Source organism: Magnolia sinica, chromosome 1 (assembly GCF_029962835.1).
Source record: "Magnolia sinica isolate HGM2019 chromosome 1, MsV1, whole genome shotgun sequence".
NCBI classification, from domain to species: Eukaryota; Viridiplantae; Streptophyta; class Magnoliopsida; order Magnoliales; family Magnoliaceae; genus Magnolia; species Magnolia sinica.
In genome coordinates, this window is record NC_080573.1 from 131,279,812 (window position 1) to 131,338,677 (window position 58,866).

At 41.4% G+C, this 58,866-nt stretch overlaps 3 protein-coding genes across 8 annotated transcripts; 1 reads left to right on the forward strand and 2 right to left on the reverse strand.

Annotated features, from left to right (window-relative positions):
- The first annotated feature begins 13,184 nt into the window (after positions 1–13,184).
- On the forward strand, positions 13,185–16,761 carry LOC131217433 (probable protein phosphatase 2C 12). Its single transcript, XM_058212357.1, has 5 exons — positions 13,185–13,409; positions 14,764–15,090; positions 15,406–15,523; positions 16,033–16,256; positions 16,385–16,761. Exons 1-5 carry the CDS (start codon positions 13,233–13,235, stop codon positions 16,568–16,570), a joined length of 1,032 nt encoding a protein of 343 aa, XP_058068340.1. The 5' UTR covers positions 13,185–13,232; the 3' UTR covers positions 16,571–16,761.
- Positions 16,762–17,522: 761 nt separating this feature from the next.
- On the reverse strand, positions 17,523–41,604 carry LOC131217443 (uncharacterized). The gene is made up of 7 exons (XM_058212365.1): positions 41,393–41,604; positions 40,955–41,016; positions 40,768–40,851; positions 38,636–38,690; positions 36,591–36,729; positions 18,144–18,194; positions 17,523–18,043 (listed from the first exon to the last, which is right to left on the reverse strand). The coding sequence occupies exons 1-7, from the start codon at positions 41,523–41,525 to the stop codon at positions 17,944–17,946; spliced, it is 624 nt and encodes a 207-aa protein (XP_058068348.1). The 5' UTR covers positions 41,526–41,604; the 3' UTR covers positions 17,523–17,943.
- Positions 41,605–47,087: 5,483 nt separating this feature from the next.
- LOC131217452 (uncharacterized) lies at positions 47,088–53,688 on the reverse strand. Of its 6 annotated transcripts, none has more exons than XR_009157256.1 (5): positions 53,276–53,683; positions 51,304–51,409; positions 49,086–49,229; positions 47,835–48,190; positions 47,088–47,592 (listed from the first exon to the last, which is right to left on the reverse strand). XR_009157256.1 is itself a non-coding variant. In XM_058212383.1 (4 exons), exons 1-4 carry the CDS (start codon positions 53,560–53,562, stop codon positions 47,939–47,941), a joined length of 789 nt encoding a protein of 262 aa, XP_058068366.1. In that variant the 5' UTR covers positions 53,563–53,683; the 3' UTR covers positions 47,790–47,938. The 6 variants fall into 6 exon arrangements, 1 of the variants encoding a protein (XP_058068366.1); XR_009157255.1 differs by having other exon boundaries at positions 47,088–47,717; XR_009157252.1 differs by having other exon boundaries at positions 47,819–48,190.
- Between the last annotated feature and the right edge of the window lie 5,178 nt (positions 53,689–58,866).

Genomic DNA, 58,866 nt, shown 5'->3' on the forward strand with positions numbered 1-58,866 from the left:
TTAAATGATGGATATCCAATCACTATTATTTTCCTGTATTGTGGTACATCTAAGATTTATATCCCTCTTATTTTTAGGATAAAGCCCTGAAATGACAATAGGGAAGGATGAAGATTTCCTACTAGGCAGTTTCAGCAACATAGCCATTGGAATGTTGTCTATCTAATGAAGGACTTGGTCCCATGGCTGGCTAGTGGTAGACTCAGGACATGATTTAAGGTCCAATTTGAGGCCCACATATCCAATCAAATTTCATTGATTGGACTTGGTCCCATATATCCAGAACTGGTAGCCTTATTGTTGGGTTTATGCAAAAAACCATACAGTATGGGAGGGTTTCATACAGTCGTACACATATCCAAGCCCATGCGGTTGTACATAGAAGAAGTGGCTGAGTGGGTTTTTGGAGTCATTAAGTTGGGACCTCTTATTAAATTTTCTTCCCTTCATGATGGATGGATTAAGTCGAGTTCGACTCGAGTCGAGGTGGGCCAAGCTCGGCTTGACTCGTCCATGCTGAGTCAAGTCGAGTTCGAGTCGAGTCGAGTTGTAATACACCATAGTCAAACTCGGCTTGAACTCAACTTTACTCGCCTCGAGTTGGCCTTTCAATCCGAGTAGTCTTAGGTTTGATGTAAATTTTGTAGGAGCTGTATATTGTTGTGAATGATGTCTTTACTTCACGGTCATTACCATGCATTTCACGGTCAATTCCGGCGATTTCGTTTCATTTCACAGTAATTTCCATGCATTGTTCAGGTCTGTTCATGGCTCTGGAGGTGGATGGCCCGCTCATTTTCCAGTTTGTCCCGCTCAATTTCCTGTTTGGCCCACTCAATTTCCAGTTTGTCCTACTCAAATTCTAGTTAGGCCCGCTCAATTTCCAGTTAGGTCCGCTCAATTTCCAGTTTGGCCCGCTCAATTTTCAGTTTGGCCCGCTGAAATTCTAGTTTGGCCCGTTCAATTTTCAGTTTGTCCCGCTCATTTCCATGTTTGCCCGCTCAATTTCCAGTTTGTCCGGCTCAATTTCCAGTTTGTCCCGCTCATTTTTCAGTTTGTCTCGCTCAATTTCCAGTTAGGCCAGTTTAGCCCACTTAATTTTCAGTTTGGCCTAATCAATTTCTAGTTTGGCCTGCTCAATTTTCAGTTTGGCCCGCTCATTTCCTAGTTTGGTCCACTCAATTTCTAGTTTGTCCCGCTCAATTTCCAGTTTGGCCGGCTCATTTTCCAGTTTGGCCCGCTCAATTCCAATTTGTCCCACTAAATTTCCAGTTTGGGCCGCTCAATTTTCAGCTTGTCCTGCTCGATTTCCAGTTTGTCTCGCTCAATTTTCAGTTTATCCCGCTCAATTTCCAGTTTGGCCTGCTCAATTTCCTGTTTGGCCCGCTCATTTTCCAGTTTGTCCCGCTCATTTTCATGTTTGCCCGCTCAATTTTCAGTTTGGCCCGCTCAATTTCCAGTTTGACCCGCTCAATTTCCAATTTGTCCCGCCCAACTTTCAGCCATAAAATCCTATATGATACGCCAAATAACTAATTTTAGTTTAGAAAATATTCTTGTTATATGGTTAAAGAAAGAAATGGAGAAAAAAGAGATAAAATTTTGTTTATATGCTTATATATACATATTGATTATAACTATGTGCAAGTGGAATAAAATTCTCCATGTCAAAAAAATGGATACAGATATTGCTACGGTTTTAATCCGTAGCTATAGATAATCCGAAGATCGGCGATCAATCGCGGATCTTGCGATTCCACCGCAAGTCGCTGTGACGATCGGAGATCAATCGTGGATTCGGCGATTCCACCCCAACTCGCTGTGAGGTTCGCCGATCTATGGCTATGGTTTATAACCGTAGCAATAACCGTACCGTAAATTTATTTTTTTTCATTTCTTTTAGATGGAGAATTTTATTCTACCTACATTTTCTCTTAACACATATTTATAAAAAGTAAATCCCACATGTGACTAGCAGGCAATTTCCTACATTTAAAAACATTATAATCATTCATTTATTTAATTACCACCTGCATAATTATATATACATTCAATGACAATCATTCATTCAATAATGAATCAATTACAATCCTTCATTCAATCAATTACAATTACAATTACAATACTGATGAAAATACAAATCTTGGTGAGTCTGTGTGCACTCGCATATGGTCAGGTGCATCCTTCATCCACCCTAGATTGAAAATGGATGCAAGTATCAGTAGTCCACTTACACATCCGACAACTATACCGATAACTTCTCTTGTGTGTCTTCTGTAATTTTTCAAGGGCAAACCACCGCTAGAAGACTCTACAACATAAAAACAAAGAATCAGTCAATTGAAAAAGGATGAAAACTAAATGCAAGGAAAACATAGAATTCCTCATAGTAAACTGAATTAATGCTCCAAACAACGTTCCCACAAACAAATTTTTTGAAAGGACATTCATCTAAACATGCTATGAAATAAATTTTCAGACTAAAAATTTGTTTTCGCTTGGCCTGGACCTGACTCATTTACAGTCCTACATGTGACCAGCAGACAACAAATGAATGTGCGTATTTGAATACAAAGACCTTTTGGTAATGAATTTGCCTTTAAAAAAAAACATTCAATTTGTCTGGAGGCTGAATTACTCTCATCAAACCAGTGTTTTCTAATTGCCATGTTTACTTAATGTCATTATTACATTGTTGGGTGCCATGAAGAGACAGGAAGCCTCCAAAGATATTTTCAGGCCACAACAGCAAAAAAAAGGGTAGGATCTTCCAGAGTATGAGATTTCAGCAAAGATGATATGACCTCAGCAAGCAAGAAATGTGCCACTTGTGTAGAGAAATAGAATAATCATTCAATCACCTATATCTTGTTTGTAGAATGCCTAGGGATATGGAACTTCTTCAAACGCTTTTTAATTTGTTGGGTTCTCCAAAAAAGTGGCCTTGGTCGTCGGTGGGAGGATGAAATTGTTGTTTAATCAAGTAGGGAGAATTTTGAGGATGCTTTCATTTGACATAATCTGGTGGATCTAGAAGGAAAGGAATAAGAAATTCTTTAAAAACAGAGTATCATTAGAAGTGAGTGAGAGACATGATCAAAATTTTTTTATCAGTTGGTTGAATTTAGTGAAAATGGGTTTTGTGTCACTTTGGCATCTGTATGGAAAGAGCTTGAATAGCGACAACACGGACAAAAAAAATTTAGTTGGTGTTATGAGAAGTGACTAGGGAGAAACAATATGGTGTTTCAGACCGGTGAGACTCCAACAAGGCAGGTGAGTCTCATTTATTTTCTAGGCTAGTTATAGTGGAAAAAGATGTAGAAAATGCAGATCAAATTTCGTTGTTAGCAAAACTAAAAAAGTTGGTATAAGGTATGTGCTGATATTTTTATCATGTTTCGAGGGAAGCTAGTGTGGTCACTGACACACCAACAAAGGAATGCATGTTACCTTTACCTTGATATTGCATTTCGAGTCCCTTAGTTTTCATTAACAGAAGCTGTGTCAATTACAGGGGGAAAAAACAACAAAAGAAAAAGAAATGGTTGGTTAAAAAAGAAAAAGAAAAAGGTAGTTCTTGGGCTCGTTCATGTACATCTCAAACATTGTTCTCGCACACAAATGTCAATATTGGGCTGTGTCATTGGCTGTAAAGTATCTGTTAGGCATCAACATTGGAATAACACATTAGTCCTCCAATGGATATTATATACTTTTTCCACTAGCACTAAAATTCGTGGATTGATATATATTTCATGTGGACTAGGAAGCGCTGAAGCAGTACCACTTGGTGGCTCCTCTTAGATTGGGTCTATTACCTGGTTTTCACTCTGTAGAATTTGAGATTACTAAAAATTCTGTTATATCTCCTGAATTCGTAAGATGTGCTATGGGATTTCACAGCATTTAGTTGTAGGTGAGCATGTTAGATGGGTTTCAAATATGAACAATTAGACGGTTGTGTACCGAATGCAAGAAACAAAACTTTGCAAGGATGGGCTTAAAACTCTACTGATATAAGGCTAAGATGAAGCATACTATCTAAAAAGATAAAAAGATATTATATACACACACACACACACACACACACACACACACACACACTTCAATAAAAGTGGAACTCGTTGTTACAACTTAAAACATACAAGATTCAATTTATTTACTTTTTGTAATCCAGTCACGCTCAAACTAGAAATTGAGCGGGCCAAACTGGAAATTGGGAAATTGAGTGGGACAAATTGAAAATTGAGCATCATTCAAAGCATTCCTCAAAAGATCCATAAAGTATTCTTTTGGGACACCTCCATAGTTTAGTAGTGAAATTAAAGTCTTATTTAGTTACGTTTTCCTTGGCTAGTTGCTAAAAAAGGAAGACAAGTAATTTGGATCAACTCTTCACATCACATTTGTAGATAACTCATAACCGTTACATACAAGCACTAAAAGCAAACAAGGGATTCTACTATTATTCACACAACTAATTCGAAGATGGAGAACCCCAACTTCTCACCCTAATAAAATTTCAAATACTCCCAACAAGGATAGAATTTATTCATAGAAGGATTGAAATTCTTCCTACAACATATGATGTATAATTCTAAGAAAATGGTGGAAATAACACTGGCAAATGAGCTGAGGAGTCTTATTAGGACATGGGAGATCGTCAATGTATATAAAATAATCCTCCACGGGTGATGCTACAACCAATTCACTACACAATTAACAAAGAAGTGGTCACGGATTTATCGATGAACCAATAGGGTTGGTTCATAATGGAGTATCCCAATATTATTCTGCTTTTTCATCCAAAAGGATTTGAATTAGAAAAGGTTGGATGTTTGGTCCCTAGCACCAAATTAAGAGACCATTCAGAAATGGTTTCTCAGCAATCAGGAGATATTCTTGGCATTCTAGAGGCATGTAGCCTCAAGAGGATAAGCTAGGATGTTCGTTTGAGGAACATTTTCATAAAAATTGAGTAATCTGGTAGATATACTCTGGGTTGTTGGAAACTTATATTAGGTGCATCCCCTATAACTGATGAAGAATCTTAGATATACCCTAGCCCTATAAATGTAGGATCCACCTTAGGTGGTCTAAATAGTTCACATTTTGGCTTCATTGTGCATAGAACATCCCCACAATGTTCTATGTCTTCTACTACAAGTTTTATGTGTTTATATCGAAGAGCCATTGTTTTATGTTATGTTTACAACTTTTCAGCTTTTCATTGTTTTATGTTCAATTGCCAGCAGTTACACCATCCAGGCATTGCAATGCCTGGTAATTGAAATATCCAATGCATCTAGATGCCCCCAATTCAAATGATCCTGAAGTAATCTCACATAGTTTTGTTTCTTAAAATTCTAAAGACTTACCTTTATAATTGGTAAAATTGGAGAAGCTATATTGGTAGGTATTTTGAAAGTGGCTTATTTCCCAAGGTATTCATTATGTCAAAGCACAATTCTAACGTACCTAAAAAAATGATATGACCAGTCTGATATTTGCCATGTTTCAGGACTTGCACATTTGTGTAAGGACAATGAATTTTCAATCTTTTAGAGTTTATTAACTACTCCCAAGAGCAGTTGAAGTTGGCAAAGCTAGCCATTCTCTTCTTGTTCAGGTCTGTTCATAACTCTGGAGGTGGATGGCCTACTCATTTTCCAGTTTGTCCCACTCAATTTCCAGTTTGGCCCACTCAATTTTCAGTTTGGCCCGCTCAATTTTCAGTTTGTCCCGCTCATTTCCATGTTTGCGCGCTCAATTTTCAGTTTGGCTCGCTGAAATTCTAGTTTTTCCTGCCCATTTCCATGTTTGCCCGCTCAATTTCCAGTTTGGCCCGTTGAAATTCTAATTTGTCCCACTCATTTCCATGTTTGTCCGCTCAATTTTCAGTTTGTCTTACTGAAATTCTAGTTTGTCCCGCTCATTTTCATGTTTGCCCGCTCAATTTCCTGTTTGTCCCGCTCAATTTCCAGTTTATCCTGCTCAATTTCTAGTTTGGCCCGCTTAATTTCCAGTTTGTCTCGCTCATTTTCCAGTTTGGCCCGCTCAATTTCTAGTTTGTCCCGCTCAATTTCCAATTTGGCCCGCTCAATTTTCAGTTTATCCCGCTCAAATTTCCAGTTTGGCCCGCTCAAATTCTAGTTTATCCCGCTCATTTTCTAGTTTGGCCCGCTCAATTTCCAGTTTATGCTTATCAATAGCCCTTGACCTTGAGTCAAAAATTGAAATACGAAAAGATTTCACATACACCAAAGTTGGTTTTTGCCTTATTTTAAAAACTTGTTTCTCCTTGTTTCAATTATTAGAGGAACAAAAAATGATCTCAAATGTTTGGGGTGTGAATGCCATTTGTGGGGTCGACCGGGTTTCCTCGCTCATTTCCTAGGTTGTCTCGTTTAATTTGTACGTTGTCTCGCTTAATTTCTAGCTTCCCTCGCTCACGGTCAATTCGCTTCACTTCACGGTCATTTCCATGCATTTCACGGTCAATCCTGGCGATTCCGTTTTGATTCACAGTCATTTCCATGCATTTCACGGTCAATTCCCTTCACTTCACGGTCATTTCCATGCATTTCACGGGCAATCCCGGTGATTCCGTTTCATTTCACGGTCATTTCCATGCATTTCACGGTCAATCCCGGCGATTCTGTTTCATTTCACGGTCATTTCCATGCATTTCACGGTCATTTCCTTTCACTTCACGGTCATTTCCATGCATTTCACGGTCAATCCCGGCGATTCCATTTCATTTCATGGTCATTTCCATGCATTTCACGGTCAATTCCCTTCACTTCACGGTCATTTCCATGCATTTCACGGGCAATCCCAGTGATTCCGTTTCATTTCACTGTCATTTCCATGCATTTCACGGTCAATCCTGGCGATTGCGTTTCATTTCACAGTCATTTCCATGCATTTCACGGTCAATCCTGGCAATTGCGTTTCATTTCACGGTCATTTCCATGCATTTCACGGTCATTTCCTTTCACTTCACGGTCATTTCCATGCATTTCACGGTCATTTCATGGTCATTTCCATATATTTCATGGTCATTTTCCTTCACTTCATGGTCATGTCCATGCATTTCCTGGCAATTCCCGAGACCTCAACCTAAGCCCAACTCAAGTTTTATCGAGTTGTTGTTTGTATGGCTCAACCCCAAGACCAAACCCGATACATCCTGACCAAGCCCAACCCAATGTCGGGTTGGTCACAGGTTGGTCAGGTTGAGCCCGCCCAACTTTCAACCCTAAAATTATATATGGTACGTCAAGTAACTAATTTTGATTTAGAAAATATTCTTTTTATATGAATAAAGAAAGAAATGAAAAAAAAGAGAAATTTTTTTTATATGCTTATATTTACATATTTATATAAATGTGTTAGAAAAAAATGTAGGTAGAATAAAATTCTCCATGTAAAAAAAAGAAAAAAAGGAAAATAAAAAAGAAAGTGCATAGGGATACGGTTATAGCTACGGTTATAATCCGTAGCCATAGATCGGGGGTGGAATCATGGATTCTGCGATTAATCGACGATAGGGATAGCGACTTGCGGTGGAATCACGATTAATCACCGATAGGGACAGCGACTTGTGGTGGAATCACGGGATCCATGATTGATCGCCAAGCAACTGTTATGGCTACGGATTATAACCGTAGCTATATCCGTATCCCTGTCCACACGCCATTACCATTCTGCTTGAACGTCTACCGCTGAAACCCTTTTAGGGGCCACACAAGTTTTGGATCATTATGAAATTTTTTTTTACTCTTCATCCAGATCTTTGTGACCTTATGAATAGATTGGATGGAAAATAAATGTTATGGTGGGCCCTACAAAAGTTTCAACGATGAAAATCAATTTTCCGCTGCTCTGTGTGGAGTGGCCCAGTTGATCTTTGGATATGATTTTATTTTTGTTGATAATGCTCCGAAATGATCTTGAAATATGGATGAACGTTGTGGATATAATAAATACATAGCTGTGGGCCATGTAACTTTAATCTCTTTTAAGCCGTTCGTACAACTCTCAGTTGGAGGAGCGTCAGCGCTCGTCTTCGCAGTGAAAAGGAGGGGTAGTTTCGTCTTCAAAGTCGCTGTCCGCACGTGCTAGTCTAAGTTGGTAACTTAAGTTTGTATTCCTTCCTAAAAACCGCTGGGTAAAAGGTTTTGTCTACAGTGGTCATTTTCTCCGATGTAAAACGGAACGGATTGGCTACTCCCCTTGACACCAGCCCCGTGGCTGATGGTCGGTGATCTGTGGGCCCCACCATGATGTATGTGTTTCATCCATTCCGTTCATGAATTTTTAAAGATGATTTTAGTTAGTGCTCCAAAAATGAGAGGGATATAAATCTCAGGTGGACCACACCACAGGAAAACAGTAGTGATTGGATATCCATCATTTAAATCCTACTAAGGCCCACTTTACTTTTTTTTTTACATCCAATCTGTTGATTAGGTCATAAAGACCCAGATGAAGGGGAAAAACAAAGATCAGCTTGATCTAATACTTTTATGGGCCCCAAAAAGTTTTTAATGGTTGACATTCATTCAACACTGTTTCCTATACTGTGGTCCAGTTGAGATTGGAATATAATCATTTTTTGTATAATACCATAAAATGATCTAGAAAAATAGATGGACGGCATTGATGAAACACATACATCATGATGGGGCCCACAGAGCACCCACCACAAGCCATTGGCTGGTGGCAGGGGGAGTAGCCAATCCGTTTCCCTGTAAAACACGTGCTAGGGGACACGGGTTAGGTACTTACAGGTTGAGCAGCGCGACTCCCTGTGAAGTGACGTCACCAAGTTCTGTGGGTCCCACCATGATGTATGTGTTGTATTGACACCGTCCATCCATTTGGAGAGATCAATTACAGGGCATGAGCCAAAGAACGAGGCAGATCTAAATTGTAGTGGACCCCACCACTGAAAATAGTGTAGAGAGTGACGCCCACCATTGAAACCTTCCTAAGGTCCACCTTGATGTTTATTTGAGATCCAACCTATTCATAAGTTAACACATACGTTAAAGAAGGGAAAACACAAATATCATCTTAACTTTTATGGCCCTTATAAGTTTTTAATGGTGGCGTCACTCTCTCCACTGTTTTCTATGGTGGGGTCCACTCGTGATTTGAATCTGACTCATTCTTTACCTCATGCCCTAAAATGGTCTCTTAAAATGAACGGACGGTGTGGATACAAAAAATACATACCCAACTGGTGACGCGACTTCAGTAGAGAGTCTCGCTACTCAACCAGTCAGTAGCTAATCCGCGTCCCATGCTAAGACTGAGGAAGCGGAAGAAACGGATTGGCTAATCCGCGTCCCATGCCACTTTCCCAGCCACCAGCCCGGTGGCTGGTGGTCGGTGCTCTGTGGCCCCACAATGATGTATGTGCTTCCTCCGTTCCCTTCATCCATTTTTACAGATCATTTTAGTGCTTGATCCAAGAAATGAGAGGGATAAAAATCTCATGTGGACCACACCACAGGAAAACAATAGTAATTGGATATGCACCATTAAAATCCTCCTAAGGCTCACTGTACTATTTATTTGAAATCCAATCTTTTAATTAGGTCATACAGACCCAGATGAAGCAAAATAACAAAGATCAGCTTGATCCAAAACTTTTATGGCCCCTAAAAAGTTTTTAATGGTCAATGTTCATTCAATACTGTTTCCTATAATGTGGTCCACTTTAGAATGGAATGTACCTCATTTTTGGTATCATACCATAAAATGATCTACAAAAATAGATGGACGGAATGGATGAAACGAATACATCATGGTGGGGCCCATAGTGCACCAGCCATTAGCCATTGGCTGGTGGAGGGGGAGTAGCCAATCCGTTCCCAAAAGCGGGTTGCCGTGGCACCTGGTACAGGGATATGCCTGTGTCACGATGTGGCCCACGTTTTGTGGGCCCACCATGATATATGCTTTTTATCCACCCCGTCCATTCATTTTTGCCAGCTTAAAAACACATGTTGAGCCTAAGTAAGCAAGTTCCCTTTATGGCTGTGTCACCCGCCACAGGGATATCTCGTAGCAAGACGTAGAGCTGGGCATCAGACCGAGTCGGATCAGATTGGGTCCAACTCGATTCGGTCTGAAATCTACATGGGCTGATCCAAATTCAATCTAATCTGGGACCTAGTCCGGAACATCTGACTCGAACCGTTCCGATGCGCATTTGGCTTGACCCGAACCGAGTCAGATTGGGTTGGGTCCGTGGGTCAAACTATGAGGTATGTGTTATATCCAAACCGTTCATCCATTTGGAGAGTTCGTCTTAAGGCTTGAGTCGAAAAATAAGATAGATTTAAAGATCAGTTGGACCACACTGCAAAAAACGGTGGGGGATTGAACTTTTACCATTGAAACCCTTTTGGAGATCACGGAAGTTTCGGATTAATATGAAATTTGTTTTTCCTCTTCATCCATGTATTTTTAACCTTATTAACAGATTAGATGGAAAATAAGCATTATGGTGGGCCCTACGAATTTTTTAACGGCGGAAATTGTTATCCTCGCTGTTATTTTTGATGTGGTCCATTTGAGCTTTAGATACAATTCATTTTTTTTTTCAAATGCTCTAAAATGATCACGAAAAATGGATAAACAGTATGGATATAATAAATACATCATTGTGGGGCTCATGTAACTTTGATTTCATTTGAGCCGTTCGTACAAATCGGAGCTTGAGGTGCATCTACGCTCGTCTTCTCACGACATGTATCTACACCAGCTGTACAGCCAGTGTGTTTCACTTTCACACGAAATTGCATATTCAAGTTACTCAGTACGCTCTTATCTACTGAGTAAACTCTGTTGGGCCCACCGTAAATGCATGTGGTTTATCCACGCCGTCCATTCGTTTTTCCATATCATTTTAGGGGTTGAACCCAAAATTGATGCATATCCAAAGCTCAAGTGGACCTTACCACATGAAAAAGTAGAAATATTGATTTCCATCATATATCGAATCGGTCTGAATTGACCACTAATCCGAACTCGATCTAATGTACGGTCGGATTTAAGTGGGCATACTCGATCCCGGCCTTCAGTTCGGATCGGATCGGGTTGGAACTGTCGGATCGAATCAGATTTTGGCTAGCTCTAGCAAGACGTGACCCAATGTAGGGCCCACAGACATGTATATGCATTTTATCCACGCCGTCTATTTATGTTTTTCAGATGATTTTAGTGAATGAGCCAAAAAGTAATGTAGATCGAAAGCATGAGTGAACCACGCCACAGAAAACAGTGGGGATTGAACGCGAACTGTTGAATATTTTTTAGGACCAACGGTATTTTCCATCCTAGCTTTTACAAGGTCACATGGACCTACACGAAGGGAAAGCACAAATACTTCTGTGGCACCCAAGAAGTTTTCAACGGTGAGCGTTCAATCCCCATTGTTTTCTATAGTGTGGTCCACTTGATCTTCGGATCTGTATAATTTTTAGGCTATTGTCCTAAAATGAGCTGGATAAACAAATGGGTGGCATGGATAAAACACATACAGTACAGTGGGCCCCACGAGCTCGGGCCATAGGGATATACACGTGGCACCCGCCACAGGCAATCCGCTTCCTGAGCGTGACCACAGTTTTTTATCTCATAGTTTCATCAGAGCCGTTATCAATTCAGGTTTCTATCTCCATCTCAATGTCAACCCTCTTACCATCTCTAGAAGTTGAAAATGCTAACGTGAGCCAGTGTGTATATATTTTATTAACCTGCGCCGACGAAGTGTAGCTTTTCAACCAGCGTCCCAACTTCTAAATATAAAACGGAGTGGACCACTCGAGCCTGGAGAGTTATAATCTCCCGGTTGCGTTGCGACACCTGGAGAGTCTCATCGATCAATCCAGACGGTCCATCAGGTCTGGAGCATGAATTTTCATGGGCTAATATTTAAAATATATGGTGCAGATGTTGCGGTCTATCTTACATCAATCTGTTTCCCAAGCCATGGATGGGATGGTTCGGATTGCCTCATTAAACGATCTTAGCTTTTCACCATGCCACCCATCAGATGGTTAGAATTTTCTGATCGTTGTGATTTCCATACATGTGATCATCACGGTGGGCCCCACACGAACTAATGGTAATTACAATACGTCCGTACGTTTGAACACACGTGATCGAGTGGATGCTTTCCCATTCATCTAGTTGCATATGTATCTGTTACCATCCACATCACCTATCTGACCATCTCATTTCGTCTAGTTAGCTCTTAATACGCTGCCTTGAGAAAATCATACCGATCAGATAATCTGAACCGTTAAGTCATTTGAACAAGATGGGTCCATTCACGAATGCCTAGGATCATCCAATTTCTGTGATTTTCCATAATAACAGAGAATAAGGATGAACCAGACCCAACAGATGGTTCAGATAGGTGGTATGGATGCTGACGAGTCCAAATGCAACTAGGTGTATGGGAACGTTTCCATGCACTAGCATGGAAACATCCCACTGATCTGACAAAATATTAACCATTTGATCAGTGGCCTTTTAAACATGGATGGTCAAGATCATTTACACAAGATAGGTCCAATCAGCAACTTCATCCATCATGGATTGCTTATATTTCTAAAGAATCACTGGGAAAGGCAACCGTAACCATCCCATCCATGGCTTAGAAAAAGGACGGCTACATAAAATAAGGCCAAATTGATCACCCGATCAGTGCGATTTTTTGCAGGTAGCCGTTGAAATATATTCTGAACTTAATGAACCGTTCAGATCTATCAATTGGACTGTCCAAATGAACCGACGCAACCAGGAGCATTATAATATAGTGCTCTGAGAGGACTAGAACATTTTTCATTTCTCAATTTTAAAAAGGAGACCATACTCGAAATGACTCCATGGCGCATGTTATCAATAGACCACATGTGGTGCACGTTAGAGGAGTCCGTTAGTCGACTCAGTCTTCCATGTTATACTTGCTGGTTTTGCCCCTTTAAGCAAAGCTGGGGGTAGTCTAAAGACTCTGAAAGCTATAGAATAATACCCACAATTTTAAAATCCACAATCACTGAACAGTATGAAAGGGTGCTTGTTAGCCCATTGAATGAAATATTGCTAACTTACGCCAAATGAGCCATTGAAGTCTGTGGTGCACGTAAGGATGTGGCTTTTATATAAAAAGGGGTGCAGGATAAGAGAATCTACATCACTTGGCTATGGGTATCTGCATATCCTCAGCATCTTTGGAGAATCAAGAGATTGTTATTGAGGGTTATGAGAATGTGGTGTTTGTAGATAAGAGGTTGTGTTCTAATGGGATTCCAAAGCTTGCATCTATCCATTCACAGCAAGGGAAGAAAGGGCCTAACCAGGATTCTGCCATCATATGCCAGGTATGTTTGCAGGTTCTGTCTAAAGTGCACCAGGGTGTGCCCATTTGCTTATCTCGTGCCTAAAGAGGCTATGCTGTCAATGGTTTCATGCATCATTAGAGATGGAAATATACAATTTTCACCAGCGATACGCTGTTTGGCATCAAGGAAATTAGAATATGATTTGGTAAATTCATGAACTTGTTAAATTTATATATTTGTTTTGGATTTGGATTTAACAGATCTTGAAATTCACTATTTGGAAATCAAACTACAACTATATGAACTTGAGAGCATTTATAGGAAGAGAATAACTTCTATTGTTTCTAAGAAATTCTCTCGTTCCATAGATTTGCATTTGTCTCCCATATATGAATTTATGAGAATTGGGATTTAGGAAATTTGAGAATTTGGCAAATTTTCAAGAAAATACAAACATGGTTGATTGAATATCGGTGGATTTCACGAATCCCTCATGGCAAACAGCTCTATATATGCACTAGACTTGCACAGGGTTTGGGTGAATGGCAAGTGTGGTGAGTGTGCTCCCTACGTATGCGAGTTCAATTTCTCTTATTGGATTTATCCGATGCACATGGTTTGTGTGTGATTGCATGTATCCATATGAAATATTCTCGCTACAAAATGAGAAGGGAACACCCTAACCTTTTATATATATATATATATATATATATATATATATATATATATATATATATATATATATATATATATATATATATATATAAAAGCTGTATACACTAGAGCTCAGTATATGTAACCATTGATTTGTTTCCTTCGCATCTCAAAATCAATGGACCTTTTTATTATGGCTGTCCATATTTTTGGTCCATTGTCCAGAAAGCAGCCTATTGATTAAATGACCAGAGACATTCTACGGTGGGAATTTTAGGCTCTGGTCCATCTGAGTGGTAGCCCCTTGAAACGGTTTTTGCACTGAGTTTCAGTGTCTGGTTTATTTAGCACAATTGAAATCTCTGTTTTTCTCTCATTTAAGATATCAAAATCTATCACTCAATATTAAGATATTAAGATCCATGTTTTGTTCACATACTTAAGCAGAAGTTTATTTATTTATTTATATTTTCCAGACCATCCATCTGATGCACCCGCAGGCAAAAGTTTTCACAAGTTGGATGATCCTAACCACCCAACCGACAATCCAAATGGACGGCTATAAACAAATTGTTTTAACGGTCCACTCTAAGTCCACTGGTTGGATGGTTAAGGTTGTCTGGTTCGTATGATTTCTCAAACAAGGCCTGTCTACATTAGGAACCACCTGATAGACTATCCTGATTATCTACAAGGTGGGCCAGTAACTAATCCAACTTGGGTTAATTTGTTATTGAAGGGATATGGCATGGAAGGGGGAGTTTTTTGTGGAGTGTTCGATGGGCATGGAAGAAATGGTCACATAGTAAGCAGATTAGTGAGAGATCGGCTGCCGTGGTTGGTATTAAACCAACGGAATGCGATTGCTTCGCTTAATCACATCACTAATGATGATTATGGAGATGTTAATGAAAGCTTAGATGGTGATTTAGTTTCAAGTAAGATATTTGATGGATGGAAAGAGGCATGTCATAGTGCTTTCAAGGCCATGGACAAGGAACTCAAGCTTCATGAGAAATTGGACAGTACTTGTAGTGGGACCACTGCAGTGGCCATCATCAAACAGGTACCAGTAATAAACCAAATATGCAATCATCTCCACCTTCCATCGGTGCTGATGCCAGATGACCCCAACCGTCTGATTGATGGGCCTCCTCTTGAGTGGGTCATACCCGAAATGTCGAATGATCCATAAGTGGGACGTTGATTGGACCGGTAGGACTTACATTCTGGGAGACTTTTAGGGTATGGCCCATTGATTGGACGGTACAGATCACTGCGTGAAAGGTGGGAGTTTCGGGGTCTGTATTTTCTTGGGTGTTGTTTGGATGGTTTGAATTGTGATATTTTCAATTTGTATTTTTCCTTGATTAATTAACAGGATGAAGATCTTATTATTGCTAATCTTGGTGACTCAAGGGCAATTTTGGGGACCATGTCTGATGAAAGTGCCTTAATAGCCGTTCCACTAACTACGGATTTAAAGCCCAGCCTACCTGGTAAGTTTTTCTGTATGCCCTCTTTCAGCATCCATTAACTCTCTTAATCCCACACACGTGTGCATAAGGCAGCTGCACCCACAAGTCGCACACGCGTTGGCATGGGACAATAGTGTGAGCTCCAGGACGTTCATCAGGTGGATCCTGCCATGTAGATGCCTGGGCCCAAAGATCAGGCCACCATTTATTGAGCAAATGGATGGATGTTTCTAACCCGTGCATTTGTGATGAGTGGACCCACCTGATTTTTGAGCTAGGGCATCTAAATGTTGGTAATCAACTAACGGTCACATGCATTGCGTGTGTTCAGACATGTAGCTAGGGCTGTCAATGGCTGGAACGCCAGTCAGGCCAAGCAAAATCAAAATTTTGAATAGACCCAGCCAGACAAGTTTCAAAATCTGGGCCGGAGCAGCCCTACATGTAACGATGCATGCATATTTAGCAGACATCATGCACGTCTGTGTGGTTATTTCCATACTCATGCCATTGAATCCATCAACATGCAGAAGAAGCAGAGCGTATAACAAAAGCCAATGGTCGGATATTTGCGTTGAGAGAGGAGCCCAGCGTACAGCGTGTATGGTTGCCGGACGATGACTTCCCTGGCCTTGCAATGGCTCGTGCCTTTGGAGACTTCAGGCTAAAAAACTACGGGATAATCGCCACCCCTCAGATCACCCATCATCGCATTAGCAGCAATGATCAGTTTCTTGTTCTAGCAACTGACGGGGTAAGGCCAATTCTTCTCGCTTTGTTTATATTGGTTATTTCAACTGCATTTGGATTTTTCAAAACAGAAAGAAAGGATGCAGGTATCATCTTAATCTTTTCTTGTCGAATGCTGGCCATCGGATGTAGGTATGGGACGTGCTTAGCAACATACAAGTTGCATCAATTGTGTGGTCAGCGAAGAGCGAAGAAGCAGCAGCAAGAATGGTGGTCGATGCAGCAGTTCTTGCGTGGCAACACAAGTTTCCATCTTCAAGGGTGGATGACTGCTCTGCTGTTTGCCTCTTTCTGCAGGAGAGAAGGCAACAACAATAGCTGATGCTGAATAACACATGAAAAGAAAGAAGATAGTCTTTGTATTTGTCTGCATCCCTGAAAAGAGTCTTTCTTTAAAGAAGAATTCCATGTTTATATGAACTATAAGCCTCCTAGCCTGTATTGCACTGAAGGAGCATCGGAAAAGATCTGGTCCATACAGCATTCACCGCATGGGCTCATTACCATCATCTTATAGAGGTTCTTAGCCTAATCAGATCATGGATTTTTACTCACCGACTTGAAACAGTGTGTTCGGTCCAAAGTCAAGTCAAGCTGGGTTACTCTCTATTCTCAATCCCAGCTCGCCAAGAACAGAAACAGTTAAATCGACAGTTATTATGATTAGGTAGTTCTTGAAATAAGGGAATAGCTACCATTAGCATTAGATTGAGATCCAAACTTAAAAGAGGTATTAATGATGCTAAATCCAAAGAAACATCATCTTTTTGTTTGTGAGTGATGCAATCATGAGATTAACCACGCCGGGATATATCGTGTTGGATGATCCCAGCCATCTTCTGAAAATGGATGATGACAACCAGTTGTCGATGTTTAATGGCCTGAAGTATAGAATGAAACAAGTATGAAACAAAGATGGCCTCACCAGCTCTGTTCCTATCTTCATCTCTGCTTCCACTGCATAGCCTCCCTCAATTAGCGGCATTGATTTTCTTTTTTCTGTTTTTTCCTCAAGCATTTTCAAACTAAAAGCATGAACATTCTCCAGCAGTGGTTGACATGCAGGACTCGTCCGACACATGTGGCGACCTATACAAAAATCCAAACTTTGTCCGAATTGTGGAGTCCACAGAGGGAGGATCATAGCCCAAAATTCACACTGATTGGTTCCTATCCAACTACTCGGTGCCCATCAAATGAACATGATTAAAAAGAAAAGCATTAGTCTACATTCAATGGACAGAAAGTCCATTGACTAGACAAGATCATCTAATCAAGGTAATTTTTTATTGAAAAATCTGAATCAACAAACATATGCTACATGTACAGTTGATGTAGGACCAAATATCAATCTTCATGCTCAGACAGTATACTATAAACCCTCTTTAATTTTAAGATCCATACATTTACACACCTTTAATAAATAAGATAGATTTATTTTATTTTATTTTATTTTTTTTCAAAAAAGATATAAACAGAATATGGTTGGAGCTAATATGCTTTCTTCCAAAAAAACTAGCATTTTCCCTGTTGTCTTGAATTTGTAGGAACTGGAACAGATGAACATATCTGGCGATCATCAATGATTATATAATAAAATGCAAAAGTGACAAAGATACCCTCAATGAGGCTAAAGATGGTGACTGTGATGATGAAAAGATTGGATGAAGCAAAATGCATTACAAATTGTTTTAGGATGTCTTGTAGGAATACATGCAACCACGCAGCTTCCGAACTTCTTCTAGCGAGTCTGCTAGCAGATGGTCCACATAGAGGCAGATTCCAGCAGCACTACAGTTTCAAACACGAAAAGAAATATGTGAGATAATAGTAGTGGCAGTTTATTGGGAGGGAGGGAGGGAGGGAGGGAGGGAGATTTTGGCATCCTGACCTTGATGGACCAAATGGCAGCCATATAACATCCCATCGAAATTTCGGCATCCTGTGCGACAGAATTTTCATGACAACATGATAAAATGGAAAAAGAAAAACAGAGGTATTTTCTAGCAGGGTTATCTAATTCCCATTGTAAGTTCGGCATGCTGTGCCACAGAATTATGTAAGATGACTTCAAAAGTGAAAAAGAAGAACAAAGATACTTTCTTTTTTTTGAAAGATAACGAGACATGTATTAAAAAAGAAAGGGAAAAAAAAAACAGAGACAAAGGCAGCAGCCCAGACTGCTGAGATAGCAGAAAAGAGACTGCATGCCAAGAAACAAAAGGTCGGAATCCTTCAAGGATTCAACATGAATAGCCCATTCTATAATTAACGATTTAGCTCTAGACGACACCCAAGCCGCAGAATTAGCAGAATCCCGAAAACATATGCCGTTCCTTTCCTCCCAAACGGACCACCAAATGGCAAGAAGGGCCATTCTCCACAGCCTAGACTGAATCTTGCCAAGCTTCACCCCATGCCAATCAATAAATAGGGAGGAAACGGTTTCAGGAGGACACCAACTGAGGTCGAAACGGGCCCGAAAATCAGCCCAGATGGAAGAAATGAAGGGACAATGGAGCAGAAGGTGGCCAACTGATTCCTCCGCCTTCATGCAGCACAAACAGATGTTCACTAAGCACATCCCTCTCTTCCTTAGATTATCCACCGTCAGGATTCTCTTCAAGTTAACCAGCCAGCCGAACGTGATGAACTTGGGAGGGGCCGGGTATTTCCAGATTAGCTTATAATGATGATCAACGGAGAGGGGTGATCAGTCCAGCTTAAGGTAAAGAGAGCAAACCGAGAATCTGCTCGTCTTGGACATTGTCCAAATCAGCGAGTCATCGAGAAGAGGGTTGGGATGTGCCCTATAAATGCACTCAAGGAGATCCGCAAACTCCTAGATCTCCCAGTCTTGAAGGTTTCTCCTACATTCCACCGTCAGAAGCAGAATAGCAATCAGCAACCATAGCATCTGGGTTTGGAGCAAGAGAGAAAATTAACGGGAATTTGTCTCTAAGTGGGATGTTCTCCACCCAACTATATTTCCAAAACCGAATTTTTGAACCCTTACCAAGTTGGAACTCTACACCTTGCAAAACTTGATCTTGAGTGGAAATGATACCTCTCCATAACGCGGAAGCCTTGTACCGAGAGGAATCATTAGACCACCAACCACCAGCTGATTGACCGTATTTGCACTTAATAACTTTGTTCCACAAGCTACTGTCTTCAGTACCTAATCTCCATATCCACTTGCCCAGTTCATAAGCTTTAAGTTTTTTATGCCTGTCCCACCTTGATGATATTGCTTACACACAGATTTCCACTCCACCAGATGGAATTTGTTCTTCTCTCCCTTGTTGTGCCAAAGGAAATCTCCTCTTTTATTTTCAATAATCTTTAGGACTGAGGGAGGGCATTTGAATAGTGACATGAAATAGATGGGAAGATTAGAAAGGGCAGCCTTTATAAGTGTGATGCGACCGCCGAACGATAGGAAGCGACACTTCCACTTAGCTAGAAATGAATCGAATCTAGAAATAACCTTGTCCCAGGCTGATTTTGGAGGGGAACCAACACACGGCTGAAATTTTAGCCCACCCATATTCTGGGCCTATTGGGGCCCAACAATAATCATAAAGAAGTATAAGTCCCCTGGTGACCCACATATGTCTCTATGTGTCCCGCCAGATGAAGGGACTGATTTAAACACATAAAAGAGGTGGACCATGCTGCTGGATTGAAAGTCCAGCAGTGGTCCAATGGGCCTAGACGTCCCAAGGGTAGGCAGTCCTATGGGCCTAAGTAATTTGCCCAAAACTCATCCAAATGGGTCCCAATGGATGCTATTGAAGGGGGAAATGATCATGCCCCCTATGGACCCCACTTGGATGAACGGTGGGACACAAAATACATCAAGGTGGGCCCACAAGGTGGCCTGGACGGCCAGCCAAGGCTGGACACCCCAGCCTGGGCGTCCCAGCCTGGTGGGCCACTCCAGGCCGCACCATGGATGGTATAGGGGCCCGATGGCCCTGAAAATTTGCAGGATGGTCCTTTCATGGGTGGGCCACACCTCTACAAAATTTCACGATTTTAGGATGATCAGAAGTATTTTATTTTAATTTAGAAATACAATGTATCCAGAAATTCTGCTAAGGGCAGAATTCTGGATAGACCATGATTGAGCACCCAATGGGGTGGGCCCAGGGTGTCCAAAAATTGGGGAAATTGGATTTCAACCTTCCCATATATATGTAGTACAAGGTAGGGTCCACCAAGGTGGCCCACCTAATCAGAAACTATTTTAAAATTTTGAGTTTCCAAATTGCAACCTTACTGGAATTATAGCAGAAAATCCAGTAAGGTACCCATATTGGCCCACCCTTTTGGGGACCCAAATGGGGTCAGTTGAGGCTGGAATTTGGCATGCTTATAGGTGGGATATGTACCTTCAAAAATCATATTCCACTTGGTACAAAATTCCCTACCAAAAGCCCCAAATCCTGGCCTCAAGTTGGCCCAAAAATCTGTCCAGACAATTTGGGACAACAGCAAGTAATTGAAGGAAATAAAATATAAGCATTATTTGCCATGGGATTTAACCTCAGGAATTTATGTTGTGGACCACCCTAGTGGGCCCCACAAATGTCCAGACCTTCCCCATCATCAAATACCATTTGCATGTGCCCCATTAAGATGAATTTTAGGGCCACATGTACAAGGATGGACCGCTATGGGCGTCCAAGCTTCATGGATGGTTTGGATTTTTGTTGACCCACAAGGTGGGCCACACGTGCAAGATCAGAATTCTATCATAAAGGAAAAATGAAGAATCGGCCACAAGAGGAGGGGCTCCGCCATATTGAGGCCCTCCCCTTCATCAATCACACCATATATTCCATTTGTTCATATATTACAACAAAGATCCACCACATGCATGTCCTAGATTCAAGATCAATGGTTGGGATGCCATCCCAACCATGATTCTAAGGTCTAGATGACCTATCATGTGATGAAATACAAATAATCCTCCATGATGGGGCCCATAGAGGGGAAAATCCCATGCATGGGCATGCATGCACCAAAGAGGCCATTTGGCCACAAATAAGGGATGGTGTAGGATCTCCACCATTGATTGGTGGGTCCGATACTTCCCATATGAAAGAAAAGAGATCTAAGAATGTAAAGATAAAAGTTCTAAATCCTAAAAACACACCCACCTTGGATTGCTGACCTCCTTGCCCCTATTGCACCAAGGGTGACGAATCAAGGGATGAGATGAGATTTGGAAGGTTAGATTTGGAGGAAAAGAGGGGGATTGGGGCTGGAATGGGGTGGACGTCCCACCCCTCTATTGCTTGGAAGAAGAAAATGAGAGGGAGAGAAGAGAGAAGAGTAAAGAGAATGAGAGAGAAATCTCTTTTAAGCTAGGTAATAATTGCTTTCTTACCTTGGTTAGAGAGGGGAGATGATTGCAAGTAGGGAGTTACAACCAAAGTTGTAGGTTTAGTAAGTTAGTAGGCTTGTGAGTGGTGTTTAAGGGTAGGCGGTGTGAGATGGAACTTTATGTAGTATGTGTGGTGTTTGTTGAAAATTGTACCAAAAAGGGAGTGGGCCACCTTGAAAAATGTGATCTCCTCACTAGGTGGGCCACATGATCATGATCAAGAGCTAGAATTGAATTGCCTACATCTTATGATCTACACGCCGGATGGATGCACAAGACATGGCATCGGAACCGCAACGACGATGCGAACAAGATGGCATAGGTTTCGGCTCAATCCGAGTCGGGTCACGTGACTGAACTTAAGGATGACCGCGAACACTATCCGATGGTCGCGGGTCGCCGGGATTCGACCGGTAGGACCGCGAGACCAAGATGAACGAAATGCATACACACACACATGCACACATGCGAACTCGGGTCGGGTCTCGCAACCCTCCCCATTAACAAAGAAATTTCGTCCTCGAAATTGACCAATACATGACAAAATGAAAAGCAAAACACCACCATCATATAGCAATCATCAAAAGAGAAGGCAATATAATAATCATATATTAATCATCGAACAAATGGAGATAGCACTCTCTAATCTCGGTCTCGCGTTCCCAAGACTCCTCAGCCTCCGAATGATGACCCCACTGCACCTTCACCAAGGGAATGACCTTAGTCCTGAGGACCTGCTCCTTCCGATAAAGAATACGAATCGGCTGCTCGATGTAGGAAGCATCCTCACGGACCTCGAGTGGCTGCCAATCAATCACTAGAATAGTGTCTGACCCATACTTCCTCAGCATAAAAACATAGAATACGTCGTAGATCGCGGACAACTCTGGAGGTAAGGCAAGCTTGTAGGCTACAGCGCCCACGTGCTCTCAAAAGGTCATATAAATCTTGGGGCAAGCTTGCCCTCCACAGCAAATCGAACAACGCCCTTCATAGGCGAGACCTTGAGATATACCACGTCCCCAACTGCAAACTTGAGGGGTCGACGCCGACGATCAGCAAAACTCTTCTGACGGCTCTGAGCTGTGCGCATCCTCTGCCTGATAACATCAATAACCTCTGACGTCTGCTACACAAGCTTAGGACCTAGGAGACGATGCTCTCCAACCTCGATCCAACAGCTGGGAGATCCGCACGGTCTGCCGTAGAATGCCTCAAAAGGAGTCATGCCGATAGTCGCCTGATAGCTATTGTTGTATGCGAACTCGGCGAGGCGCAAATGCTCATCCCAACTACCCGCAAAGTCAATCACACAAGCTCTGAGCATATCCTCAAGGATCTGGTTGACTCTTTCGGTCTGCCCATTTGTCTGTGGATGATAAGCGATGCTGAGATGCAAAGTGGTCTTCATCGCCTGCTAGAAACTCCTCCAAAACTGAGACGTAAATCTGGAGTCTCGGTTAGAAACAATCGAAACTGGAATTTTGTGAAGTCTCACTATCTCCTCAATGAATACTTTTGCAAGCCGGTCCATAGTCCAGGAAACACGCATCGGAATAAAATGCGCCGACTTCGTCAGACGATCGACGACAACCCAGATGGTATCGTGACCGGGTAGAGTCATCGGCAAACCTGCGATGAAATCCGTCGATACATGCTCCCACTTCCACACTTGAACGCTCAACGGCTGCAAGGGACCAGGGGGTCTCTGGTGTTCGGCCTTGACACGCTGGCATGTGTCACACTCGGCCACAAAACTAGCTATCTGGCGCTTCATCCTCGACCAAAAATACTGCCTCCTCATATCCCTATATATCTTCGTGGAGCCCGGGTGAATAGTAAGTCTCAATCGGTGTGCCTCGGTCATCAGATCACAACGCAACTCTGGCACGTCCGGGACACACAATTGGCCTCTGAAGTGAAATCCACCATCGGAACCAATCTGCCAGTCTGATTGCTCCAAAGATGCGGCTTCTACTGGTACTCCTGAAGTGACTCGTCCGTCTGCTGAGCCTCGATCACCCTAGCCACCAAAGAGGGTTGAATCGACAAGCTCGAAAGCTGAACAATGGAAGACTGCAGACCGAACTCAAAGTCGAACTCTGAAACATCCTCAAGCATCTGCCACTCTCGCACCATCATTTGAGCTACCAGGCCTCGTGGTTGACGGCTGAGCGCGTCCGCCACCAAGTTCGCCTTGCCCCGGTGGTACCGAAGGTCGAAGTCATAATCCTTCAATAGCTTCATCCATCACCTTTGACGCAGGTTCAACTCGAACTGCGAAAATAGATACTTCAAGCTCTTATGGTCCGAAAAGAGCTCGAACCTGACCCCATATAGATAATCTCTCCACACCTTCAGTGTGAAGACAACCGCTGCTAGCTCCAAATCATGGATGGGGTAGTACAACTCATGGACCTTGAGCTGGCACGAGGCATACGCCACTGGCTTCTCGTGTTGCATCAGGACAGCACCCAAGCTAACTCTGGAGGCATCGGTGAAAACAACAAAACCCTCACTCCCATTAGGAAAAGTGAGAACAAGAGCGGACGTGAGGCGGTCCTTCAACTCCATAAATGCCTCCTTGCAGGCATCACTCCAGAAAAACTCGGCACCCTTCCGCGTCAACCGGGTCAGCGGTGCTGCAATACAGGAGAAACCCTCGATAAACCGTCGATAATATCCCATCAGACCAAGAAAGCTACAGATCTCGGACGCGTTCGTGAGCTGGCCCCACTAACGCACTCAATAAGACCTTTTGAGATTATCGAGCGCGTGGGCGCTGTGGCCTACAGGCTTGCCTTACCTCCAGAGTTGTCTGCGATCCACGACGTATTCCATGTTTCTATGCTGAGGAAGTGTGGGTCGGACACTATTCCAGTGATTGATTGGCAGCCACTCGAGGTCCGTGAGGATGCTTCCTACTCCAAGCAGCCGATTCATATTCTTGATCAGAAGAAGCAGGTCCTCAGGACCAAGGTCATTCCCTTGGTAAAGGTACTGTGGGGTCATCATTCGGAGGCCGAGGTGTCTTGAGAACGCGAGGCCGAGATTAGAGAGCGTTATCCTCATTTGTTCGATGATTAATATATGCTTATTGTATTGCCTTCTCTTTTGATGATTACTATATGATGGTGGTGTTTTGCTTTTCATTTTGTCCTAGATTGATCAATTTCGAGGACGAAATTTCTTTGTTGGTTGGGAGGGTTGTGAGACCCGACTCGAGTTCGCATGTGTGCATGTGTGTGTGAGTATGCATTTCGTTCATCTTAGTTTTGCGGTTCTACCGATCGAATCCCGGCAACCCGCGACCATCAGATAGTGTTTGCGGTCATCTTTAAGCCCAGTCACGTAGACCCGACTCGGATTGAGCTGAAACCTATGCCATCTTATTCGTATCGTCGTTACGGTTCCGATGCCATGTCTTGTGCATCCATCCGGCGTGTAGATCATAAGATGTAGACAATTCAATTCTAGCCCTTGATCATGATCATGTGACCCACCAAGTGAGGAGAGCATATTTTTCAAGGTGGGCCACTCCCTTTTTAGTGCAATTTCCAACAAACACCACACACACTACCTAAAGTTCCATCTCACACACTACCTACCCTTAAACACCACCCACAAGCCTACTAACTTACTAAACCTACAACTTTAGTTGTAACTCCCTACTTGCAATCATCTCCCCTCTCTAACTAAGGTAAGAAAACAATCATTACCTAGTTTAAAAGAGATTTCTCTCTCTCTCTCTCTCTCTAATCCTCTCTCCTCTCCCTCTCATTTTCTTCTTCCAAACAATAGAGGGGTAGGACGTCCACCCCATTCCAGCCCCAATCCCCCTCTTTTCCTCCAAATCTAACCTTCCAAATCTCATCTCATCCCTTGATCCAACACCCTTGGTGTAATAGGAGCAAGGAGGTCCAAGATTAGAGTAATCCAAGGTGGGTGTGTTCTTAGGATTTAGAACTTTCATCTTTACATTCTTAGATCTCTTTTCTTTCATATGGGAAGTGTCGGACCCACCAATCAATGGTGGAGATCCTACACCATCCCTTAGTTGTGGCCAAATGGCCTCTTTGGTGCATACATGCTCATGCATGGGGTTTTCCCCTCTATGGGCCCCATCATGGAGGATTATTTGTATTTCATCACATGATAAGTCATCTAGACCTTAAAATCATGGTTGGGATGACATCCCAACCATTGATCTTGAATCTAGGACATGCATGTGGTGGATCTTTGTTGTAACATATGAACAAATGGAATGTATGGTGTGATTAATGAAGGGGAGGGCCTCAATGTGGCAGAGCCCCTCGTCTTGTGGCCGATTCTTCATTTTTCCTTTATGATAGAATTTTGATCTTGCATGTGTAGCCCACCTTGTGGGTCAACAAAAATCCAGACCATCCATGAAGCTTGAACGCCCATAGCGGTCCATCCTTGAACATGTGGCCCTAAAATTCATCTTAATGGGACACATGCAAAGGGTATTTGATGATGGGGAAGGTCTGGACATTTGTGGGGCCCACTAGGGTAGTCCACAACATAAATTCTTGAAGTTAAATCCCATGGAAAATGATGTTTATATTTTATTTCCTTCAATTACTTGTTGTTGTCCCAATCTGTCTGGACAGATTTTTGGGCCAACTTGAGGCCAGGATTTGGGGCTTTTGGTGGGAAATTTTGTACCAAGTGGAATATGATTTTTTAAGGTACATATCCCACATATAAGCATGCCAAATTTCAGCCTCAACTGACCCCATTTGGGTCCCCAAAAGGGTGGCCCAATATGGGTACCTTGCTGGATTTTCTGCTATAATTCCAGCAAGGTTGCAATTTGGAAACTCAAAATTTTAAAATAGTTTCTGATCAGGTGGGCCACCTTGGTGGACCCTACCTCATACTACATATATATGAGAAGGTTGAAATCCAATTTCTCCAATTTTTGGACACCCTGGGCCCACCCCATTGGGTACTCAATCATGATCTATCCAGAATTCTGCCCTTAGCAGAATTTCTGGATAGATTGTATTTCTAAATTAAACTAAAATACTTCTGAACATCCTAAAATCATGAAATTTTGTACAGGTGTGGCCCACCCATGGAAGGACCATCCTATAAATTTTCAGGGCCATCAGGCCCCTATAGCATCCGTGGTGCGGCCTGGAGTGGCCCACCAGGCTGGAACACCCAGGTTGGGGCGTCTAGCCTTCGCTGCCCGTCCAGGCTACCTTGTGGGCCCACCTTAATGTATTTGTGTCCCACTGTTCATCCAAGTGGGGTCCATAGGAGGCATGATCATTTCCCCCTTCAATAGCATCCATTTGGGACCCATTTGAATGAGTTTTGGGCCAATTACCCAGGCCCATAGGACTGCCTACCCTTGGGACGTCCAGGCCCATTAGACCACTGCTGGACTTTCAGTCCAGCAACATGGCCCACCTATTTTATATGTTTAATCAGTCCCTTCATCTGGTGGGACCCATAGAGACATATGTGGGCCACCAGGGGACTTATACTTACTCCTTTATGATTTTTGGTGGGCCCCAACAGGCCCAGAATATGGGTGGGCTAAAATTTCAACAAAAGGCCCAAACTGGCCGCCCCTAATGGTTTGTTTTGGGGCAGCATATCCCACCAAATTAAAGGTGGATTATGCACTTGAGATTGCCTTTTTCTAAGATGTCCTTGGGCCTCATTTATGTATGGTTGGAGGCCCACCTCCATTGAACTTTATTTGGACCTATATGCAATGTGTTGATTGGCCTTGGTAGGCCCACTCATCTTGGACCTTCTAAGTTAGGCCCCATTGGACCTCTGGGCCTATACTTACCATGGTATTGTGATGGGCTTAGGGGCCAAAATACACAAGTGGTTGGGCCCCTGGTTACCCACTAAATTAGCCACATGCTTGAGCCAAGATGTAAGGCCCAATTCACTTGCTTTAAACATAAGAAATTGCCCATAAGGTTGGGTTACCGGGCTGCACATTTGGCCCACCACAATATATGGGATTGTGACTTTTATGGTTGGGCCCAAACCTCGCTTGAGGGCCCACCATATTGCCTATGTATCGGGCCATGTGTATTGCCCACTAGGCCCTTGGATTGTTCACTCGAGTAATAGCGGGCTACCTTTGGGGACCCAGTTGAGGTTGGATGTCCTCCTTGGTGGCCCTAAGGTAGCCCCATAGGGTGGATATAAGTGGTTGAAATCCCACCTGGACCCTTGTTAGGACCGTTTCTTCCCTTCGGCATTTATATGGCCCATCCTAGCTCATGAGCTACCTCAAAGTATTGGGCCCCTACTAGAGGATGATCCCATAGTAAATTTTCTAAGTACCTAGACTTGTTTCCCTCCTTGGGAAGGAGGAGTATGTTCCAAGTTTTCATCGCCAAACAGCACACCCTCATGACCCATATGCATCATTTGCGTGATTGGATTGCATTTATGTATGGTCATTGGGTTGATATGATGGAGGGATGGGGTTTCTCCCCTTGTGCACATCAAGTGCTTGGAGCTAGTGCATGATCTGTATGCGTGACTCATGCATTGGCATCGCATTTCATGATAGTATCGCCCTTGCTTCAACAGGGCCTTGCCTCCACAGGGACATTCGTTGATGGCCGTATGTATGGACACCGGAAATGTATTACTTGAGCATATAGGGTGCATAGGATGCCCATGGGTGAAATTCTCAAAACTTCCATGGTACCAAGGATCTGCTCCAGCGCCGTGACCGGGTGGAAAATATGAGCGCACAAGGGCCTTATGCCTTTAGGTCGTAACTCCCACTGTCATGTAATCGGTTGGAATGGGGTGTGGCCTTACCCGCCTGCGAGAGAGGGCATTACTAGGTTGAGTCCGACTAGCTCGTGAATGGGTCTGTTACCATTAGGCCTTGCTGGTGATTAGCTGTCCACAGGCAGGTAGTGAGGTCTCCTACGCTCGTTTGACTGTGCGGGTCTGTAGAGCGGTAGTCATTCTGCAGTGTACTAGACCCTGGTAGATTCCTTATGATGGAACTATACTAATATGTGGACTAGATATGAGGACTAGCATTACTTCGCATTGCATTTGCATCCGCTATACAAGCCCTTTATGCATCACCTTGGTATGGCGCCCAGTACTCGTTGCATTGTATTCATGGCAGCCTTGGTTAGGCTTATGGCATTGGCATTGCTCATACTTCCCTTCTGTATCTCCTATTATTCTTCTGCGCACCATTGTCGCACACTTTTGCCATCCTCTAAGCTTTCTATAAGCTTATGCACGATTGATGCATACAGGAGATCCTAGGTCGACATCGTAGCAGCGGAGCTTGGATAGGAGTTGAGCCGTGGACCCCAGTGTTGCATATCTTCTTCTTTTTTCTTTTGTCAACAAATGTATTTCCTTTTAGCATTGTATTAAAGCTCAAATTAATAGTGAATTTTGTGATGTGTGCCTTCGTTATTTTTCAAATATACTTGTTGTGATCTTGGGGATGCTCTTATTAGAATGGATGTATGACTTATGAAAATCCTCCTTGTAGGATCCCAGGATCGGAACCTGCCTCAAGAGCTGAGAATGCAGTACTACGGAGGTTGTTGCGGCCAGAGCCGGCCATCAGGTTCCTTGTGAGTCCGGTTACCGAGTCTGATGCGTGATAGGAGTACTTGGATCTTCTACTGATTAATTTTAGCTTTCAGCATCTTGAATTTAGAACACAATCTGAATCCGGCAAAACCTTCAACGCTGAATTCACCCCACCAATCTGCTATCAGCTTACGGAATCCGGCAATTTTCACTCAGGAAGCCTCGAACCGAAATGGTTTCCGGCCCCAATTAATCTCCTCGGCAGATAAAAGGATCGGGCAATGGTCTACAGTGGTTCTCGGGAGGGCAGATTGGGTGACTGAGGGGAAAGCGTCCAGCCACTCAGGAGAAAGCAAAAATTTGTCAAGCCTGGACAGAGTCGGATTCACTCGACCATTGGACCACGTGAAACGAGAACCAAGAAGAGGGAGGTCCACGAGATCTTCATCGTCAATCCGGGAGGAGAAGAATCTCATGGCAGGGGAGGTCTTGTTGCCGTGTGATTTTTCTTCAGACGATCTAATCATGATGAAGTCTCCAGCGAAGCAAGAGGGCCCAGAGAAACGCAATCTACAGTTGCTTAATTCTTCCCAGAAATCGTTTCTGATACTCTCAGGGGGCGTTTGACACATGGTATTAGATGGGATTAGGTGGGATGGAATTGCATTCGGTCCCGTGCGCATTCCACTCAATGTTTGGGAAGAATGGAAAAGCTTGGAATTAGATTAGATGGAATTGCATTGGGTCCCATGCCAATTCCAGTCAATGTTAGCAAGTTGTGTAGGTCCCACCATGATGTGTGGGCTATATCCACACCGTCCACCCATTTTTCGAGATCATTTTAGAGCATGGGCCAAAAAAATCAGGTAAATCTAAAGCCCAAGTGGACCCCACCATAGAAAGCAGCGGGGATTGAATATCTACCTTTGAAAACTTCTTTGGGGGCCACATAAATTTTGGATCTGCTTCATTTTTAGGCCCATGCCATAAAATGAGGTTACAAAGCAGATGAATGGTTTGGATATAATATATGTGTTTTATTCTCAATAATTTCAAATGATGATGGATATATCCGTTCAATATACCATCGTATTACGAACATAGCATGGAATTAAGCTTATCCCATGGAACTGGGGGACAATCCCTACCATGTGTAATAATTACATTTTTTGAATCCCATCCCACCTAATCCATCCCAATGCCATGCGCCAAACACCCCCTCAGAGATTGGACCGTAGACAGATGACATAAGACACTGGAATTCGAAAGCTTTATCTTTTAGGATGACAGTAACTAAAAAAACACCGGACCAGGTGGAAATGAGATCCCATTTGATAGAATTCCACCCCACCAGGATTCCGCCCACACTGCCTACCGCATCCAGAGCCTCCCATTTGATATCTTTAGATTTCCAAATGGATCCCATGAGAGGATCGCTGAAATTAGAAACTTTTGTCTCCTAGAGACAAATAATATCCAGACTATACTTCAAACACGTGAGTTTGATAAGCCTCCGCTTCTGTTTCGAACCCACTCCCCTTACGTTCCAAGAGACTATCTTCATGAGATAACCATGCTGCCTCGTCTACCTTGAGAATCTGTATCGCTGTTGAAACTTTGAGTTATTCATGGACTCGCTTCCTTAGGTTGGAGATTTTTGTTGCCGATGGATTTGGATGGACGCCTTTTAGGCGATCTCGACGCAAGAAGAGGTCTGTTGCAGGCTTCCACACACTGGAAGAGAGCAATGAAGTCTTCTGGGCAGTCTCCGAACAAGAGACCTACAACTCGCCCGACGTGCCCGATAGCGTCCCGAATCCATTTCTTTTTCTGAATTTTATCCATCAACCGAGTTCTGATCTGGGTTTCTTCCTGATCCTTGTCGCCTTCATCCACCTGATCTGTGGAAGGACCCATCCGCACCTAAAGAGGTTCATCATCAATAATCCCTTTAGCCGACTCTTCCTGGAACAGACGGGCTAACATACCCTCTGGTAAGGACTAAGGAAACGAGAGAAGAGAGGAGGAAGGGGTGGAGGGGTTGTCAGATAACCAAGAGCCATTGTCGAAGGCCGTAGCAGTATGGCCTTCGCAAGCTAGGCGAATGTGACTCCTAGGGAGAACCAGGAGACGCGAGGGCTCATCGGGTTCAGGGAACAAAGATACTTGTTTTAAAAAAATAAAAAATAAAAAACCAGAGAAATATCTATTCTATCATCGAATACAAACACGCTAACGTGTTTACCACACTTAAGAAGGAGAATACTCACTTCGAAAAAAGAAATGATCTAGTGTGATCACCTACCACGATTTCAGTGTAGGTTTGCTTTGACATTGTTGGATCTCAATCGAGATTGGCGGAGAGCTCATTAGTTGTTACTAGGGAAGATTGGGAAAGAATTAGATCTTGCTAGCGTTTTCAAAAGGAGAGGAGAGCTTATTATTTGCTATTCATTAGGGCTTTTTAGCAAAGGAGAGGTCAGCAGGGTTTCTCTAGAAAAAATGTTTCTGGTAAAGAATAAAACAAGAAAGCAGAAAGAGGGACAGAATGGGAGTTCACAATTTACAGGAGATTTTTTTTAAAAGCAGGAATTTTATTAAAAAGCCCAAAGGGCAACAGAAAAGGACAACAACAGGAAAACCAACAGAGAGCAAAGCTAAAACGCAACACCATAACTCGCAGGTTAGGAATCCCACTCCCTAATCATAGAAAAAAAACCCGGTTAGCATCATACAGCTTGGAATGACTGGTATTCCCAAAACACCTCTCATTCCGTTCCCACCATACACCCCACATAACGGCCAGTAATGCTATGTGCCAATTCTGTTTGTCAGAGGAAGAAGGGAAACCCTCGTGCCAGGCAATAAAGAGTAGATGCAAATAATGAGGCATGAGCCCTGAAACATTGAATGCTGAAATGATGGAATCCCATACTGCTGTGATGAAAGAGCAATGAATATGTAGTCACTGTTTCTTCAATTCACTTGCATAGAAGACATACGTTGGGCAATATCATCCCTCTCTTGCAGAGATTATCTATAGTTCGGATTCTATTCCTGCCTGCTAGCAAAGCAAAGGCTGCGACTTTTGGCGGGAGCCTTGTAACGCCAAATATGACCAGTGAAAGTGCAGGGGACCTCCTGACCCGGACCCCGAATTAACTTGGGGAAAGATTTCACCGATAAGATGCCCAAACTGTCTCTAAACCAAAGTGGTTGGTCCAGAAGTTTTGGGTTTGGCTGAATGCCTTCCAAAAGAGCCAGAAAATTAGACATTGCTTCAATTTCTGGGTCGAGGAGATTGTGACATAATGGCGGGGCCCACACGCCCCCTGCTGCAGAGGGAGAGAAACATTCTGCAACTGATAAGGGATGCCTTGAGGAAAGATCTGCAATAAGGGGGAATCTGGATCTAAGTGTAGTCTCCCCCACCCACACGCCGTCCCAGAACTGCACCTTATTCCCACATCCCACTGAAAATCCAATATCAGAGAGAACTTTGCCTGCTAAACCAGAAATGGATTTCCAGCAAGGAGAAGCCCTGTACATTAGCTGAAGACTTCATCCATCTACCTGAGATTGATAGGCCATACTTGTCAACCACCACTTTCCTCCAAAGACTACCTTCCTTAATCATGAAGATCCAAACCCATTTGCCTAGGAAGGCTGAATTGACATCCTCCAAATTTTTTATACTTGCTCCACCCTCTTCAATAGGCCTGCACACCTGAGAAGATGGAATTTATTTTTGAAGAGATCTCCCTTGCCAGAGAAAGTTCCTTCACATCTTATCAATTTTGGAGAGGACAGATTTTGGGCAACGAAAGACTGAGATAGAGTATACGGGGAGGTTAGAAAGCCCAGATTTTATAAGGGTAATTCTTCCCCTCAAAGATAAAAGTTTTTCTTTCCGAAGAGCAAGCTTCCTCTCCATCCTTTGGATAACTGCATCCAATAGAAATGGGCCTAGTTTTCCAAGACTCAAAGGAAGGCCCAAATATGAAGTGGGGAAGGAAATATGAAGTGGGGAAGGATCCCACTTTACATCTCAACACTCTCACTGAAAAGAACATCCCTATTATTCCCCAGAAGTTCAAACTTAGCCAAATTGATCTTCAGGCCAGAAACAAGCTCGAAACATTGAAAGGCTTTTTGCAAATTACTGATTTTCCCAACTTCTGCTTCACAAAATACCAAAGTATCGTCTGCAAATTGAAGACGGTTGATTGGAGCTGCTAAATTGGCTACCTTGAATCCCTCGAATAAGCCTACTGATTGACCTCGAATAAGCATCCTGCTAAGCGCCTTTGAGACAATGATAAAGAGAAATGGAGACAGGGGATCCCCTTGACAAAGCCCCCTAGATGCTTGGAAGTAACCAAAGGGAAATCCATTTAGGAGGATAGAAAACTGGGCTGAGGACACACATGTACTCATCCAACCTCTCCATCTGGCCCCAGAACCAAGCCTACCCAATATATAATCCATAAAATCCCAACTGATATAATCGTAGGCTTTTTCCAGGTCAAGCTTATTGGTACAACCCGATTACCAAGTCAATGAAATCTCGATACCCAAATTGCAAAGAAAGAAAGAAAGAAAAAAGAATACTCAGAAGAACAATGGAGTAAAGAGGTAGAGAACTTTTATTGATATCAACATTTTCTCTTACAAAATCTTAAGGAAATATTCGAATGACTAACTCCTCCATCACTACCCCCTTTTACAGATGCTTACAAGGATTCTTAATTGAAATCTCTACAACTAAGAGAATCAATCACAATTTATTACAAACTAATCTAATCTTTCTTCATATAGCAAAAGCCTAATGAAAATTAAACATGGAAAGCAATTAAATCTCTAAATCCAACCCATATCTTCAATCATATCAATTACATCCTCATCACATCTTTAAATTAGCCCCCATATCACCTAAAAATAATAAATTATAATGCTTGTTTTAGGTCCTTAAATATGTAAATAGTCTGTCCTAAAACCAGCACATGTTGGGCCCTACAGTGGGTTGGCCTACATCACTTACAAACCACGCCCTTCAAACCAGCCCTACATCGCAAGTCGATGCATTCATGGGCTACAAGAGAACAATAAAAATCTATCTTTCAGCAATGAACACCATTTGATGGGGGGAGATAACCATGGGTAAGTCAAGTTTGATTCCATTGGCTATGACTTTTGCGACAATTAAAATTCAACCTAAGAAATCTACTATATATTTTCCATGTAATCACTTTATCTTCCTACAAACCTAACAAAGTTTTCATTGCCACTTTGCTTTCACCTTTCTCAAGCCAACCCTCTCTTTAATGATTTAGTCCCTTCAAACTTGGTTCTGCATGCAAGCTATGAACCTGGGCCTGGCTAGTAGGCTTTTGTGCTTGGCCCGTGTAGCATGAAGGAACTCAGCTGCATTGAGTTGAAAGCGTGATACCTATCATGCTTTGGTCAACATTATCATATTGCTTTGAACTGCACAAATAGACAATGGGCACCAGCCTTTTCTTTGTAGTTTCCTATATTAAGATTTATCTTCCTTCAAAGCTCATCAATATGCATAGCAATTAGGTTGGTGTTCTTTCCTAGGCTCTTTCATTTCTTCTATTCATATGTCACCAAAGCATGGGCAATTCTCTTCTCGACTTTCTTCTTCAAACTTACGCATGGTGAGCATCTGAAGGGGCCATTTTGGTTCTGGTCGCTTCGGGGGTGAAATTTCCTTCACATGAATCAAAATCTTATGACCATTATAGAGAAATGGGTAGGTATTATTATTATCATCATGCTGCACTTTTCTATCAAACAACCATGGGCTACCCGCCAAAATATAGCTTACTTTCGTATGAATAATGTCACACCAAATGGAATCTTCAGAACCTTTACTGAGTGACAAGGTAATCGAGCAGCTTAGATTTACTGGACTGGAAGAGCTATTTAGCCACGCAACTTGGTAGGGTCATGGATGCTTCTCCAACTTAGGCCCAAGCTTGTCCACAAACTCCTCCAATGCCATATTCATACTGCTACCCCTTTCGATAATAATAGTATGTAAGCAGTCAAGGCATGACACACAGGTATGAAAGATATTGATGCTACTAATACAGGTGACGAGAAGAGCCCATCTTTCATTCAACCATCGAGGCAATCATATCATCATTCTCTACATAAACACTGATGGCTTTCTCTTCTCCTTGCTCGTGTTTTGGCTCTCTTGTTCATCACCTTCAACTTCGTCATCTTGTAACAGTGGATTTTTTGGAGTGTGATAACTCTCTTCTTCATCACCTTCAACCACTATGAGTCGGTGCAATGCCCCAAGCTTCTCAAAGAATTAAAAAACTAGCTCTGATACTAAAAATTAATGCAGGACAGAATAGAGGGGCAGTTCAAACTTAGGTTATGGGATTAACTGATGTTTATAACTGGTTGAACAGGTGTGAAGAGGGATTTATGTGGTGGTCAATGGATTGGGAAATTAAAGAAAAGATTGATAAGAAATAAGGATAATGGACTGAGTCACACAGCCTGAACTCGGGTCCTCTGAGTCTCACCTTAGACCTTCAAATCAAGATTAGAGTCACAACAATTGATCAAAGGTGTCGCACCTCTGAAGGGGGATTGGATTCGCACCAACAAGGAAGCAAACAAGTGCTGAAATTTTTGCTTTCACTCATTCATGCTCAAAAGAGAACTAGAACATGGATTTTTATAGAGAAGAGAGAACTTTTTGAAGAAGCTACATATAATTAATAGTCAATCTACAAAATCTACTACATTATATTTCCCATGTGATACTTCATCTTCCTATGCAATTAACAAGTTTTAAATGTCACTTTGTTTTGGGAAACCCCCTTCATTAGTTCCCTTGCATTTTATATTTCTCACGCCAAGACCCTCTTTAGTGACTTAAATGTCTTATAACCCCAGGCATTTGGGCCTGCATGCAAATTATGCACCTGGGCCTGGGTATGGGCCTAGGTCTGACTCATGGTCTTGGTTATAGCCTAGACTTGGGCCCATCTCCATGATGCACAAAAGATCTCCTCAATGGGATAATCTTAACCCATCAAATTGTGGTCCATTGGTTTGCAAAAGGAGGCGATCGGCCCGTATTAGCCGATGCATAACAGTTTCAGTGGTGACCGATGTGGTATATGCCAAAACCAAATCTTAATCCATGCCACCACGGTACCACCTAAAGGGTTGGTGAGCCCCAAGATCATACAATGCCCAGCCAAGATCATACAATAAATGACCATGCATGTTTCCCCAAACTGAAAATGACCACGTATGTATACCTAAAGGTGGCAGGAAACGCATTAAAAGTATGGGTTCAAGGACTGGATTTACCTCAACATGTGATATAGCCAGAACACAGCAAGGAAAAGGCCAGTATAGCATGAGTACCACAGCCATTGCAGATGGGGCTTTGAATCATGAAGTGCCAGTCCCTTGACTGCCATCAAACAAGCCAGGACTGCTACACATTCTGGGGAATATTTAGATTGCCAAATCAGCAGCAAAACAATGAACTTGCATAATCAAATGCTACATCAGATAAGAGATGTCAATGTTCACAACATTATCCATAGAAATTCAAGAAATGGCAGGCTAATTCATGCAATTCATGCATTCGGCTTCAAATGCTTACTGCTGAAGAAAACCAACAAAAACGGATTTCACAAGTTTCGAGGAACATTCGGTGAGCAACAGGCTGACCTCAAAACCACCATAGCACTTTTAGGACATTTAGGAATACAGTAGTATGGCCCTCAGCCTGAGGATGTATATAAAATACTCGGGCCCTCAGTCTGCACAGCTGGGGTGCATGGTTCAGTGATCCAGACTGTTGAATTTGATGATGCCACCATGGATGGATCATGTTCCAGAAGTCTCTGCATGGGACAATCCTAATCATAATCTTCAACTGGTGGTGTTCAAATCAACGATCAGTAAAAAGATGCCGCAACAACCTAAAGTCAATGCGAAAATATTAAAATACCAAAAATTGGATGACTAGAATCTTCCAATCTAGGTGGAAAAATTCCACTACGGCGTGAGTGCGTGGGGTGTGTGCGTGTGTAAAAAAAAAAAAAAAATTAAAAAAAATTAAAAAAGAATCTTCCAATCTAGGAGACTTTTGGGTCATGATCCATGCATTATTTTCCTGCCAACATTGTATCGAAGCTGAATAAACTTTTCTACTTAATTGGATGGGCATAAATGCTAAGGAAAAGTATTTACCATGGTGTAGACATTCTTTAGAATGTATGCATTTAGAAATGATGCACTTAAGTTGATTAAAATGGAGTTACCAAACAGCCTGTCCAAAACCAAGGAGACTGGATAGCCAGAGAAAAAATGGCTTTGTTTCAAAACATAGGAAAAGGTGATCTCATTAACACTGCAAAAGTTACAGCCAAAGACGTGGATTAAAACCATCACAGAATTATACAACAATATTTTTTGAACGATCAGAATAATCCTACATGCTAACGTGAAGTGTTCCTTCAAAATGGTTACTTTTCTACCACTGGAAAATTTTCGTGTTTGTATTGACTTGAATGAATACTTGAGAGAAAATTCAGAAACCAAGAGCTCATCTGTTCCAGATCGATTGAGCAAGGATGATAAATAATCATAAAATGAGAATGTAAGCACAAATGGAGCTACATATGCAGTGAGAGCAGCATTACAAGGATAATACTGCTGGAAGGATTTGTACAATTTATTTGATTTGGTTTTCACAAATATACAGAGACAGCTGTTTTGTCACATGGTACACTCCAATAAAAACCGGGGTTGTCAAAGGGCCAGGCTTGGGCCAAGCAAAATCAAAATTGTGAATAGGGCCAGCTTTGATAGTTCAAAATCCAGGCCATAGCTGACCCCAGGCCTGGTCCTTGACAGACCTAATTTAAAAAGAACAGATAATGAAGAATAGATAGCTAGATAGAAGAAAGAGGGAGAAGAGATGGGAGAAAATAAAGGGATGAGAAGTTTCTCTATTCCTGCCTCTGATCCCTTGACTTCTTATTAATATGAATCTAAGAGCCCTAATACAATAGCAAGAGAAGACACAAGTACCCCTGGTATATGGTATACCATAGCTGTATAATAAGAAAATATACCATAGCTGTATAATAAGAAAAAGTAAAGAGAAAAGATACACATCGTTCTCTACACTCCCCCTCAAGTTGGAGCATAGATATCACACGCCTAACTTGCCCAAAGTATCCCAAAGAGGCAAAGACGAGAACAACTAGAAGCATTGATAAGAATATCAGTAATTGAGCATCTGAATGACCAAAGTAAATAACATTTCATGATCAGCATTACAACATAAAATCAAGAGGTGAAGAATGCATGCAAACAGAATAAGCAAAGTGACAAACCTGCAGAAATGACTGTCCATGACTCAATCTCATCCATGAAGTAAGCATGATAGCGCTGTTTGTAAGAGAAAATCAGACACACATCAGCATTTTATAAACAAGACTACAACTGAATGCAATCAAAACTCAGAACCCATTAAGGGATCTCAAACTTGTAATGAGGTGTGAAGTGTGGATGGTGTTTGACTGATGTTGGTTCTCCACAAGTCTAAAGAACCCTACCAAGGGTGTATCAGTATTCAACAGATACACTCGCCCCACAATTGCAAACATGCACGTGTGTAAGATCCAGGCCGTCCAGCAAGCAGTCACCACATGTATGTGCTCCAGCCAAATATCAGGCCATTCCACCCACCACATGCACCATATGCGTATGATGAATGTGGACAGTTGATCAATTTTTCTCGACTGTCTATTTTCTCAAACATGTGCGGCTAACATGATGAGTGGACTGCCTGAATCTTGTAATGAGGTGTGAAGTGTGGATGGTGTTTGACTGATGTTGGTTTGCCACAGATCTAAAGAACCCTACTAAGGGCAGTTGTGTATCAGTATTCAACGGATACACTCGCCCCAAGATTGCAAACATGCTCGTGTGTAAGATCCAGGCCGTCCAGCAAGCAGTCATCACACGTACATGCTCCAGCCAAATATCAGGCCATTCCACCCACCACATGCGCCATGTGTATGATGAATGTGGAAAGTTGATCAATTTTTCTCGACTGCCTATTTTCTCAAACATGTGCAGCTAACATGATGAGTGGACTGCCTGAATCTTGGTAAAGGCGGGGTAATGGGGGGGCCTGCCAAATGAATGGCCAGGAGCTTGCACATGTGCCATGGGGAGTGCAAGTATAAATGTTCAAATACCATCATATTACTATAGAACCTTGTACAGATGTTAATTTTTTAAAACATTGCAAGTTAACCCACTCACAGGATAGATAAGAATGATAATGGAACTTCTTGTTAATGCTAATTTTGTATCCTCAAGTCCTCTGGAGCTACAAAAAGAAGAGATGTGCTAGAGTCTTTTGTTCATTACAGTCACCTATGAAAAGACCTAATTAAGAGAGTTGGAGAATTCACATGCACAGCTAGTGTTATAATTCTTTTTCTGAAGCTATCCAAACAAAATTCAAAAGAGACGCCTTACATTTGAAATTTCATTGGTCCCACAAAAATCAAAAGATCTGGGCCATTTTTATATGATTTAAATGCTCCTATATATTTAACTAAGACTCGACGAGGTATTATGATCATTTAATCGCTTATCAAAGCATATAAGAGTTTTGCATAGCCCAACATGCCTCTCGACATCCAGAAACACCCTGTATGGGACATTCGAGATGTTCATCAGCAGGTCCCACCATTTGAATGAGCCGGCCCAAGAAATCGGGTGGGCCAATACTTATGTTGGCAATGTTCCTTAAATAGCCAGTTGTTTTGTACAAGTGTCGCCCCACCTAATGGGTTGACCAACCTGATTTATGGGCCAGGTCAGCAGTCATCTACACAGTAGGGCTCACTTGATGAATGGATTGGGTTTTCCACACACATGCCAGGTTGGCACATCTGTGAGGTGCATATGGGCTTGGCAAATGGCTGACTATAAATACACCATTCTAATCCAGCGCAGGTTAAACAACTTCTTTATCAGTGTTGTGTTTGGATGCACTATTAAATTTAATTGCAGTAATCGGTTTAATGGAGAGGAAATAACCAAATGGAAGTTACCTTCCTTATTATTCGTAATGACAGGAGTAGCCCTGAGATAGCAATTGTATTCCGTTCGAGTCCAACGTGAGACTAACACAATTACAGGTTGAGGTGATTAGGATTTGAAATTCTAATTTTTGAAAATTTGCAGCTTACGATTGGCATTATGACTTGATCATTTCCTGTGTATCGAACCAATTATCGCAATTCAATTATATAGCACATCCAAACACAACCTAAATCAGCTTTCTCTTACTCTTGCTCCGGTGGTAGACTCTTAGGAGTTTCAACACCTGGTCAAGGGTTCGAGTATCCAGAGGTGGTGAAATCCCACTACGGCGTGAGTGTGTGGGGGTGTGTGTGTGCGTGTGTTTAACAAAAACAAAAAAACACCCTGTGGAGATTTTTCTTACCAATTCCCAAGGCGATGAAGCTTGCTGAAAGATGGAAAAGATGAGAAACGCAGAAAAGCAAAGGATGAGGACTGCAAAAACAACCTATGAAGACCAGATAACAAAAGAAAATTAAACCTCTTATATTAAAATTTTGCAATCGATGCGTGTACGAAATTCATTTATTTATTTTTTCAATTATTCATACCCTCCAGAGAAAACTCTGCTGAGCATGATTCCTCTCAAAGGACCGAACAAGCTCCTCTTGCTCTGCCACAAGCCATAGCGTAAATTAAAATAGGATTAGATCCATGCATACAGCACGACTGTCAGGGATCTGGGCCGTTCATCAGGTAGGGTAAGCTGTGAACATGTCATGGACCAAAAATTTTCGGTCCATTAATCAGGCAGGCCAAGGTATTGGAAAAAAAATAATCCTAACAGAAAACATTAAACATGCATGTGTGGCCCACTTGATGAGTGCACTGCCCTGCTTTTTGGTATAGGAGATCTTCAGCGCCCCCTACCTGATGAATGGCAGGGATCTCTAACAATTGTTCCGTACGCATCGGATGAAGTCGAGATGTGAAGATCGAGCAAGAGAGAAATGCAGAAAGGAAACCCTAGTTTTCTGAGAGAGAGAGACCTTGAGTATCGATGGGTTGGAAATCGTCGCGAGTGGGAAGAGAGAATTTATCGTCGTCGCCTGGAGATCTTCTCCTCCATTTTCTCGACAGTTTCATCGTCCTGAGCCGTTGTAGCAGCAGCAACTTCTGCATGCCAGCACCGGCGAATTTGAAGGGGTCGTTTGATCAGGTCCGGTGAAATACGCGCGGCCGTAGATTTTTAAAAGGATGGATACCTGTCCATTTCATCGGAAACGGATTGGCTACTCCCCCTGCCACCAGCCATTGGCTGGTGGTCGATGCTCTGTGGGCCCCACCATGATTTATGTATTTCATCCATTCCGTCCATCTATTTTTATAGATCATTTTATAGCATTAAAGAAAAAATGAGGTATATCGTAATCTCAAGTGGACCACATTACGGGAAACAGTGTTGAATGAAAGTTGACCATTAAAAACGTTTTGGGGGCCATAAAAGTTTTGGATCAAGATGATATTTATTTTTTCCCTTCATCTGGGTCTTTATAACCTAATCAACAGATTGGATTTCAAATAAACAGTACAGTGGGCCTTAGGATGATTTTAATGGTGGATATCCAATCATTATTGTTTTCCTGTGGTGTGGTCAAAATAAGATTTTTATCCTTATAATTGTTTGTATCAAGCCTTAAAATAATCTTTAAAAATGGATGAACGGAATGGATGAAACGCATACATCATGGTGGAGCCCACAGAGGACCGACCACCAGCCACGGGGCTGGTGTCAAGGGGAGTAGCCAATCCGTCTCCCATTTCATAAGAAAAAAGAACGTGAGTGTTTGGTAATCTGGAAAGGAATGATGGTTGATACACAGGCATTCGGAAATTGTACACACGGTACGTATAAACTGCCCAAATTGTACCACCCACCTTATATCAGAGTCCTAAAATCAGATTATTTGAACTATCTTGACCTCTTATTGGCTTACACTTGCATGCTCAATTCCTAACGTTGGCTATTTAATCATGTTGACTGTCCAAACAAATGACCAGCAATAGACTATTCGGGTAAAGGGTGTTCTGGATGCAACCAAGTTCACTCCGAATAACAATAACGTGGCATGATGAAAAACAGAGTGGATTATGTGCGGCCTGCCTCACACAAGATGGTCCGCCCTTACTATGGCCCCCACCTGACGTAATTATATTTATATCCACACCGTTCATCCTTTTTTTCAGATCATTTTAGTGCATGATGCCAAAAATGAAGAAGATCCGGGACCATATTATAGGAAACAGTTGTGACTGAATGCGCTGCCATTAAAAACTTCCTAAAGCGCACCATAATGTTTATGTAATGTTTATTTGCCATCCAATCTATTAATAAAGTCAATAATCTTGGATGAAAAAAAAAAAAAAAAACAAATATAAACTTGATCCAAAACTTTTATAGCCTATTAATGATTAATCATCACTTATTTCCTAAGGTAAGGCTCATATGAGAATTGGACATGTTTCATTTTTGGGCTCATTGACTTGTAAAAACAGATGAACGGCACGCATATAGAATATATACATCAAGTGGGCCCATGGTAAGGGCCGCACCACACCTAATCCGAAGAAAAATTACTGTATGCACGCAGACAATAAATAATACTATTTTTCATTGGGCTACATATTGTCAGTGAAGGATTCATGCAACCACTGCGATCCATGTCCTCTCATGGACAACCGATCTGGTCATGCTTCCTTAGAAGCGTGGTGTCGGCCTAGCTGTGCTCCAGCTATTCTAGAGATATTTGTTACGCACGACTTGGCAGATGTGACCATGTTCTTTTTGACCGACGCCTCATTCCTCTTCTCGTATCATTGAGACTCGTCCAAATTGGAGTTAAATCGCCTAACTCAGCCTGAATCAGAGATGAATTGGGAGTGTCAACCGAGTTGGAGTTGACACTCACAAGTCTACAATCCATGAATATGTCATATGGAAGTGATTGGCTTATCACCGAATCATCAGGGATGTCAGTTGTGGCATGGGGTTGTGAAAGATGGGCCCACAAGTATGTATTCAAGTGGCCCTATCTTTGTCTGCGACAAGTGGTCGAATCAAGTTCCACCAAGGCAGGTCACCAGGAATATTTATGATGATTCGGTTACTAGGTAGTCCCCATCTATCAATTTCTTCAGCTCATCCTAGAATGCAAAGTCTAACAATAAGACAAATCCAGAACTAGAACAGGGCACACCACAAAATATAGTGGGGATCGAACAGCCATCATTGGAACCCTTACGGGCATAGAATTTGTTGATCAGGCTAATTTTTATGTTTTCTGTTCATCCCAATGGGATAACCTTGTGAATGGCATGTAAACATCAAGGTGGGCCCCAAAAGGTTTCAACATTCGCCATTTCCATCCGCGTTATTAAGAAGGGATTGCCTGGTGTGGTGGTGTGTTGATGTCAGTAAGTTCTATGAGCCCAACATAATGTAATTATTATATCCATGTTATCCATTTACTTGGCAAGATTGTTTTAAGGCATAAGCCTAAAAATAAGTCCTATCCAAAGCTCAAGTAGAACACGCCACAAAACTCGCCACAAAACGCTGTTGAAACATTCCTAGGGCCAACCATGATATTTATTTGCCATCAAAATTGTTCATGAGGTCACACGGACCTAGATGAAGAGAGAGAGAGAGAGAGAGAGAGAGAGAGAGAACAAATATCAGATTGATCCAAAACTTCCGTAACCCCAAGACGGTTTCAATGGTTGACTTTGAATCCCCACTGCCTTCTGCAGTATGGTCCACTTGAGCTTTGGATCTATCTTATTTTTGTGCTCAAGCCTCAAAACGTTCCCAGATGAACAGATGATTTGAATATAACACATATATCATGGTGGGGCCCACAAAACTTAGCGATGTCAAGGCACCATTGAGGTCGATGGTGTGTGGCACACCACCCAATCCATTTCTCACTGTTAGCTGTCGTGTGGACCACTTGAGTTGTAGATCTCTCTAATTTTTGAGCTCGTGTCGTAACATTAGCTGGTGAAACTGATGGATGGTGATGTAATATGGACATCATGGTGCGCCCCACTTAGCTTCCACACACAGGAACTTCCTATTTGCAGGGCACGTGCAATTTGCATCCTAAACGGTTAAAATAAACCATCCGACGGTTTCAAAATTCAACCAATTTCAATCCTGGATTCTCTCTCTATAGCTACCGTGCTTATCCATCCTGTCCATCCAAGAAATCTGGAAGATACAAAACTCAGGCGGACAACACCATAGGGTACTGGTGAAATTTTCGCCTTAAAAATCCTAAATTCGAGTGTGACTTCACTTCTCTGTTACTTCATCTTGGTGAGGCATATCAGATGCCAACATAAACACCAACATGGACACACATAGCCAGCGGTGGGTGTCCCCCACCCAACTGTTCTCTACGGTAGACTTCAGGGCCCATTTGGGAGCTTTGTATTTGAAATGCATACGAATCCAAATCACAAATCATGGTGATTCCAAATTCTCAATTGTGTTTGGCAACTTGTATTCGAAGTGCATTGGAATCCAAAAATAGAAATGCAAAAACTATTTATAGGAATTTAAATCTGAGTACTAAACCAACTTTAATATCTCAAATTAGTATACATATGATATTTGAAAAAAAAATTTGATTGTAATAAGCCCATTGAAATATATATATATTTTAACAAAAAAAGGAAAAAATTTCAGACCTCCAATAGGCCACAAGCATTGGATCACAGTTGAGTGGATCGCAAATGTTTTTTTAGCCGTCAATTTACATGGCCAATGTTTGGAACTCTTTGGATCATTCTATTGATGTGGTTTTAGTGAATAATTTGATTGTTTTATCCTCTGCATGGCACTTGTAGAATGAATTTGTAGCCTAGCAACACCTGTATCACACATGTGACTCTTAGGGGTGTACACGAACTGAGCTAGCTCGGTTAGCTCACTCGACTCGGCTCGAAAAAAGCTCGATTTGACTCGGTTCGAAGCCGAGTTCGAGCTAATTTTTTGAACTCAAAAATGAATTCGAGCCAAGTTCGAGCAAAGCCCAGCTCGACTCGACTCGACTTGACTCGAACCGAACTCAGATCGAACCAGTTTGGTGACTCAGTTACTTTGCCATTGATGTTGCTCACCAACTGTTTGATAAAATGACTAAACGAAATGTGGTTGGTGGCAAGGAAGGTTTGGCAGGTGGCAAGCAAGGTAGGTACATTAAACAATTACCTTTTTTCTCTCTCTTTTTTTTTTTTTTTTTTTGGTTTTTATGCTACTTAGATGGTGTTTGATAAAACACCTGTGAGACCATTGCCTCTGTTTGTAAAACAGTGGGTTTTTGAAGTGGCAGCTCAGGTATTTGTGGAAATGCCTCGATGGCGAACTCAGCCTGAGCTGCTGACCAAAATGAGCCGAGCTGGCCAGCTAGGCTCGTAGACCGAGCCAAGCCAAGTTTGAGCTGAGGCCAGCTCGACTCAGTTCGACTCGATGTACACCCCTAGTGACTCTCTTGAAAGGCATTTGAATTCAAATCACAGCAAAATCGTGTATTTCAAATACATTTAAATCCGCACCACCAAGTGACTTTTAGATTGTGCATGCACTCAAATACACTCAAATCCACACTGCCAAACGACCCCTGACGGATGGGGTGGATCTCATGCATGCTCCCCCATGTTGCACTCGGTTAACAGTAGTCACTAGCCACGTACATATGCAGCACAGTTCTTTGGAGAACTCTCTTAGAAAGAAGCCAGCCTGATTGCCCAGAGATCAGATCACCTACATCAAGCTGCTGATCTGGCATGCAGCCTCACTTACCCAACAATGTGTCACACGTGCTGATTTTTGAGAGGGGTGATCTTCATGGTGCCAGGCTGATATTCAAGACAGGTGATCTTCTCAGGGTGGCTAGAGTATCGCATACACATGACACATTGACCAGAAAAATGGAGCTGCTTGGTAAACTAGCACGCAGCCTATTATAGAATAATGTTCTCAAATTTTATTTTATTTTTTGAAAGAAAACACTAACAGGGTTGAACCTGGATCACTCATTCGCTACACAGTCTCTACCAGCTCACTTAATAAGGAAGAGGAGAATGATGTTCTCTATTCCTGTAAATTCCCATGGAATTTGATACGAACGGAAGAAGAGGAAATCCGAAAATTTGAAAACTGGGGGTTGAGTACCACCTCGGGTGGCAATGCGCTGTGGCAACTGCAAGCCAACCACTTCGACCTGCTTAAAAGTTGAGTTTATCCAGGTTTCAGTCGGACTTGAGTGAGAAAACATCCCCTATTTGCCTAACAGGGTTGGCCTCGGGATGACCTTAGCCTGACCCGACAGAGACATATATACATCTTATTTCCTATATAAGTAGACAGTGTTGATAATGGCATGCTTGCCGTAGTGGTAGAAATTTGTGGAGCCTCGCAAAGGGCCATCACAATACATTTTTTTTTTCACAAATGAACCGGATCACATGAGCTTAGGATCAGGAATCTGCTCGTGGATCTGGTCCAGTCATCTCATCTTGGGTGATGAGTAAAGCTGGGACCTATATTCTGGGCCCGTCTAGTACATAGCATGGGCTCAACTGATCACCTGACTGGAACCTATACCCATTGCAAACCCTAGTTCCACCTGGCGGCAGGTCACTTAATGGCTTCAAGCAGTCCTCACTTCCAAATGTGCCTTTCAGAGTAGCTTAGATACCATTCATTTGTTGAAAGCCGAAAGTACATGAAAATACTAGGCAATCATGATATGCTACCCAACTCATGTAAAGTAAGCTAAATACATGCATTTCAAAGGGAGATTTGTCAGCGTAGCTCCTGCTTGAAGCTTGCTCTATCTGCTTGCCCCTGCTGCCCCACCGTGTGTGATGTAGACCATCCATCTGGAAGTCCCCACCAAATGGTTCCTATGTGAGAGGGGAAAAAATACTCCAGAAAAATAGTTCCTAATCTCACTTTAGCATCAACGGTGATGATCTCCAATCAGCAAGATTGCTTTACATGTTGACCATACATTAGGATCTTCTAGATGAATGGTGTGGATCATCATGTGGTGGGTGGAAGGGGCAAGCACGGGAGAGCCTTCTAACAAACTTCTTTCAAAGCAAACCTGAGTTGTTTTATGGAGGAAACCCTCAAGCCGTTCCTGAAATTTCCAGGCCTGGATACATCAACGGAAAAATCCTACAGAAACATTCAAATCTTCTGTTAATTTGGGTAAAAGCCTGAATCATCTGTTGTTGTATCATTGAGTTGTCAAATTTGTGCTTGAGAGTGCATCTGGTTGCACCAAATCAACCAGACGCACCCTGAAAAAAAAAAAACAAAAAAAAACAAAACAAAAGGCAAAATGCTGATGTTACCAACTGAAGGGCAGAGTGAGAACACGACGAAGATAATTTCTTATTACCTTTGTCAAACAATACCTTATCTTTATCTGTTATAAAGAAGAGCATCCCAGAAATATATCCGAGCCAAAAGGAAATGTGATTCCTTATACTGTGGTGTGTCTCCATTTGTTTCGGGAAACTCAGGTTCGTTGATCTTTCATGTTTTCTCCAAACAGGTCATCGTAAGAAACAGGGACTCGAATCCTTTTCAAAGCAGATACGCGTCCCCCATCAGAATCTGAAAGTGCATGTTCATGTTTTACTTCTGATGATGGCTGAGAACTCCCCGGAACTTGGTCTCCAACCCCATCAGATGCATGTCCAATTTTCTGAGAAGAGTCTTCTATGCTTTCTTTTGGCATCTGTCTAATGTTTTTTTGCCTGAATTGCTTCTGCAATGAAACCAAGAATTGAGAAGTTAAGAACATGTAGGTCAAAATGTGATAGGTCCAAGATATTTGTACTGTCAGATTTTTTATTTTTTATTCCTCAAAGAAGAATCCTGAATGTCTGAATGGGCACATATGTCATCTTAAATTGTGCTTTTGAAGATGTTGGCACTAACTCCTCAAACCTTTTTTTTTTTGGTTAAATTTTTTAACACACGCACACACACTCACGCCGTGGTGGGATTTCACCACCTATGGATACTCAAACCCTTGACCGGGTGTTGAAACTCCTGAGAGTCTACCACCAGAGCAAGAGTAATGATCCAACTCCTCGAACCTTTGACTTAGAGGTTAAGAAACCATCACATGGACCAGCCTTGTAAAGAAAAGGAATGGTTAAGAAACTAATGCAGGGGCATTTTCACACTAGGCTCGAGTATGATGCCTGTGGGATGTAGAGGCACACTCGGGGTGGGTCGTGTGAGGTGGGTGGGTCGTGTGAAGCGGAACCCATGTGAAGAGAGGCCCACGAGGGGGGTTCGGCCAAGGTCCTAACCCATGGGATGTGGGGCCTGGACTATGAGATAAAGGGATTAATTTGCCATGCTCTCTATCAGTTCGAGCTTTTAGAGCAAGTGGTTAATTGTCTTGCATCAAAGTAGTATCAGAGTGGGAGGTCTCGTGTTCGAGACTCCTCATCAGGGGTGATTAATGCTGGAGCATTTTCATACCGGGCTCAAAACACGTGCTGCATTAGCATGTGTAGGCACATGTAGATGTGACTGTTGGCTTAACAGAGCTCCATTAACCATAACTTAAATCCATGATGTCTGTGACATAGAAAACGGGTATTAACCACATAAAACTAAATGATGCTCCCTATAGATAGTTTTCTCACCTCAAACTCCTTTCCCCTTGCCATTATTTCTTTGTAGGCCCTTGGTTCGCGTGTTTTCAGAATGTTCCACAATATACCGCCACCTGTGCGGAAACGCTTGCCATCAGTGGTTAACTGGCCACCAAAACCCTGAATTGTATCCACCTGCAGGGGGGTAGATGTGATCAGAAACCCTGGATGGACAATGAATCTTTTAGGGACAAATTGAAGAAAGGACCACAATAAGTTTCATCATTAAAAAAGATTCAAACAAGTTCTGCAGCAACATGAGGTGTAAACATGAAGTCTGATGATAAACAGAAAACATCAAATCAATCGTGTTATCTTTGAGAAGATCCACGTTTATAGCATAGCACCAATGTGGTTTGCAGAAATTCATATCATCAAGAACATGCATTTCAACCTGCATGTCTATAATACTCTCCCAGGCAAACCTTATTGCAGGTTACTTGCTTTAGCTTGAGCCCGTACTTCACACAGTCCTTGATGCTACATCGTAGGAAATTTTCTCAAGTAGTCCAAATATGCATGTGATGTAATAAAAAATGTCTCTGCATGGTAGCAATTGCACCATTGGATGTCAGGTGGGCAGCCAGTTGTCAAACTTTTACAAAGATAAAGGGGAAAAAGGATTTGAAAAGCCGAAGCCAAATAGTTGGAACATGACGATGATGATGGTGGTGGCAGTGGTGAAGTGCATACATTTCCATATTTAGTATAGAACTAAAAATTCATATGGAACATGATGCCAACTCCATTAGATAGAAAATCAAAGTGTATGGCATGGGGTTTTGGAAATTAGAACAATCAAAATGTTAGAATATGGCTTAAAAACATGTGCCTGCAGTGTGACAAAGCAGCGTACAAGCACAGTTAGATTTGTTCCCAATTTAAATGCATTGTCAAATTTAATAAATTTACTTTTAATGAAGCTAAGACCATCTCTACCAAAGTTAGAAATCACACACAAGTCCACATACCATGATGGACACTGTCAGCCATTACATGTAATGCACAGACCTGCTAAAGGGGATGAATGCATCAGCACAATTTTCTTCTTTTTTGTTCTAAATAATGTCTGCTCCAAGTGAGGGTTCGATTCCGTAGGTTTGGGCAAATGGTCTTCACCGTAGGTTTGCTCCCTACAGGTGAGGGTTCGATTCCCCTCCCTGACTTTACCCGATACACGTGGTTGTGGGTGATTTGCGTGTATCTGCATGGATTAGTCTCACTTCAAGAAGAGGTGGGGGACACCCTGTGTCTTCAAAAATAAAAAATAAAAAAAATCTGCTCCAAGAATTTTCTTCATGCTATCTCTCTCTTAAAAAAGAAGAAGAAAAAGAACAAGAAAAAAGAAAAAATATATATTCATGAATACAGAAAACCATACAGAATAACACTATTAAGTTACCAAAATCACACACCTTGCATTGATTGCAAATGAACAAACAACATTAACCTGGATTTTTCTGCTAAACATAATCACAAGAACTCTATAAACCTGCTGAAGTTGTCTATAAAAGGTAACACATGATAGTAAGTATAAAAGCTATGCCAATTCTTGGTAGCTTCACAGATATGCTTTGTTTTGGACAATCCAAGGATTCCATTGTTAAAACAGCCATTGTAAACAACAAGTTTATTAGCTGTTGCAAGCCTCATTCATCAATGGTTGTATCATATACGGCATATAGTGATGAAGGACAATTAACCACTTGCTCTAAAAGCTCGAACTGATAGAGTATGGCGACTTAATCCCTTTCATCTCATAGCACAAGCCCCACATTCATGGGTTAGGTCCTCGGCCGAACCCTCCTCGTGGGCCCCAAATCACATGGGTTCCACCTCACACGGGCCGCCCACCCTCAGTGTGCCCCCGCATCCCATATGCTCCCCCCTCCCACTCGAGCGCGGTGTGAAAATGCCCATGCATTATGTAGCCAATCAACCTTTTTTTTCTTTTTCTTTTTTCTTTTTTGGAAAAAAACAAAAAAATAAAAAATTGTTAAAAAACTGAAACTTACACATCAAACAGTAGCATAGAAGAGAATGTCTGTTCATATATGTTAAGTTCAAACTTCATATATTATTTGCTTGTTTATATATATATATATATATGATTGTTGAATCTCTTAATGAAATTAGTACTAGATAAGTTGTTGTCTACGACCTGCACTGACACAAAATTGCAAAGCATGAAAAAGTATAGAAACTCTACCTCTTTGACGAGATCGCTTACAACAGAAGCACCCAGGACACCAACAGCATTCCAAACCAAGTATGATTTCTTCTCCTTCAAGTTCCTACAGGTATCTATAACAAACCTGCAAAAGATTGTGGCCATTCAATTCAAAAAACAAAAAAAAAACAGTTGAGATAACCAAACCCGACAAAGACAATAGACTAAGGGAGAAAAAAAATGTTACATTCCCACTAGATGACTAAGGTTGTGTTCGAACTTTTAATGCATGATTGGACTGAATTGTGATCATCCATTTTATTGAACTAAAGATTGCAATTTAATTCAACAGCCCATCCAACAGAGGGAAGCAAAACAAGTCCTAAACTCCTAATCTATGGAAAACAAAACAATTCCTTTTGTTCAGAATTTCTAGAACATACTTTTGGCAAACCCTTCTCTTCTTTCTTATCTAAAGAGTTTGCCCTATTTGGGGCGTTGTATCTATTTGGGTGTAATTAAAGTCCCTGAAAGTCTTTAGACTGAAAACTTTACTTCAAGACCTTTGTAAACTCTTCATTCCAACTCTTTACCTATCAAGCCTCAACAGTTGTTTAAAAAAATTAAATCTACAAAAGAGGGGAGATGCAATATCCAGCTTCCCAAACGTCCCCCTCCCTCCCAAATGACTCTCCAGACTGGATGCACTTTTATAGGCCACCTAATGATTGGGTTAGTCTGTCCTTTGGGCCGAGGCTTTATCACAATGGGACCCAACTCAATGGATATCTTAAATCTCACTCACGTGTGCCAACACAATGACGTGATTTACTGCTTCAAGCTCTCCCATGTGAATACCCACAAATTGGATCATAGCAACTCTCTAAAAGTAACAAACCATGATAAATTCTTTAGGAGTAGTTTGGATGGTGGTAAATGAGGCAAGTTGTAAACGATTTGCTAGTAAATCATTTACAACTTGCATTTGGATGCCCTAAAATGCTTGTAAATCATTTACTAGTTGTAAATGATTTACCACCTTTTCACCCTTTTCATTTGCTAGCAACTGATTTACCAGCAAGAAGCCTCCAACAGCTCTTTTTTTTTAGGCTGGGAGATACGCACCTCCCTCTCTCCATTGTATCTAGCAACAGCAGCAAATCTTGCTACCAGCCTTATAAAAGAGCATTTGAATTCGTCGGCCCACTTTTGTGGCTCACCTATTGCTTGGTTTCATGTGAGGATAAACCCTCAGCTTTAGTGAGATGGGCTTAACCCAATGATCCACTTTAAAATCCACTCTCATATGTCATTTGAATGTTTTTTAATGAATTACCTTTCTAAACTATCTCAGGTGTGAATACTCAATTACAAGATATAAACCATTTGCAGGCTATCCAAACACTATAAATGATTTACTAGTACATCATTTACAACTTAAAGCCAAACAGGCGGGCTGTAAATCATTTGCAGGCCGTAAATGATTTACTAGTAAATCATTTACAACTTAAACCATTTATCACCATCCAAATGACCCCTTACATATCGAGACTTCCCACGTATGTGATAGACCATAACTTTTTAACAGTGAAAGAGTTCACCAATGAAGAGTTTACACAACTGAGATTTTACTCACATCCAAACACCCACAGTTTTTAACGTATCAAACACATTAACCACTCCAATAATAGCAATTGCTTGTTAATTTTTCGATTTTCATAACTTCAAAGTAGATTTCCGGGCCAAAGCAGGACAGACCGGGTCTGACTGGTTGGACAGAACCTCCCAAAAAACAGTTCAATGTCCTTTCCAGGGTTTTAAAACATTGCTTAGAACTATACTCCTAGAGAACTCAGGAACTTTGACAGAATTCAGCAGGTATAGGGTTTACAGATCGAAATCCACAGATTCTAACTCACACAAACCAATGAAATCCAATTCCATGAAAGTAAAATAATGAAGATGGTAAAAAAATTCATTTCCTTCTTACAGTTATTGAAATTTATTTTACCTGTTAATGTCGGCAATGTTCGAAGCGGGTCGGCTGTTCTTGTTCTTCTTATTCTTCTTCTTCGCCCTCCGTCTCCAGTTCTTGCTCCGAGGTTCTTGCTTCCTTGTTTTATCATCACCGTCCTTCATCAGATCGATGGCTGAAATTTTCTCGTCATGATCTCTATCTAGGGTTTCCGCATCGAGCATCTCGGCATCTTCCGTGTATGGTTCTAGTTCTCCTTCTTCCAGGGTTTGTTCTTCTTCTTCCTCGTAGATTGCTTCCAACACGCTCTCGCTTCCTTCCATTTTAAAACAGGCTTGAAGAATTTTCAAGATGGGTATTTATACAAACCTCAGCGCTTGCTACTTGATCGCTGTTTGCTCCTAATTTGCGCCGGGATGGGACAAGATTTAACCTACGCCCATGGGAGGAGTTGTGGCGACACGGATTGCCTACTGACGCTGTCAGTAGCTTGTAGCTACGGTGCTCTGTGGGACCCACCATGATATACGTGTTTGATCCACGTAGTCCATCCATTTTTAAAGATCATTTTAGTACATGATGTGGAAAACGAGACCGATCCAAATCTCACGTGGGCCACACCATAGGAAACATTAGTGATTGAACGCCCATCATTAAAAACTTTTTGGGGGCCACAAAAGTTTTGAATGTAGCTGATATTTGTGTTTTCATTTCATTCAGGTCCATGTGACCTAATCACGTTGGATGGAAAGTAAACATTACAGTGGGCCCTAGAAAATTTTTAAGGGGTGGCGCGTTCGATCACCACTGTTTTCTTGTAGTGTGGTCAACTTAAGATTTGGATATTTTTCCTTTTCTTCCTCATGACTTATAATGATCTGGAAAAATAGATGAACGACGTGGATAAAACACATATATCATGGTGGGCCCACAAAGCACTGTCCAGTGGTCACCTCGCTACTGTCAGCGTCAGTATTCAATCCGCGTTCGAGTTAGCGGCGGGGCTTGAATCGCCGAGTTTCCAATTGCGCCTAAAGATCAGGGCCGTTTAGGTCACAAACGGGACTGTTACCCGGCTTGGGCGGTACCTTAATGGGAACATTGGCAAACCCAGGCATGACTCAGCCCACTGGTCACGTGGTCACGTGTTCGAGCTCCTGGTAATTCTCGTTCGATCTGTATGGGCCCCTGCCCGTGCTGTATATTTGGAAACGGATTGGCGACTCCCCCTGACACCAGCAAATGGCAGGTGGTCGGTGCTATGTGGGCCCCACCATGATGTATGTGTTTCATCCATTCCGTCCATCTATTTTTACAGATCATTTTACAGTATGAATCCAAAAATGAGATATATTCAAGTCTAAAGTGGATCACATTAAAGGAAAAAGTTTTGAATGAGGTTCGATCATTAAAAACATTTTGGGGGCCATAAAAGTTTTGGATCAAGCTGATCTTTGTTTTTTCTCTTCATCTGGGACTGTATGACCTAACCAACAGATTGGATGTCAAATAAACAGTATAGTGGGCCTTAGGAGGATTTTAATGGTGGATATCCAATCGCTATTGTTTTCATATGGTGTGGTCCATCTGAGATTTATATTCCTCTCGTTTCTGGTATTAAATCATAACATTATCTTTAAAAATATATGAACGGATTGGATGAAACACATACATCATGGTGGACCCACAGAGCACCGATCACCAGCCACGGAGCTTGTGCCAGGGGGAGTAGCCAATCCGTTCCCGTATATTTCGAATGCAAGTCTCGATCTGGTTAATCAGCTCATAATCATACGCCTAAAACCTACGTGTTAACGTGGTGTGGCCCACCTGAGTTTTGGTGCGTCTTTTGATCCGGATCGGTGTACCTGTTAATGGTTTATATATGCATACACAACACAGTGGACCCCATATTCCATCTTTAAGTTTTTATGGTGGTGGGTGGTGGGCATCACCCTTCCAAGTGTCTCCCGTTGTTCCCTTTATTTCGAAGCAGATTGGGTGCGGCCCTAACCCTAGTACCCACCTTGATGTATTTCTTCTATACCCATGCGGTCCATCTGTTTTGTCAGATTATTTAAAGGCATGAGCCAAAAAAATGGAGAACATCCAAATCGAAAGTAGACCATAGTATAGGAAACGGTGGTCATTGAATGCTTAACCATTAAAAACGTCGCAGACCCTAATGTAAGGTTTTGTAATATTAATTTGCTATTTAACCGGTCACATAAACCTGAATGAATGATAAAATAAATATCAGCTTGATCCAAAAGTTCCATGGTCCATTAATGGTGAAACACCACTGTTTACTATGGTATGGTCCACCTGAAATTTGGATCTAATTCAGTTTTGAGCTCATGCCTAAAATGACGACAAAACAGGTAGACAGCATGGAAATGGAAGACATGCATAAAGGTGGGCCTAACGGTAAGGGCGGCACCATCTTAGGTGAGGCTGGGCTGGCCCGCACCATCTTTGGTGAGGCTGGGCTGCACCTAATATGCTCTAGTTTGTTTTGTGTCACATAAGCCGTGGATAAATCTAAATTTTGGAATAGAAAGATTATAATATCATGGGCAGAACTAATGGACAGGTTGGATGCACTTACACATCATGGTCTGACCTACTTTACTTGATTTCAATATATGTGATCATTTTCTTACTAACCATGCATTATATTAAGATTAACTAAGATTTATATTTTTCACTTATTTTAGGATTTAAGAAGTGTGATGAGTAAGATTACTATCTATCTCAAATGTATAAAGCCTTGAATTCATAGGGCTATTATTTTCAAATTTTTATTAATCAATAATGCTTAAGTATATATATATATATATATATATATATATATATATATATATATATATATATATATATATATTTTATATCACATCACTTATCAAGAAAATAAAAAACTTAATTATGAGTCTTACTTCGGCTAAACTAAAATTTACTTAAAATAGTATAATTTACTAAAAATATAAAGTCATAAATTAATAATATTAGATGATTCCTACTATGATTATAAGTAATTTAAAAGAAAACTGCATATACTAAAATTCAAAAATAAAAAAGACACATTTAACTTTAAAACTTACTAAAAATAGTAAGTTTTTCTTAAAATTAACATTTTCTCGTGAAATAGAGTAATGTGACCGCTTATAAGGGTCACTTAACCTCGAATGACTTGTTACAATCAAAATTCATAAGCAGTGCGTCCCTTAATGATATCCGGATCAAAAGTTATGATTGATTTACGGTTCGCCCTTTGAACAATAACTTATCCATATCTGAATGAATTTCTTTAATCTGAATGTACCCAGGGCATCTTACAAGTTACGTTCGCTTTCGTTCAGTCTTCTTTTGATCCAACTATCACAATAATAGATTTTTGGCCAACTTAAAATCATAACTGAATTCCAAAGTCTTATTTTTGAGTTATTTTGAAGTGGCTTGTAAATTTGAGTTGGTTTAGACGTCATTATTATTTTAATAAGCTTTTATAGTTTAAGAAATATTTTCTATTTTATATTAGGTTATGAATCTTTTAGATAAACCACATCTAGTGCATCATTATATAAGACAATTCATTCAATGTTATGGAGCTTATTCTCATTTTTGGAGATTTTTCTACTGGCACTTTCAAAGTTTGTCACAAGGTGAAGTACATTATTTTTATACCCTTTTCTCTGCATGGCCATTATGTTAGTACTGCCTATTTTTAGAACATGGCCTGTTGACAATATGCACTATTAAACATGTCCTAGATTCTCAGTATGTGTGCATCTAATTGGGAGCTAGGTACTTCATGTAAGTGTTGCAATATAGGAGTGGCTCACGTGACTAGAGTCTTCATATTCCATACCATTTGTATTTTGAAGATGAATTCTCATATTTTGATGGGTGATTCTTTACATTTTGAGAAATCTTTTCACATTTTAAAGAAATAACTGTTTTCATTCTTAAAAGATTCCATTTTAAATAGAAAAAAATCTTGAAATTTCATAATAATATTGAAATTTTCAATTAATTAAAGGAAACAAACAGTCACATAACTAATTGATTCATTTGAAGAGTTGGAACCATTTTATTTATATTTTTTAGCTCATAGCAATTTACACCCATCTCCATTCAGGCATTATAGCAAGTCAAGGAGAGAGAATTAAACCCAATTATCAAGTTAGATGCACTTTTTTTTAATGCACACGCTCATACACACACATCCCACGTGGGCACATGAACTCATGACCTCAGTATTAAAACACAGTCTGCCTACCACTAAGCCATAGGCTAAAGGCACTACATGGTGAAGATCAAAATCATTTAAGCAATAACTCGTTACCATCAATATTTATCAACTAATCCAATGGTGCGAGGTACTCTTTCTAATATGTCCAGTATTTTGCTTTTTATTGAATGTACGTGTCAAGATGCTAACGATTCATGTTGTTGTAAGACTAAATAATTGCTAACAGTTAATTCTTATGCAGGGTCGCATCATATGATCTGATCATTTTTTGTTTTTAAATTAGTATAGATTGTGTCCAATAGGTGCTAGCACACACCTTATTTAGTGAGGAACAAATTAACGAAGTCGGGGTAAGACCGAACTTGGCGCGGCCTTGATATGGAGGGATTTAATTGGGCCGTGTCAAATACAAAGACATACAGTATGTTTGAAAGTGGTTTGATAGACATACACAGGGTGAAAAGTTGGAAATTTTATTGTTTTTATTTTCTATTGAGAAGAGAGGGCTACATACAGATGTGTTACAGGCTAATTTAAGTAATGTCTAATTAATGATAATACTAAAATTAAAATAGTGCTAGCTGTACAAAATCTAATGATAATATTAAAATTAAAATAATGCTAGTTCTACAAAATCTAATTAGACAACCATGCAATATCTTACCTGTTAATACTCCTCAAGTTGGAGAGTGTAGACTCTGAGCACCTAATGGGAGCTTATCTTGTGGAATGAATCTCTGTCAAGGGTTTAGCAAAATAAGCACGCAAGTTGCAACTTCAACGAATATAAAATGGCTAAATTAAATTATTCAAATCCAATTGAATCTTTTCATGAACAGAATCATAGTCAATATCAATAAATTTCCAACGTGTTAGTGAAGCAAATCCATATCTTTATGTACCATACCATAAGAAACAGTCGTGATTGAACCCCACTATTAAAAACTTCATGGCCGTAGTGTTTATTTGCCATCTAACCTGTTGATAAGGTCACAAAGACCTGGACAAAGAGAGAACAGATAGCAGCCGATCCAAAACTTTTGTGGCCTATGAAAAGTTTTTAATGGCCAATTACCACTGTTTCCTGTATTATAGTACACCTGAGATTTAGATTTACTTCATTTTTTCGATCGTGTAGTAAAATGAGTTTTCAAAATGTATGGATGGCATTGATATAAGGGAAATACATCACGGTGGGCCCTCGATCAGAGATCCCACCCGGTTAGGTGGATCCGGGGATCCACTGAAACCGCACCCATGCAAGATCGGGTGCGTGGAGACATTAGAATGCCTTCCGCCCTTTAAAAATGACGCGTATTTGTGATCTCCAACCAAAAATGTATGGTCTCATACCGAAAATTAGATCGACACAATT

What these genes read in the sequence shown, in the direction of transcription:
- LOC131217433 (XM_058212357.1), top strand. Translation starts at nt 13,233, where the DNA reads ATGGGTATCTGCATATCCTCAGCATCTTTGGAGAATCAAGAGATTGTT. An exon ending in ATTCTGCCATCATATGCCAG is followed by an intron (nt 13,410 to 14,763) that starts GTATGTTTGCAG and finishes TTGTTATTGAAG; the next exon opens with GGATATGGCATGGAAGGGGG. An exon ending in TTGTTCTAGCAACTGACGGG is followed by an intron (nt 16,257 to 16,384) that starts GTAAGGCCAATT and finishes CATCGGATGTAG; the next exon opens with GTATGGGACGTGCTTAGCAA.
- LOC131217443 (XM_058212365.1), bottom strand. Translation starts at nt 41,525, where the DNA reads ATGCAGAAGTTGCTGCTGCTACAACGGCTCAGGACGATGAAACTGTCG. An exon ending in CTTCATCGCCTTGGGAATTG is followed by an intron (nt 38,691 to 40,767) that starts GTAAGAAAAATC and finishes TCTTACAAACAG; the next exon opens with CGCTATCATGCTTACTTCAT. An exon ending in ATGGACAGTCATTTCTGCAG is followed by an intron (nt 36,730 to 38,635) that starts GTTTGTCACTTT and finishes AATATTCCCCAG; the next exon opens with AATGTGTAGCAGTCCTGGCT.
- LOC131217452 (XM_058212383.1), bottom strand. Translation starts at nt 53,562, where the DNA reads ATGGAAGGAAGCGAGAGCGTGTTGGAAGCAATCTACGAGGAAGAAGAA. An exon ending in AACATTGCCGACATTAACAG is followed by an intron (nt 51,410 to 53,275) that starts GTAAAATAAATT and finishes AATCTTTTGCAG; the next exon opens with GTTTGTTATAGATACCTGTA. An exon ending in CAAGGGGAAAGGAGTTTGAG is followed by an intron (nt 48,191 to 49,085) that starts GTGAGAAAACTA and finishes GTTTCATTGCAG; the next exon opens with AAGCAATTCAGGCAAAAAAA.